The sequence below is a fragment of the Camellia sinensis genome, chromosome 12, assembly GCF_055761805.1.
Source record: "Camellia sinensis isolate YWXY chromosome 12, ASM5576180v1, whole genome shotgun sequence".
In the NCBI taxonomy this organism is placed as follows: Eukaryota; Viridiplantae; Streptophyta; class Magnoliopsida; order Ericales; family Theaceae; genus Camellia; species Camellia sinensis.
The window spans coordinates 158,396,466-158,468,554 of NC_138972.1; positions in this window are offsets into that span (position 1 = coordinate 158,396,466).

Below are 72,089 nucleotides of genomic sequence, written 5' to 3' on the forward strand. Positions count from 1 at the left end.
TTAAGGCCAAAGATTTGGCTTCATGGGTTCCATCTGTCTGCCTACAACCAGGCATCATTGTCATCCTTAACGACAAACTCTTCATCAGCACTTTCCTGGACTAAGTGCTTCAAGTGTGCTAATTCCTCATCAGCCGTCACTTCGGCTGAACCATCAAGTTTTCTCAGTATACTGAGTGGTGCCATTTCTTCAGTATACAATTTGGCCTTTGCAAAATCTGCACAAGCTATGAAAGGTTGAGGATCTGCATTGATCTCCTCTGTCTCTCCACTGCTCAATGCCATCATTATTTTCTGATGTAGAGAGGAAGGCACACACTTGTTGGTGTGAATCCAATCTCTACCAAGTAGAGCATTGTAGTTAGCATTGCTATTGATAACGAAGAATGCAGTCATATAGTCCCTGGTTCCCACACTCAGGTTGATAGGCAAAATGCCTTGAGCCATCTGTTTGTCTCCAGCAAAACCAGCAATGATTGTACTGGTTGGGATTAGCCTGGGGTTTCTCTTTCATAGTTTCTTCAAAGAAGATTTTGGAAGCAGGTTTACTGCTGCCCCATTATCCACCAATACTCAGTTCATCTGTATCCTATCGAAGAAGGCCTTGATATACAAAGGTTTGACATACTGTGTCATGAATGTTGTGGGATACTCAAAAGGGTAAGAGAGGTTTATACTCACCTCTTCCTCACTCTCATCCTCAGTTTCCACTGGTGTGGCCACTTCAGTTTTGTCTTGCACCATACTCACTTGTGAGTCTTCACTGGAAATTGGAATCGGGTTAATCTCCTAAACTTGGTTGTTATCTTCCGCTTGAAACTCCTGTGGTAATATAAGCACCATATTCATTGACACCGGAGGAAACGAGCCAAATTGGACGACTGGTTGTACCTGTTTTTCTTCTAAGCCAACTTGTTCAACTACTTCAGAAGCATCTTTCATGCTACATTCTAGCACTTCAGTAATAGTAGCTTTCTTCGAATAGTCTGTTTCTGCTGGTTTTTCAATCAAAAATCTCTGTTCAACCATGATGGCTTCAAACATCTCTTCTTCAGCCATCTCCTTCATTTGGCCTAAACCGACTTCTTCCTCTTTCTCACTATCATTTTCCATCAAAGCCTTTTCCAATCCTGCCAAACTGGATCTCTCTTTGGCTTTTAGTTCAGAATGAACTTTGGCCAATTGTTCTCTGCTGCAACTCCTTTTGTCTTGAAGAGTCGACTTTGGATTATGATCTAACTTTGAATTTTCTTCTCTTTCTGCCTGGTTCTTTGGCTGGAGCAATGAAGAGCTTTCTCCACTTTCTTTCAGATCCTTCTGGTACTAAGTGTACCTTCGTTGGATCTTCCTCCTTTGGGACCTAGAAATCACTAGGACCATATTTGGTTCCTTTGTTTTTGGATGCTTAAGTAACACCCAATTATTTGGAGCCACCAAAGGAGTTTTAACCATCCTACCTTGGTTTCCAACCACATTTCTTTGGGTAGACATTTCCTTAGGTTTGTTTTGCATGACAAACCAATCTGGAACTCCAGGCACCCATGAACCTACTAGCCCAGTTATTGAACTGTCTCTTTCTCCCTTCGAATCCATCTTTGAAGCTGGCTGTGAAGGCCACTGCTTTGCCTTGACTCCCTGTTTTGGGCCCAATTCAGGCTTTCCAAGAGGGTGACCACTTTCATCCTGCGTAAGGCTAGTCTAGGGGGCCAATCCCTAGCTTTGATCCCATGACTTGAACTCCTTTGAGATCTCCTTTCAAAATGATTGTCCTCCATTCTATAATAGTTAGGTGGTCTGGATTCATGTAGAGGTCTCTTGCCTTTGGAGTGCACTCTAGCGGCTGTTGGCTCAGCCATTAATGGCTGTTGCCTAATACCAGTTGGATATGGCCTTTTTTTATAAGCATTGGTCGGTTTAGGATGCCTCTGCACATCCTTGTAATATTGTTTCCCATTAATCGGAAGCCCTTTCAACCACTTGTAGCTGGGCCTGTATCTAGGACACAATCTTTGCATGACTGCTGCCTCTAAAGAATAATCATCCGGTGTTTTTTCATCAGAGTCTTCCCTCTGGTCTGAGAAACCTTGTCTAATAGCTAGCAAACTTCTGGTGTCTTTCTTGACAGTAGTCTGCCTAGCAATATGCATTTGCACATTGACTTCTTCCAACTTTTTCATGGACAAGTTCTGGAAATTTGGCACAATAATATTGGCTGCCACTTCTCCAATTTCTGGGAATGGATTGGTATCAATCCCCATGGCCTTTTCTGCTTTAGCTGGGAATTTTAGACTCCCCTTTCGAATCTGCTCCTAGATCCTGTCTCGAAAAACAATGCAGTTTTTAGTTGAGTGAGACCAAGAATTATGCCATTTACAATACACTTTTCCCTTAAGTTCCTCTGGAGACAAAATTTTGACTCCTTTTGGTAACTTCAGGAAGTTTGCAGCAAGCAAATGGTCAAAATTGTCATCTGCCTTTGTCAAATTGAAAAAATATTTCCAATGAAGGTCTTTCTTTTGAAACTGCTGGTCTATCATTGTGTCTTTGTGAATTAATGCTTCACAGATCACAGGTTCTTTCCCTATAATTTCTGCTGCATCAATCTCATAGTTAGGATCCCTATAATACGTCTTGTATGGTGCATTACTTCGATCTTGTTCTTCTTCTAGTAATGCTTCATACTTAGACACCTTATAGGTAAGTTCCACTAAGTTTCTAAACTTAGTTGAATAAAACTTATTTCGAAGCCTAAACTCTAGACCATTTTGAGCCAATCTCACAAATTTAGGCTCTGGTAAGATGATCCTACATTTATTTCTTGCTCTTTTAAATCTGGCAATAAACTGAGTAGCCTTCTCATCAGGCTTTTGACTCAATCTTGCCAAATCTGCCATGGAAACCTCAGGGGCTCTGTTTGGAAGAATTGAGCATGAAATGCCTCCATTTGTTGCCAAGTTTGGATAGAGCCAGGTGTAAGGTTAATATACCATACAAAGGCTGCCCCAGTTAGAGAATTTGGGAACAATCTTAACTTCATGTAGTCATTATTGGTAAATTCTCCACACTAAGCAGTGAACCTAGCAATATGGTTAACCGTTGACTGGTTTCTATAGCGACCCCGGTCTTTTCTCTTTAAATTATTGTATCCGGACTTAGGTTCCGTGGATCCTGTCATTACTTATTGGTTGTTGTTGTCCTTTAATCTCTTTGTATTTGAAGTATAGGTTGTGTTGGCCGGGTCTGTTACAGGTTGGTTGATTTTAGATGCCAATAGGTGATGCCCAGATTTTGGCCTTCACGCTCAAGCGGAAGTTTTAACGCTCGAGCGGTCCCTTCGTTGTTGCTTCTCCGCTCGAGCGGGAATTTTGACGCTCGAGCGTGATTTTCCATCTCCCAGTATTTTGCTCTGCAGTTCTTCCGCTCGAGCGGTAGTTTTTACGCTCGAGCGTGATCCCTTATTTTTGCTCCTCCGCTCGAGCGGGGAGTTTGACGCTCGAGCGGGTGCCAGCGCCTGCAAAACTTCTGGAAGGGTGCAATCGACGCTCGAGCGGCTTTCTTCACGCTCGAGCATGATTCTGTGTCTTACGCTCGAGCGGGGCTTTCTACGCTCGAGCGTAGAGTCGATTATATCAGTCCGTGATTTCACTTTTTGGATCACTTTTTGACCTACTTTTCCTTCATAACTTTTTAAAAACCGCCCCTGGAGTGTTTTTATCTCTCTCTCTCCCTCTACACACCTTCTCTCTTTCGATTGATCTACTTAGAGTGAGTTTCTACCTTAGATCCTTTATTAAAAAGTTAGAGTGAGTTGAGGGCTTCGTTTTAATCTCAGAAACTTGGGATTTGGAGGACGTTGGTCTTTGGTCTTCATCTCCATCTTCTCCATACGGGTTATTTTCTTCGAGGTAGGGATTTTCCTACTCCATTTTATATGCTTTGTTCTAAGTTTGGTATTTTGATAGGTTGGGGACACTTTGAAAATTTTGGGAAAAAAACCCTAGTTGAATTGCTAAATTGATTTGAGTAATTAATTTAAGGAAATTGGGGAATTAGATTAAATCCATGAAATTGAGGAATTTATTGATTAAATGGTGTAGTTGGATAATATAAATCACTCGCCTGTTGAATTGTTGGTATATTTATTTTTCGAGTCTAGAAATAACTGTTTTGGGCTATCGGTGGAGGATAGTCGTGCTTGTTGTAGACATTGCATGCGGATTAGGGAAAATTGAAACTAATCAATTTGTTAAGTCATAAATTTAGACTATTGAATTAATACAGAAATTACATGTATTGATTGAGCATTGCATATGCATATTGTTTGGGAGGAGATAGGGTATGTACTCCACAGTTTAGGGGAAGATAGGGGATGGACCTCTAAACCGGATTTTTGTTTGGGAGGAGATAGGGGATGGACTCCATTAGCACCATTTTTATGTGTGCTTATTATATTGAAGTGTTTTTACATGATTATTGATACAGCACTAAAATGTGTATCAAATGGGAAGTATGAAGTGTTTTGATATGAGCATGAGTCTCATTTGTTTTGTTGATATTGGAAGTAATGTGAATATGATATATAATTCACTGTTGTAAGTTTGGCTAGGTTCTGAGCCATGTTGATAATAATGGAAAGTGAAATGTGTCTTAGACATTAGTGTCATGAGACTGTTTAATGATAAAATTGATTATCTTGGTTAACCATCTATTGAATGCTATAGCTTTATTCAATGCTTATATTTGGTTTAGTATTTTTCTATTGGGCTGTGGCTCACCCTTTATGGGAACATCATTTTCAGGTTCAGGTGATAAGCTACCTCCACGGACTTAGCCTGGAAGGATTTGATGTTTGGGATTTTGAAGACTTGTCTTTAGTTATATGTTTTATTTTGTTATTTTTGAGATTTCATGTAAACATTCAAGCCTAGGGCTTAACTTGTAAATGAGTTAGTACTCATCCTTTTTGTGTCCAAGTGTTAGCTTGGAAAGATGTAAGCCCTTAGGGCATTTATTTTGATGTTGCAGGAGGTTACATGTAATGCTTTATTTAGTAATACTCTGATGAATGAATTAATAAATTGTCTTCTTTAAATAATGCATGTCAATGATATATATAATGGGTTAATTTTGAGGGCGTTACAGTTTCCATTCCCATAAAAAAGGGCAAAGTCTTGTATCCTGAAGCCTCTTGGGTATTCATGTACCCTATCTACCCATTCTGGGTATGGTTTCCTGTACACAAGAGTTTGAACCCCCCAAGCCATTGGTCCACACATTTCTCTAACAATATCAGCAATTTGGTCCCTAGGGACCATATTTTGCGCTTGTTGAACCACTACTGGAGGAATAAACACAGGATTTGGTGGACAACCTTGTGTCTGTGGTCTTCTTGGTCCATAGGGTGGTATGTTTGGGACTAGTTGTCCCTGTGGTGCTGGCTGCTGTTGAGGGTATGGGTGACCCCTTTGAGCCTGTCCTGCAAAAGGACCTGCGAAGGGTGTTGGAACAGGTGTTGTGTCTCTTCTAGTTGTGGGAAAACCTTCCAACTCCCGGGTATAAATTTGAACAAAGGATTAGTGAATCCCCTCGTACCAAGTATGGCTTCAAACATGGGATTTGGAAACATCCTTATACCATTATCTTGTGTTGGGCCAGATCCACCAATTTGCATGGCTTCACTGTTAAGTAATGATGCATTTTGATTTGCCATAGGCCTCGAAAGAGGCTCATACCAAGACTAAGGTGGTGGTCTTTCATGGTTTTGGTTACTAGTTTGACCATTAGTATGTCCATTACTCTGCATAGGCTGTTTATCTCTAGCCAATCTTTGCTGAGGGACATTTGAATTTTCCTCTATATGCCTTGCATTAGTTGGTTGATGAGTACTCATTCGATCCAAAAAGGATGTTGCCCATCTTTCCATTGTGTTCATTAACTGCTGTCCCATGGCATCTACTAGGCCTCCCCATGGATTCATTGGCTGAGTGGATGGAACAGTGGATGGTCCAATTCTTTGGCCTCGTCCAATACTTTGTACATGTGGTACTTGTTCCGAAATGCTGGTTTGTTCGACCATAGGTTCTGATAAAACAGGTACTTCCACAGGATGTGTCATTACATTATCCTCTGGATTAGGCATTTCTACCTCTCCTTCAACGCCTTCTTCCAAGCGTTCATTTTCTCCTTGTCTCCTATGTCTAGCCATTTTAATAAGTCTCACTGGGCGTGCCAAAAATATATGTTGGCTTTTTGGCTTTCTAAGGTTATTTTTGTAATTGTGAGTGTGCCAGTAAGGATCAATCAGTCCTTACAGAGTGTTAATTGCCAACCAATTATCAGACGATTGTGTTTTAGTTCTTTCAGCCTCAATGAAGAGGACTTTTCTAGTGGCTTTGTTTAGGAAAATTAAGTAAACAATAATCAAACGAAGAACAATTATATCATTTCATTAAGTAAAATGAAAAACTTACAAAGATCCAAATCAGCCTCGTAGAGGTTTACAGCAACAAACTACTTGAAACTATTCCTATGAACGAAGTGCAGTGCAGGAATTTGAAGTACAGAAATGTAAAGAACAAGAAATGTAAAAACTGGAAAGGAAATAAAGTAGATAAAACTAGTTTTTTGGATCTGAGTCTGGGGGGATTTTCTTGGGCCTTCTCTGCTATTTATACTTTTCAATGACAACCGTCGAACTGCATTTCTAACCGTCGAACCACCCTTCCATGATCACTGATCATGTTGCCTTAAAGTTAGCTCTACTATGTCATATCTGCAGTTAAGTTTCCCTCCTGATTTTGAATTTAAATATGAGTAACCGTTGAAGCCATGTCATCTTGCATCTCTTTACTGATCCAGTGCTATGCAGATCTACAAAAAACCAATACTAACTGCCACGTGTGAGCTTATGATTGAGGACTTGAATTGTTTTCTCGTATTGCCTTCATCCAGCCACGTGTCGAACTGTAATTGGCTTATACAAAATATGTTGCCAACACTCGTCTTTTCTTCTTCTGCTTCTTTTTAACTTATATTTTTAATATAAATATTGATATTTGATTCAGATTTAATCTATTCATGATATTAGCTCATAATCAATGCCATTAATGATCAGATCTCATAAAAATAAAGACTTCTATATTATTTCATTTCCATCTATGACTTCCTTTTTGTTTTAATTTTTCTCTTCTTATGACATTTTTTTTAATAAAAAATACAAAATTTTACACATTACACATTCGATAATAAGTCAAGATAGCTATAGTTAATATATCGGTTGTCACCATAAATAAATAAATAATTATTATCATTATTTATTATTTATAATTGTAGAACACGTAGCATTGTCTTGCTTACTTAGAGGTTATAAGAAGTTATGAAAGGAGTAGAAAAAAGCAGCATTAAACACGCGAAAAACATGATGGAGAATGTGGAGAAAATGGAACATAAATTGGAGGAGTTAGAAGTAGGAGTGATAAACAAACGAAACAGCTTGAGCTTGACTCGTGTTTGGCTTGTTAAAAGTTCGTTTGAACTCAGTTCATTAAATAAATAAGCAAAGTTTGAATATACTTTAGAGCTCTTTAAGGTTTTCAAACCAAGGTTGAACAGTCAATTGCTCATTTGACTCGGTTTAATAAGTCTAAAATTATATAAAATATCAAACTACTTGAGCTCGGCTCGAAAGTTTAACAAACCAAGTTTGAACAAATTTGAAACTTGTTAAAGTTATTAAACCAAACTTTAACAGTTAACTGCTTGGCTTGCTCGGTTTGTTTATCACCCCTAGTTGGAAGGAATGAAGATGAGATAATAAGATAGTTAATAGGTAATTGTTTCTTACACTTTTTCCCCCCTACAAATAACCATTTTTTGTCATTTCTTTTATTAGAAATATAGATAACTCTATTTGGTTTAATTTTAGAATCATGATTTGAGTGCAGATTTGTGTTTTGAAAGACAAGTTTTTGAAATAAGTTTTGAAAAGAGAAAAACTTGTTTGGTTATAAGTTTTGAAAATAGTTTTGAATTTTGAGTTGCATTTTGAAATTATTTTGGATTTATTTTTTTAAATATTTAAAAAAAAATTATTTTATTTTTTTAGGGTAAATATTTTTTATTGTAAACATTTATTTATTTATTTTAATGTGTGTTGTATTTACCACATTTGTGCTCTATATTTTTTAAATATTTTAATTATTTTTTTTAAATATATAATTTTTATTTTTCATATTTTCATGTTTTTTATTTTAAATGTTTTATTTTATTTTTTAATATTTTAAATATATTTTTATTTTTTGAAGTATTTAATTTTTTTAATTTTTAAAAATTTTAAAAAATTTTGGATTGTCCATATATATATATATATATATGTATCTAAATCATAACAAATTATTTGGCCAATACTTCAAAAAATAACAATATTTTTTTCCCAAAAAGACAAAAAAAAAAAATTGAAAAATATAACATTAAAGAACAAAATAAAAAAAATATTTTTTTGATTTTTTTAAAAAGAAAATAGAGTTTTGAAAAAAGTTTAGTTATAAATTTTGAAAAGAGTTTTGAATTGGATTTTTAGTTATGAGTTTTGAAATTTTTTTGATTGGAATCACGATTCTAAAACTTAACCAAACTCTCTAGTTTTATTTTTTGCACTTTTTTTTAAAGCATAGGAGTAAAAGTAAATTAATAATTATTTTGATTGTTCACTCAATCTTCTTCTTTATCTCTTTATCTTCTTCTTTTATTTTTCTTTTCTCTATATTTGGTAATTTTAGAAGTCCTTTTCGTTGAAATAAAAGAATCTTTCACATTTACTTGATAATTTATTTAAATTTACTCTGTTAGGATTTTTCAATCCTTACTAATATGCTTACATTTATAAAATTCCCTTGTAGGAAAAAATAAGCCAAACAATGCCATCATAAGGCACACCAATGAACCATTACAGTGACTACTTTGCAAGATTGATTCGTCTGCATAGCATGCTATAGGATCTCTAGTAGTTTAGCAACTCAGGCATTTTGGATTATGAATTTAAGTAAGGATTTTAAAAAGAAAAAGAAAAAATAGATGAAATATGAATAAAATATACTTATATTTCACCCAGATTTTATCTTTTCCCTTTTCTTTTCTAAATTCTTACCCATATCTATAATAGAAACACAACTTTAAAGTTCATCCATAAATACTTGAAATCTTTAAAGTTCATCCATAGATACTTGAAATCTCTCTTCACCTCCCTGCAAAACAAAATCATATTAAAGTGTCTATTTTTCTATTTTGTTTGGTTTGAGATTTTCAAAAATAAATTTTTGAGTTTTCAATTTGTATTTTTTTAGAGAATGTGATTAAACTTTTAATTTTTTTTTTTTGCTTCTTAAATCTACTTAATATAGATATACTTTGAAAAAACAATATCGGTGAAAAAAATCTTTAAAAAAAATACTATAAATAAATAAATAAATAAAATAGTAAGATCAGTAGTTTTTTTAATTTTATTTTTGCATTTATTGACTTTATTTTTAGAGTTTTCAAAATTTATAAAGTAAAAAAAATAAATAAATATTGATTAAAATATTAAAAGAATTCACATAGACAAATTGAAAACTCAAAATAGTTTTTGAAAATTTCAAACCAAACAATGTTGTTTCTATTTTGCCCCTCAAAAATGCTCACGTGAGGCACTGAATTTTTTTTTGGGTCTCAAAAAGACTAACAACAATTATCAATTGGGCTAAGTTAATAAAAACCAAAAAAATATAAGAAAATTTTAACGGCATTAGATCTGTAAAGATCAAATTGACACAATAGACTACAATGACCACGAGTTTGATTTGGCCAGTGTTCTATCATTTCCATTTAACCATTTTACTCCTATAATTCTCAAGTAGGGATCATTTTTTCAGTTCTCTTTTATATTTTGATATTAATTAATGCATTCTACTCCTGTGATATTTTGCTATGGCAGATTGTAAGAATTGTGATACAATCGCAGAGGTTATGAATGAGTTTAGCTCTATCTCTAGTTTAAAAATTCATTTTCAAAAATCTAAACTCTTTGTGTCTCCTAACATTGAGAGAAGAAGAGCTAAAGATCTGAGTAACCTCTATGGTATCCCTCTTACTTTTGACATAGGGAAATATCTATGGCCTCTCTTATGCACCAGCGAGTGACTAAAAGTCAGTTTAACTACATCCTTGAAAGGATGCAGAACAAGCTGGCTGGGTGGAAAATGAAAGTCTTGAATTTGGCAAGAAGAATGACTCTTATACAATCTATTATCTCAGCTATTTCAGTTTATACCATGCAAACCATGGCTATTCTTAAGAGTGTATGCAATGATATTGATTGTATGAAAAGAAATTTTCTTTGGGTGTCACCCCAGAGAAGAAGAAAATTCATCTTGTAAGTTGGGATGAGGTGTGCAAAAGAAAAAGCACGGTGGGTTGGGACTTAAGAAGGCTAGAATTCAAAACCTAGCATTACTTTCAAAATTGGGTTGGAATCTTATGAATAATGGGACTAGCCTATGGGCTAAGGTCATAAGATCCAAATACCTAAAAAATACTAGTTTTTTTGAGTTGGAAAAAGAGGATGAGGATTTCTTATGTGTAGAGAAGTATGTTAAAAACTAAAGGCATATTGAGGAAAGGGGCTAAGTGGTCCATTGGGGATGGTTCTTGTGTTAATCTTTAGAGTGATTGGTGGTGTGGGGATAGACCTCTCGAAGAGGTTATTGATCCACCCTCCAACTGTAACTCCATAGACACCAAACTGTCTAAGGTCAATACCATCCTCAATGAAGAACGAGATTGGGATGTCAATACTATTAATTTGATGTTTCCTTCTAATGTGGTTGAGTCAATTTTTAAAGAAAAATCTCCTTTATATAATTTAAATCCTAACCAGCCATATTGGAAAGGGAATGAAGAGGGTAATTTTTTAACTCGAGTGCTTATATGTTGGCTATGAAGTATGATCACCAAGATGTGAGCCGACAGTGGCTCTAGAAATTAAAAATTCCCCGGAAGATTAAAGGTTTCCTTTGGGTGTTGCTTCATGGAAAAACCCTCACTAATTGTATGAGATTGAAAAGAGGGCTGACTGATAACCCAACTTAACCACTTTGAAGATTTGAACCATCTGTTTAGAACTTGTTCTAAAGTGGAAAAAGTGTGGATCTCTATTTTTGGTAGAAATTGGTACATAGAAATGCTACCAATGCCTTGGCTAGATTTCATTATTTTTTACTTAAAAAAGAAAAACAAGTTTGGGAGTAACACCCCCTGGTACAATATTTTTGCTACAACTCTTTGGAAAATATGGAAAAATATAAATTATAAAGTTTTTGACAACAAAGAGCCCAACATTTTTGAAAGTGTGAAATTCATTTATGATTTTTCCACTGAGACCTGTCATGCCCCAAATTTTAATTACTCGGAAACATTACCAAAAGCCTTTAATTTAGGTCCATTTTTTTTTAACAAATGTCTATTACCTTTGATTAATAGAAACTTAATAACACATGTCCTCGCTTTTAATGAATGCAACAATTACAAAAATACATGCCAAGCTTCCATTGCGAGGCTACAAATAAATAATTACAACCAACAAGATACATTATTTATCCCTTTCACATCTTCGATAAAATTATACACAAAAAGGTACATAGACTCCATAACTCCTCGACTAATCAATCCGAATCTCTCTTCCTGAAAAAGAATAAAACAACAAGGGGTGAGCACTAATGCCCTGTAGGAATCTCATAGTTCTACAACAATAGCTAACACATAGATAGAGATGATCATGCATGCAATGTGATATCATATAGTTTGGTGACATTTTTAAATTTCCAAAATATTATACATAGAGTACCATTTTCTCAAAATTTATTTGAACGTTTTAAAGAGCCTTTCATCTTTAAAAAAAATTATTCCTCATCATCAGAAAAATCATAATTCCTCCTTTTAAACAAATGTGCCTAAGGAACAACATCATTTTAAATTTATTAACCCAATTTCAAAATATTCTTCATTTCATTTCCTTTTTAATATTCCTATTTTCATTCCCTTCTACAATTCACAATTATTATATCTCCATAACTTCAACCTCAAGTTCAAGTTCCCTTAATACTCAAAAACACCCCTCATACACTCCATTCCCGCTTGTCCATTCATTATTACTATAACTCAGTAACATAAAAGTCCAAATCTCCTTTTTATTCAATAATTATTCTCCTACACTTAACTCCTACTTGTCTAACAACTACATCTCATCCACATTTACATTATTAATTAAAACTCAACATAGCACAAGAATAATAAACCCATTTAATTCAATTTCTCAATTAATTACAAATACAAAACTTTTAATCTCTCCTTATAGGTACAAACAACCCGGTGAGTTCATTATCACCAATCCCTTATCCAATTACCATTTCATTATCCATTCTTTTCAAATAATTACCATATGCATTTCCCCTCTGTACCAAAGTTCACATCAATTTGTAAACTCATAAGTTCATTACAATTCACACATACCATCATTGACTCAACACATTTCTCAACACATTCCACCTTTTGCCAACTTGATACGGCGGGATAGCGGGCACCCAATTCTTAACACCTTCCACCTTTTGCCGGCTATTATACGGCGGGAAGTGAACTCCCAAAAACCATTTTCAACTTTAAAAACTATCCGTTTTTCCACTTTTGCCAGCTATTATACGGCGGGACTGTGTGGACACCCAAAAACATTTTTTCCACATTCATCCAGGAATAAGCCTAGACAGGGCATTTAGGCACCTTTAATTCAAAACTACCCCCACATTTGCTGGCTATTAGATGGCGGGACGTGGGCCCCCAAAAACCTTTTTCAACTCCCCGTGCGGGTACCAACACAACACAACTCAACATAATTTAACACAATTCAACATAGTTCAACACAATTCAATATAATTCAACACGATTCAATTCAACATTATTCAACACAATTCAATTCATCACCACTAAGTGCAATTCAATACCTTAATTTTATGATTCTACTTTCATTTTAGGCAAAACCATTAATAGTCTTCATGTACCAAGCTAGGGTTTTAAGAGAAATTAAAGTTTTTCACCCAAATACTTTTTATTCCAACACTCCTATTAATTATACACCCAATTTCATAAGCCCATAATCATAACCCAAAAATTAAACCCCAACATTTCAAACCCTAAACCCCCAATCTCATAACTCCACATTTCAAACCCTAAACCCCCAATCTCATGATTTATCATAATATGCTCAAAAATATAAATTTTGTATTTATATAAGAAAATACCACAAATCTATCTAAAAATAAGAGTATTGAAGGAGAACTAGAAGCCCCTACCTCAAAGAGCAAGCAAAGAAGCTAGCTTAAGAGCATCCTTTTGAAAATCCAAAATCTAATCGGTTGAAAAGTAAGATCTTCAAGCTTTCTTCACTTTTTGGTAAGAGATCTTGGCCAAAACTTTGGGGAATAGAAGGTATTTGGGTCAAAGATCTAGGGTTTTCGGACCTAGGGTGAGAGGAAGGAAGAAGAAAAAGGAAAGTGCCAAGAATGCTCTAGAAAATCACTTGTTAAGTTACTAAATTCGCGCAGTCCGCTTGAGCGCCGCTTTTCCCGCTCGAGTGTACCTGCTTCCAGCACAGATACTAAAACTTCAAACGGGTATAACTCTTCCATCCGGACTCCATTTTAGGTTGTTCTTGTGTCCAAATCGAAGCCCCAAGAACAAGCTTTCCAATGGGTGAAGGGAATATTATGTTTTAAAATTAGGTCCTCCTAATTCATTAGGGTCACTTAAATACTATAATATTGTTATATATTTTTATACATACTCATGGTTGGATACGTGCGTTGCACGCGGCACATGATTTTTCATCAACTATTAATATTGTAATTATGCGTGTCTCTTAAATTAGTATGTGATATGTATACAAAGTATGGAGACTTGTATGGATCAATTGATTTGTATCCAAAATACAACTAAGTAAAAAAAAAAAATACATACTAGTTAAAGAATTTAAATGACAAATAAGAAATTTTATAAACATAAATATTAATTTATGGCTAGATTGTTGTGATCACAATCTTATCTTAAACAATAAACAATAAGCAGGTCCTTTAAATATATAATATTACACAAATAATTTTCTATCATTTTCCCGAAATCTATACCTGTAATACAATTGAAGGTATGAAATTAATTGCACAAATACACAATTTTGTTTAATAGTTCATCTCATAATACAAATTCATTGAACTCACTATTGCATATTATTTGCATACTGTTGGTGTAAGAATGTAGTAATATCAATATGTAATATATTTTATGCATCAGGAGTTGTTAAGTCTCGTTTTTTGTGCCACGAGTATCTTACATTATGAAAAATATAACATTAGTTATTAATATATTTTCATTTATGTAGAAAATGTGGAATAGTTTTTTTAAGAAAATAGAATGATATTGTAGCTTAATATTTCGATCAATAGAGGAATTTCATAATTATTTTCACGATATTTGTAAATCCATGCTTATAAGTGTTTGCAGAGTCACTTTCATAAAATTGGCAAGTTACATAATTTAGTATGGCACCTGTAAGTAATTAGCATATAACAAAAATTGATCGAAACTTTTTACTTGATGTACTTACTTTCTGTATCATTGAGTTGCTGTGATAATGTTTGGACATCATTTGATTTTTTTCCTTGTAATTTGACTAAAATGTGTGCATGAGGTACATTATTTTTCTTGAACTTCACAACGATAGGACAATTCCTACTTCAGCTCGTCTAACTTTGCTTGGAAAGCATGTTGCAATAGATATTCTGTAATTTTTGTTTCATCATCTTCTTGTTTTTCTTCTTACTTACCATTATAACTCATTGTAATAAAAATATTTTGATGAGTAAGAGTTTGAGACGATATCATATTGTTATGAATTTTTAAATCCATTTTCTCTCAATAATGTGATTTTTTTTGTGAGGGAAAAAAAAACAATACAAAAAATTAAGGTTTTACAGGCCAAAATTTTGGAGCATTATTTTTTAGGGACCAAATATTTTGGTTGCAAAAAATGTCATTATATTTTTAACAACAAAAATTAGAAATTAGTGATGAATTATTATCCTTTTGAGACCAAATTTTTTGTCTAAAAAAATAAACCCTTTTGAGACCAAATTATTTTGGCCATAAAAGTGTATTTATTAGTGACATTTTCAAAATTTTGACGATAAAAGCCTTATTTTTGACTTTTCGGAATGACCTTTTAGTGATTATCCACACGACGATAAAAATTGGTCCCTAAATGTCTTTTGCAACAAAATTTTCACTTTTTTGGTCTCTAAAACTCTTATATGTTGTACTGAAAGTACAATTATTGTCGTGATGGAGGTATTTTGGAAAGTCTTGGTTGGTTATTGAAGTATTTGTTGTGGACATTTGTTTGTATGACATGTATGTATATATGTATTGAACATAAGTTGATAAGAGAATAATACACAGTTTCAGAATTTTTTCCTAAAAAATATAACTATATTACTAAAACGATACATGTTAGAAAATTAAAGTATCCGATTGTAACATAGCATTATAGATTGACAATACATGAATATAGTGACATATATAAATTTATATTTATATATTCATATATGTAGATATTGACACATATAAGATATCACAAAAATAATACCTGAAATCTTTTGTAACACTATAATAGAGGTAACAATGAGAAATTAATTATTTATTATTAAATAGTTGGTCGTAATGTAAATATTTAGTTTTACATTTTTGTATGTATGCACCATTTTTTAACTATATTATTAAATTCCCATAAAAATTGAAAGTAATTTGTGAATAATTTATGTAAAATTAGAGACGAGTGAAGAAAGATTTTTAAAAAGAGAAGTTTATAGTATTTGGTTTGATTTGTTTTTTCAAACTTTTGTTTTGGATTTTTTGTCTTTTTTTTTTCATCAGCAAAAATAAACTTTATCGAATTAAAACCAAGGATAAATCCTTACATCTTACATCAATAAAGATTGAGCATCATAGTGGACCTTACTCATCCCAACTAGGTTGGCACAAGAAAAACCACCCAATCATGTGCTTACCCTTGCTAAAAGCTAGTTGATAAGAACTCAACCAGCAGAAAGAAAAACCAACAAGCAGAGCAAAACAACAGCAGCAGTCACAACTAAACCACTATAACCCAAAACAAATAAATAAACAGCAGTAGCCACAACCCAAAGCCCCCTGATAGGCTTCAAATTATAAAGCACATCATTAACTGAAAAATCCACCCCCTTAATATGGTACTTCACCAAAAAAACAATATGCAACTTAATGGACTCACAAACTTCACACCAGTTAACCACTAATCCAGCAAATTTGATTTCATTCCTAGCCTTCCACACAAACCACATAACCATAGACAACAAGGCATCCCATATACACTTGATCATTTTCTTAAATTTAAAGCCACTCCACCAATCCAGCAGATAATTAATAGTTTCAGGCACAACCCACACCAAACTCCACCACTTTACCAAGTCAGACTAGATACACCAGGAAAAATGACAATGAAGGAGAACATGACTCACATCTTCAGCATAGGAATTACAAGAATAGCACAGAAAGGTTCCACTGGGATCCAGAGCACCAATATTTTGAAGAAACACAAATGTTTTAAGCCTACATCTCCATGCCAATCAACATGTGAATTGCATTTTTGATGGAGAGATACCCTTCCATAGCAAACTAGGCACCACTAGACCTGAACTGTCATTCAAAGAAAGTCACTCATAAGCTGATTTCACTGAATAGACCCCTGAGGCACCAAAAATCCACACCAATTTATCCTCCACACCTGTTCTTGACTCTGGGACAGAATTGAGCAAATGAACAAGAGTAAAGAAATCTTCAAATTCCTAGGAATAGAGGTTTCTTCTAAAATTAAACACCCACCTATTAGATGAAGACCTTCTACTCAAAACATCAAAAACAGAGGCTTCTTTGTCTTGTGAAAATAAAAACAGTCTAGGGAAAGCCAACTTCAAACTACCAGCACCAATCCATGAATCATTCCAGAAAGAGCATCTATTACCATCTTCTAAAACAATACTAACATTGGAGTGCAAGAAATCCAAGAAGAGAGGCCTAGAAATAACTACTGGCAGTAAGTTAGTCCAAACTCTAGGTCCACTAATGTGGGGATCAATTGGAGGCAACCAAGACTTTAGAGCATACTTATATTTACTGCAAATAATGTCATTCCAAAGAGCCTTCTCCACACACCCAAACCTCCACCACCACTTAGCTAGTAAACACAGATTCACAGTGTTTTTTTTTTTTTTAATTTTTTTTAATAACCCTTTTATTGTCTTTTCAGATTCACTTAATTTAATACATTTTTTAATTTTTAATTTTGCTTTTAGATTTCACTTAATCTAAATACACTTAGAAAATGTAGCACCTGTATCCTTCAAAACTTTTGGGACGTGTATTTGAATCCTTTATTTTATTTTGAAAATCTTTGGTGTTGTTGTATCTTAGTTTTGAAGGAGTACAAATCGATTTAAACTTGTTGGGATTGTTCGTTTACGCTTGTTTACGTTGAAAAGTTGTTTGGGAACTTAGAAATCTTGTTCAGGGGTCGACACCAATCTTGGTGGTGTCGACACTTGCCTTTTGTTGTTGGCCTTAAGGGTCGACAACAGTCTGGAAGGGTTGACCCTTGTATGTTACTGAATCTAGAAGTTGTTTGCTAGAATTTGGTGTCAACACTAGTCTGGGAAGGGTCGACACCTTGCTTGTTGCACTCTTTGCTTTTCTGTTTGAAGGGTCGACACCTCTGCTGCAAGTGTTGACCCCTGCGAACTTTTTTTCCAGATTTCAGTCCGGTTTGGGCCCTACTTTTTGGGGATTTTGACTTGATCTCTTGGGTTGATTTTGGGACTTTGACCTAGCACTATAAATAGGTGCCTCACTTAACATTTTCTTTACTTTTTCTTCTCTTCTTCCCTCTCCAAACCGTGAGTCACTCTTTCCCTCTCCAAAATCACTTCTTGCTCAAAGATCTTTAGATCTACTCACTTGGAAGCATCTCCTCACCTTGCTCCTTTGAGATTAAGTGTAGAGCTTGTCAAGGGCTTCATTTTGATCAGGGCAAGTCGTTGTTTCATCGCCATCGACTTTTGGGCTTTTCTCCCTTCTCTCTCTTCTAAGCTTGAGGTAGGGATCTTTTCTACACTTTTATATGATATTCAGCTTAGTTATTTGTATCTTGTGTAGCAATGATGTGATTTGGGAGTGTTTAAGGCAAACTTCGGGTTTGGGCATAACATGGAAAGAAGGGTTTTTGGATGAAGGTGAAATAAATGCTTGAGGGGTTTGAAAATGATGTTGTATTGTGTATGATTTGATGATTTTGGCACTTGACTAATATTTGGGGAAAATGGGGGATTTGCTCTAATTGAATCAAATTATTATTTTGTATAAATAATGGAAATTGACATTGAAAATGTAAAATTGAAAGAGGTATTGATATGAATGGTGGGATTGGTTATGTGTTACTCCATTCTTTGGTAGTTTCGAAAAAACTATCTGTTATGAGATTTTATATCTGTATAGAAATAACTGTATTGGACTATCGGTGGAGGATAGCTATGATTGTTATAGAAATTGCATGCGGATTAGGTGAATTAAAAATTATCACTTGTGCTTGTCATTGAATATGACTATATTTGTATACATTGTATATGTATGGTTATTTGGGAGTGGAAAGAGGATGCACTCCTTTGTTTGAGTTTGTAATTAAATACATTGCATATGTATGAATGGTTGTTTGGGAAAAAAAAGGGAATGGACTCTATTATAATTAAGTTGGCCGGAGTGTCCTGGGTGAAAGTCCCGAAATTATACATGGGTGCCTAGCCCACAGATGAAATATCCGTAAAATGGCAATTGTAGTGCTTGTATAGCCTACGTTTACATGAGTCCCGTTTGACAGCTGCCTGCGGATGAAATATCCGTGAAAGAATACATGGGTCCCATTTGACAGTTGCCCGCTGACGAAATATCCGTAAAAGAAAAGTTTGAAGTGCTTTCATGTTGATAATGTGGTTCTAGAACTAATGAGTTATAATCTCATTTGGGTTGTTAAAAAACGATGAAATTATCTTATGTAATTAAATGAAATGAAGGGAAATGGCTTAATGATTGAGTTTGGTAATTTAAGACTATACAAAATGTGGATGCCTTTATCTTTGACGTTGTATATGTATAGTGTACTTATACATTTGCTAAATTCCATATACTGTGTTAGATGGTTTCTACTAGACTGTGGCTCACCCTACTTGGGAATAACATTTTCAGGTAATGATGACATGCCTCCACCAAGGCAATAGCGTTGGAGAAACTTTTGGAAGCAAGGGCTTCTCATTTTGATGTTAGAAATGGTTGGGGAAATTCTGGGTAAAACCAGAATTTTTTCCTAAGTTTGGTCTATTTTTTTGGTGGGTCCCGTGCGTCGATTTTCGCGGGTCAAAGTGGTAACGCGTTCTATGCCGCGTTATGATTCACGTGGCATATTTGGTTGCTCAAAACCATTATCGAATGAATGGAAAATTGAAGCCAAAGTGTGCTCCATGGAAATGGAGTTTTGGTAGAAATTCCTTAAAGTTTTGTGTAAATGGTTTGTCCTACATTGATTTGGTGGGAAGTTTTGAATGGGTTTATAAGGCATGAGATTGGAACTTGGGGTGTGCCCCAAGGGGTACCCAAGTTTTGTAGAGGGAGAGGTTATGGGCAAAATGGGCTAGACCCATTGGACCTAAAAACAAGGCTGCAGCTAGCGCCGCAGCATCAACTGTCACACCAAAACCCAACCCCAAAGCCACAGGAAAGGAGCCTTTAAGGCAAGGCTGAGTATTCGCACTCGTGCCAGGAGATGTACAGAATACCGAGACAATTATGTCAGGTACACTCTCAATTTGTGCCCAAAATTCTTATATTCTGATTGATTCGGGTTCTACACATTCATTTGTCTCGCATGCTTTTTCACGAAAATTGAATAGACCACTGGAACCTATGAACTATTTGTTAGCTGTATCTTCACCCGCTGGGGGATCCATGACTTGTGCTTATGTGTATCCTGCATGTGAGATTGTTATTGGGGATGTGCATTTATATATTGATTTGCTGCCATTGAATATTGATCACTTTGATGTAATTTTGGGAATGGACTGGTTAACAAAATATCATGCTACCATAGACTGTGTAACGAAACAAGTTGTTTTCCGTCGACCTGGATTGCCTGAATTTGTGTTTAACGGAGTTGGTGTAGTACCTCCCCCATATCTGATTTCATCCATGAAAGCATTCAAACTGATTAAAAAGGGGTGTAAAGGGTATATATTGTATGTTGACTGTACCTACTAATACTAAAGCTAATGTGGACTGTATTCCTATAGTCAGAGAATTCCCAGATGTTTTTCCAGATGACTTGCCAAGGGATTTGATTGATAGGGAGATTGAGTTCACCATTGAAGTATTACCGGGTACGCAACCAGTTTCCAAAGCTCCTTACAGAATGGCACCTACCAAATTGAAAGAATTGAAAATTCAGCTGCAAGAATTGTTAGATAAGAAGTTCATCAGGCCCAGTACTGCACCGTGGGGCGCACCGATTTTGTTTGTGAAAAAGAAAGACGGCTCACTGAGGCTTTGCATTGACTACCGTGAAATGAACAAGGTAACAGTGAAAAACAAATACCCACTGCCTCGTATTGATGATTTATTTGACCAATTACAAGGTGCCCAGGTTTTCTCTAAAATTAACCTTAGATCTGGATACCACCAGCTGAAAGTCAAACCAGAGGACATTGAAAAGACTATCTTCCGAACGAGGTATGGACATTATGAATTTCTTGTTATGCCTTTCGGAGTTACTAATGCGCCTGTTGCATTTATGGACCTTATGAACAGAATTTTTAAACCATTCCTCGACGAATTTGTAGTTGTTTTTATAGATGACATTCTGATTTATTCCAAGAGTGAAGAGGAACATGAACATCATCTGAGAATTGCATTGCAGACCTTAAGAGAACAAAAACTGTATGCGAAACTAACGAAATGTGAATTTTGGCTTGATAATGTTATGTTTTTTAGACATGTGATTAATAAGGATGGCATTTCAGTTGATCCGCAGAAAATTAAAGCAGTAGTGGATTGGCCTAGACCGACTAATGTTACTGAAGTCCGAAGTTTCTTAGGCTTAGCTGGGTACTACAGAAGGTTTGTAAAAGATTTCTCCAAAATTGCCTTACCATTGACCCAGTTGACTCAAAAGGGAATATCATTTGACTGGACCAATCAGAGAGAATCAGCTTTCTAGGAATTGAAAACTCGACTTGTGACTGCACCGATTCTCACCTTACCCTCAAGTACGGATGGATTTACTATTTTTAGTGATGCTTCTTATAAGGGTTTGGGATGTGCACTAATGCAGAATGGTAAAGTTATTGCGTATGCCTCCCGACAACTGAGACTGCACGAAAAGAATTACCTGACTCATGACTTGGAACTTGTTGTAGTAGTGTTTGCATTGAAAATTTGGCGTCACTACCTTTATGGGGCAACATGTGAAGTGTACACAGATCACGAGAGTTTGAAATATTTCTTTATGCAGAAAGAGTTGAACATGAGGCAGCAGAGGTGGTTAGAACTGATAAAAGACTATGATTTGCAAATTTTGTATCATCCGGGGAAAGCTAACACCGTTGCCGATGCACAGAGTCGGAAATCAATTAGGAATTTACCCTGTCTACTCACCAAACAGAAAGAACTATTGTGTGATCTTGACAAATTTGAAGTTAAGATTGTTTTGCGTGAACAATGTGGGACATTGGCTGCCATTTCTGCTTAACCGACACTTATTGAGGAGATTAAAGAGAAACAACATCAAGATGACTTTTTGAAAAAGATCATTGATGAACGGGAATCCAAACCAAGGCCAGACTTTAAATTTGAAAACAGTGTGTTGAAGTTTCAGGGAAGGTTGTGTGTACCAAATGATTCTGAACTAAAAAGGTGAATTTTACAGGAAGGCCACAATTCAAAACTTTCCATCCACCCAGGAAATACAAAAATGTACCAAGACTTGAAACTGAATTTCTGGTGGCCGAGAATGAAGAAAAAGATTGCTGAGTTTGTGTCGAAATGCCTACAATGCTAACAAGTTAAGCTGAACATCAACGACCCGCGGACTTACTTCAGCCTTTACCAATACCGGAGTGGAATTGGGAACATATTACTATGGATTTTATTGTTGGACTGCCTCGCTCCAGTAAAGGTATGGATTCAATCTAGGTTATTGTTGATAGATTGACTAAATCTGCTCACTTCTTACTTGTCAAAACAATCTATAATGAGGACAAATTGGCTACAATTTATATTGATGAGATTGTTAGATTGCATGGAGTGCCTGTGTCCATTGTTTCTGATAAGGACTCGAAGTTCACATCGAGGTTTTGGCAAAGTCTGCAAACTGCATTGGGTACCGAACTGAGACTAAGTAGTGCATATCATCCTCAGACAGATGGCTAGTCAGAAAGAACTATTCAGACTCTGGAAGATTTACTGCGGATGTGTGTTCTTGATTTCCAAGGAAATTGGGAAAGTCATCTACCTTTGGCTGAATTTGCCTATAACAACAGTTTTCACTCGAGCATTGGTATGGCGCCTTTTGAGGCTTTATATGGCAGGAAATGTCGATCTCTTATTTGCTGGACAGAAGTTGGAGATGGGCCTTTGCTTGGGCCCGAGATTGTATAGGAAACCACAGAAAAAGTAAAACTGATTCAACAAAGATTGAAAACTGCACAAAGCCGACAGAAAAGTTATGCAGATGTCCGAAGGTGACGCAGGGAATATGAAGTGGGTGATCATGTTTTTGTTAAAGTGACACCAATGAAGGGTCAGACTCGCTTTGGAGTCAAGGGTAAGCTGGCGCCGAGGTATGTCGGACCGTATGAGATCATTGAAAAGATTAATCCGGTGGCGTATCAAGTAGCGCTTCCTCCTGAAATGGAGCATATGCATAATGTCTTCCGTATTTCAATGTTGAGGGATTATCTTCGGGATCCCTTCCATATTATTGAGCCTAACCGTGTTGTGCTAAGTGATGACTACACTTATGAAGAACGGCCTATTCAGATTGTGAATCGACGAATCATGAAGTTGAGGAATAAAGAAATTCTGTTAGTGAAGGTGGACTGGCAAAACCATGGTGGCATTTATGCCACTTAGGAAAGGGAAGACGATATGATGAAAAGATATCTTGAACTGTTCCCTCTGAATCCAGTGTTCTTCCAGAATGAAGGTAATTCGAGTTTGGAGGACCAAACTCTTTTTAAGGAGAGAAGACTGTGACAACCTTCACCCCTGATTGATGCTAAACTGTGATTGAGCATGATAAGTAACTGATTAGAATGAAATCCGGAATTGATTGTAGGAGTGTATTGTTTTAAATGCATTTCTATCTGTTTGATTTCTGAATGAATCTGTTTGTGTTTTAATTTCGAACTGCGAATTGAAGGTCTTATCAGCGACCGAATCTGAAATTGATTAGTGTTATATGCTAATTAGAATTTATGTGATTTTATGGTAGGTTTAATTAAAATTTGATTTGGAATGGTTAAATTAGCATTGTTAATGTTAAATTAATTGAACCTAGTTATTTACCTTATTGCCATTGAGTGGGCCACCTTAGGGTCATTGTTTGAGGACTTAATTTATACATTTGAGGCATCATTTCTTCACTCATTTTCTGGAGCAAACTGTATGGGAGAGAGAGAGAGTAGGAGAAAAAGGTTGAATTCATCTAGATTGGCTTGAAACTTAGAAGATTTGAAGGTTAATTGCAAAATTGAGCTAGTACACTTGTGATTCAAGGCCTAAGGTAGGAAAATCATCTTCTTAATTGTGTACTTAAGCTATTTCTTACATGGTTCATGGAAATTTGGTGTTTAGAGTCAAGAATCGATTTAAAGAGTTGATTTGAGTAGCTAATTCATGCATGCATGTACATATTCTTGAATTTTGAGGTTGTTCTTCATGAAATCCTCACATGCATGTCCATATTTTAGTTGTAGCCCATGAATTCACCATGATTTTGAGCTGAATCTTGCATTTGGTTATGTTTTAGAGCATTGGAATTCATTAGAACACTTGTATGTAATGTTCTTGCATTGTTCTTCAAGTTTCATTGAAATTGGTGTTCAATTGTCTCACATTTGGGCTTGATTTTACAAAATTGATCTTCAAAATATGTTATATTGTGAGTTTTCAAGTGTTTTCCAGAAAATGGGCCCAAAAGGTTGAGTTTTGAAGTGTTGAATGCTTGGTTTGAGCTTGGGAGGCAAATCTGGAAATTCTGGATTTTGGTTTCCACGCTCAAGCGACCATCTTTTATTCAGAGCTCTGCTCGAGCATAGATTGCAAGCTCTCAGATGTTTGGTGCACGCAAACACACGCTCAAGCGACAAGACCTACACTCGAGCGATGGATGTGTCTCATGCTCGAGCGAGCGTCGAGCGAAGATTTTCAACATCCATCACTTTTTGCATTTTTACAGACCGCTCGAGCGAGGAAGTCTACGTTCGAGCGACCCCTCTGTTTTGGAAACTCGCTCGAGCGTAGAAAGCCACGCTCGAGCGAGACCCTTGTTTTCTGAAAAATTTTGAAAAATGTTTTAAAGTACTTTTTTGCACCCTTATTCCATCCTAGGCATTCATAGGCCATGTTTAAGGCATCTTAATGAGGATAATGTTATAGAACCACACCAAGTATAAATAGGGGCTAAGTTATTAATCCCGAGTGTGTGTTCGTTCGGTAACTGTAGGGTTGGCATATGAGGACGCTCATTAGCTTGTCTATAGCCCAGTGCTCTGTGAGTAACAATGTTGTAAAGATATGTTCAATTATGATTATTTTCTGAACGATCAACTGTACTGCTTACTGAAATGTTGTTGTTTAATGAATGAATGTTTGTCCTATTTGTAAACTGTATTCGTGACATCCTTAGCAACTTACTGTTATTGTACTGTTACTGCTACTATTACAGAAATCTCTGTTGGTTCCCATGTTTGGAACTACTACTATTTACTGTTATGATGGCCATCAACTGACTGTTCGGTCTGTTAAGACCTACCGTACTATTGTGCTATGAGATGTACCACATATGACTACTATGGTTTCTAAGTGACTGATATAACTGTTTAATTACTGAAAGGACATTCATTTTTAACCTCTTTACATAACTGTTATTCACTGGGCTTTGGCTCACTGTTTATATATATATGTAGGTGTCCAGGCACCGGATTGAAGCTAGGAGCGTCAGGCTAAGCTATTGTTTTGTTAAGCCAACCTTTGTGCCTCAATCGAGGTTCCGAGTCTGTCCAAGCTAAGGCTGCTTTTGGGGTGTTTTAGATTCCCCATTTTGTCTCTGTTTTGTAACAAATGTTATGGACCCCTACTGTACAGTTATGGCATAGGGACTGAAGCCCTAACTTGTACGTTATGTATATCTGATATGTAAATGTGTTTGGGTTATGAATGTGACTTGTTCATAAAAGTCTTTTTGCATGCAGATTGTCACAGCTCATTGGACGTCTCTTTTATTTACTGTTTGGCTTTCGCCAGCCCCTTACTCTGTATTACTGTCTTTACCTTTAAGGAGGCCTTTGGTAATCACGGATTACTGGCCGGTTACGATACTAAACCCATAGGGGCGGGTTTGGGTCGTGACAAAAACTACATCCTCAATGGCCATGACAACATGCTGTATAATGTTTACAGCCCTTTGAAGTCAGCAAAAGAATTATGGGATTCTTTGGAGAAGAAATACAAGATAGAGGATGCCGGTACAGAGAAATTTGTTGTCGGTAAATTTCTGGACTTTGTTATGATAGACTCCCAAATGGTAATTTCTCAAGTTCAAAGTTTTTAATTAATTTTACATGATATTCATTCTGAGGGTATGTCTCTGAGCGAGTCTTTCCAAGTCGCTGCTTTAGTGGAAAAGTTACCATTGGCTTGGAAATATTTCAAAAATTATTTAAAACATAAACGCAAAGAGATGACCATGGATGAACTTATTGTAAGACTGAGAATTGAGGAAGATAACCGAAAGGCTGAAAAGAGGAATGGGAAAAATCCCATTGAGTCCAAGGCTAATGTGGTTGAACAAGTTCATAAACCACATATCAAAAAGAGGAAGTTTACTGGAGATGGTCCTAAACAAGGCGATAGCAACAAGAAGTTCAAAGGAAAATGCTATAACTGTGGCAAGACTGGACATCGAGCTTCTGACTGCCACCGCTCTAAGAAGGATCATGGAAGTACAAGCAAGAAAACTACCAATCAGGCCAATGTAACTGAACTAGATTACATTTCTGACGGAATGAATGACATCAACCTCTCTGCTGTGGTGTCTGAGGCTAATTTGGTTGGAAATCCCAAGGAGTGGTGGGTTGACACTGGAGCAACTTGTCACATTTGTGCGGACAAGAAGATGTTCACTACCTACATTGAGGCTGCAAATAGTGAACAACTTTTCATGGGAAATTCTTCTACTTCTATTGTGGCTGAACAAAGGAAAGTGATCTTGAAGATGACATCAGGGAAAGAACTGACCCTTAACAACGTACTGCACGTACCTGACATCCGGAAGAATTTAGTTTCCGGTTCTTTGTTAAGTAAAAATGATTTTAGGCTTGTCTTTGAGTCTGATAAATTTGTATTAACAAAGAGTGGCATGTATGTTGGTAAGGGATACATGAGTGATGGTCTCTTCAAACTAAATGTAATGACAGTTGTACCGAAAGTTGCTATGAATAAGAATAACACATCTTTTGCTTATATTCTTGAGTCGAATTTATGGTATGGTAGATTAGGACATGTGAATTTTGATGCTTTACATAGATTAATTGGTTTAGATTATATACCAAAGTTTGAAATTAATCCTAATCATAAATGTGAAATTTGTGTAGAAACGAAACTAACTAAGGCTCCATTTAAATCAGTTGAAAGGAAAACTGAACCTCTAGAATTAATTCATACAGATGTATGTGATCTTAAATTTGTTCAAACTAGAGGAGGCAAAAAGTATTTCATAACATTTATCGATGATTGCACAAGATATTGTTATGTTTATTTACTTAGAAGTAAAGATGAAGCCTTAGAAATATTTAAACTCTACAAAATAGAAGTTGAAAATCAACTTGGTAAAACCATTAAAATGGTTAGAAGTGATAGGGGTGGTGAATATGATGCACTATTAAATGAATTTTGTGCACAACATGGCATTATTCACCAAACTACAGCACCCTATTCTCCTCAGCAAAATGGAAATGCTGAAAGAAAGAATAGAACCCTAAAAGAAATGATGAATGCCATGTTACTAAGTTCAGGCTTACCACAGAACTTGTGGGGGGAAGCAATATTATCTGCTAATTATGTTCTTAACAGAATACCCCACAAGAAAACCAATAGCACTCCTTATGAATTGTGGAAAGGTCGACCACCTTCCTAAAAATACTTAAAAGTGTGGGGGTGTTTGGCAAAAGTTGAAGTTCCTGTTCCTAAAAAGACTAAGATTGGACCAAAGATAGTAGATTGTGTGTTTATTGGTTGTGCTCAGAATAGTAGTGCATATCGGTTTCTAACTTATTGTAGACACCCCATTTTTGACCGTCCTCAAGACTTGGACGTCATCGTTTGAACACTCGATGATCATCCATGCTCGTGTTCGTTTTGAGTTCCCGGAAGTCTCGGCTGCGCTCCTTGCCTCAAGATCTCTCAACTTGTCTGTTTTGTGCTTGGTTGTAGACCAAGGACTTGTGGTTTTGCTTCTGAGGGAAGAGGGTGGCTTGTTAGCCATCCCTGCAACGCATCGGCCAAGGCCTTGTGCCATCGGCCTTGTTTTCTTGCCATCGGCCATAAATGTTGGCCGATCGGCACTCTTTTTGGTCGATCGGCCATATTTTCTGGCCGAGACCTTTTCATCTGCTTTTTGTAGATATTTTGTGCCAGCTATGACAGCTGGTGAGCACAATTCTCATCCTCCATACACGTGTATGGAGGGATTTGATTCAAGACTCAAGTTTGTTCAACAAGCTTGAGAATTGAAATTCTATAAGAAGGGAGGCCCCTCTCCTTTTCCAGAGGTTCTGAAAATTGGATATAAAAGTTATATATATATCTCTCTCTATATATATTCTTCCTCTCTCTCTTCATTTACCTTTGTTTGTGCTCAAAAGTGTAAAATCTTCATACTATTGCACACAAACACCTACTAGAACACCATCTTTTTGTTGCTGAGGTACTGAGGAGTTGATTTTAGTGTTTTTGGGCTGGTTTGAACTCAGAAAAGTTGCTAGAGTTGTGTTCTTGAAGGTGTTCTTCAAGGGTGAGTCAACTACCTTTTAATCCCTTGTTTTGGCTTAAGCTTTTAGACCTACTTGCATATTATTTTAAGCTTAACTCTAAACTAAAAAAAGTTTTGATTTTTCATGCTTGTGATGTTTGTTTAAGGTCACTTTTGTGTTGGGGGTTGTCTACTCCCTCTTAGGCCTTGTTGGGCCTTGTTTTGTGCCTTCCCTTTTGAGCTTTGGAACCATCTTGTTTTGACCTTCTCACCACTGAAATCCAGAGGATTTTTAGTGGTGGAGAGGTGGTTTTGGAGTCTTGAATAGGAGAGGGACACCCCCCTCTCCTTATGTCTTGTATGCTAGTATAAATGGCTCACAATAGTAGCATGTTTGCTTAGCATGTTTTGGCCCCATTTCAGCAAGTATTTGGTGTTATTTTGCCATGTTATACCTCTGTCTAAGGTTGGTTTAATAGCCTCTTGCATGCACCATGCACTTGTCTTGCAATCCTCTCTATTGCCTTAACATGCATCATGTGTTTGGACCATCATTCTTGCATGTTTTGGCTCAACTCAAATAAGCTTTCCCTTATGTTTTACCATTCTTGAGCTCTAATTTGTGTTGTCTTGGTCATGCATGCATTGTTTTGTATAGCCATGGTTCAATCTAACTTGTTAGCTTTGTGTATCAAGTCCACTAGCATGAATTACTTAGACTATTCTCATGATTTGGCATCATTTGAAATGATATTTCAGTGCATATTTCATGGTCATACACTTGTGCTTGTCACACTTTTAATGCTTAGGTGAGTTGGTGTTTTATGCCTTAGGAGTGGGTCATTGTGCATGCCTCTATGCTTAGGTCTTTAGGATGCTATCTCAGTGGGTTTTTAGGCTTATTTTGACATGCCATAACCCTGATTTTTATTGGTTAAGTCATACCATGTTTGGTTTTAATAGGTATAGTGTAACACCCCTTGTTAGCCTTGCATGCTTTATGCTTTTGGTCTTTTGTTCTAGCTTGTATTGGCTAGGTTCGAGCATGCTTTTGGTCTTGTATTGACCTGCCTTGGGACTGTTTTGGTTGCCCTTGGCCCTTTGGGGCTTGCCTTGCATGGCCATGGTTTAAGTCCCTTTGTTAGTTTCAAACTTTGAGCTTTCTTGCATGCTATCCTTATGTTATGTGAGTGGTTTGGCACTATTCCGTGCATGATTTCAGGGCCTATAGTATTGTCATACATCCATGCTTTTCATTCATTGCTCATGCTTGAGAGTAGTTGTCTTCATACCTTGTTTGCGAACCAAAGTGTGTGCATGTTTGTATGTGCATTTCATGCCATTGTTTCATCATTTTGGCCACTGATTTGGGCATGGCTGAGGTCTGCCCATTTTGGTTTAAGACCATCTTTGCATGTTGTTACATGCTTATCCATCTTTGCATGTTGTTGCATGCTTGTCACGTTGCATGTTATTGCATGCTTGCTAGATTGCATGTTGTTGCATGCTTGTTGTTGGCATTGTTGTTGCATGCTTATTACATTGCATGTTCGCATGTCTAGGTTGCATTGCATTTTGCATGCTTATTACATTGCATTTGGCATGCTTATGTTGCATTGTATAGCATCTCCATGTTGCATGCATTGCATTGTGTTTGGTTTGGGAGCCAAACACGAGGAACGAGGGGCATTTCATACTTGAAGTGATGAAACGTGCCTCAATCCTTGGTCGCTGACACTCTTGATCCAACATGATAGAGTTTAAGGCATTTGTGTGTTTTCGTGCATTTCATTCACATTAAATTGTGCAATTCGATCTCTTTGGCCATCATGCATCGAAATGCATGATTGATGGCTCGAGAGTCAAGCACTACACTCCTTTGAGTTCCAAACATGATAAGGGGTGTAGTTGCACAACATTTTCTTGCAAATGTATTGCCATGCCCTTGTTTGTACTCTGCTGCTGCAAAAGGAGCAGTCTGCAGGAAGAGATGGCCGATCGGCTATCTGGAGTGCCGATCGGCTAACAATGTTTAGCCGATGGACTCAAAAATGGTCGATGACCCTTTTCCCTTGGCCGATGGCCATATCTTTTGGCTGATGGCCTCTCAGCATGTCCATGAGGTGGTTCAGAAGCATCACAGAGATTTGTACAGTTCTCAGAGGTGCAAAACAATGCAAACAGTGGCAACATAAGGCATGGCAACGGATTTCTGAGCGAAGCCGACCGACCATGCATGTCTTCTTCGCCCGCGAGGCCATTTCACTGCTTTTGATTAGTTTGAATGTTTAATTATTTGATTCGTTGTGTAATAATTAAACTAGTTAATTTGATTAATTAGTTAATGTGTTATAATAATTAGCTTAGTGTTAGCTAGTCATTCATTTTGATGATGTAATAATTAGTCTAATTAGATTATTAGATTAGTTAAAATAGCTTAGCGTAGCTAGCTTAGCGTACTCATTCGGACCCTCCGTCGAGAGGGCCAACTTTTGTAATAAGTGTGCGTGAGTGTGTGAATGTCTTCTAATCCTACGTCTTTCTACTTTTTACTTACCTGCTTTCAGTGGTTAGTTTTAGGTAATGTTTCAATTAGCATTTCTATACTCGTCGCATGTTTGCATCCATTCATCTGTATTGCATGCACCGGACTCGGCGTATCATACCAATTGCATTGTATTTCAATTCCGATTTGAATACATGTTATCAAGTTGTATTTCACATGACTTAGAATAGCCGAGCCTATTTCTAGTTGCATCTTTGCATGTGTTGCATTAGCCATCTTAACATAACTAGGATCATGCATTGATTGCTAACTAGTTGTTGTTTTGGCTCGAAGTACACTGTAAGTGTTTGTGCTTTAGCATACTGCATGTGTGTTAATGATTGCCATGTACAACATGCTTACCATGAGGCTAACTGTTTAAATGATATAACTGCCTGAATGCCTGTGGGTGAAGGTTGGATTGCTTGAATTGGAACAATTCATCGAAATGCGAGTTTTAAGCCCACTTGATAGTGGCAAAATCATGATTTCTAAGCCCACTCGAGGGTGGCAAATCCACGTCTTAGCCTACTTGCGAGTAGCACCTTCAAACCATTTTCAAACAAACAAACATGAGATGTTTTGTTCCAACTTAGGTGATCTAGTCTATATTTGTGTGTTGTGCGTATCACATAATAATTCTAGGCTAATAACCGGAATAAGAACACATGTGTTTTTAAAAACAAAATATCATGCTTAGTAAAGGCCGATCCTTTGATCGGGCGAGCGGGGGTGCTCATTGCATGACCTCCCCTTTCATACCCAAGTTCCCGAGCCGAGGCAGCTTTGGTGATGACGGACACGTGGCCTTAGGCACGAGTCAGGGTTTTCTAAATCTCCCAAAACAAAAACATTTTGGTGGCGACTCTGTATCTGGCAAAACAATCCATGTTTGGCACTTCTTTATAAAAATCAGTTTTCCAAAACGATTTGCCGGATTTGGACTCTTTGGTGATTTATCAGTCTTGCATTGCACTTTGCGAGATTAGATTCAGAACCGTGACATTAAGTCCGAACTGTAGTAGCTAATGAACAAAACGGCTTTCGCGCCATTTCGCAGCGCAGGGCCGGGACGTTCGGGCACGTCTACACTTATAAATCAGAAATACCTGATATAAATGTGAACACTATTATAGAGTCAAGGAATGCTGTGTTTTTTGAACATGTCTTTCCTTATAAGAAAGGACAGGAATTAAGTTCACAAAAAAAGAACTTATGATTGTACACAAAGTTAAGAGGCTAATGACAATCAAACACAAGAGACTAGTAAAGGTCTCGACCAACAGGATTTAACTGATAATGAACCAAGACGAAGTAAGAGAGCGAGAACATCAAAATCCTTTGGTCTAGATTTTCTGACATACCTGTTAGAAAATGAACCTTAAAGCTTTAAGGTAGCAATGACAGGTCCTGAAGCACCTTTGTGGAAAGAGGCTGTTAATAATGAAATTGAATCCATTATGCAAAATCATACTTGGGAATTGGTGGATCTTCCACCAGGTTCTACACCTCTTGGATATAAATGGATATTCAAGAGAAAAATGAAAGCAGATGGTTAAATTGACAAATACAAAGCAAGACTTGTAGTTAAAGGTTACAGACAAAAGGAAGGTCTGGACTATTTTGACACATATTTCCGTGTGACAAGAATAACATCCATTCGCATGCTTATTACTATAGTAGCGTTGTTTAATTTAGAAAAACATCAAATGGATGTTAAAACAACTTTCTTAAACGGTGATCTAAATGAAGAGATCTATATGGAGCAACCCGAAGGGTTTGTAATGCCAAGGCAAGAAAAGAAAGTTTGTTGGCTTGTAAAATCTTTTTATAGATTAAAACAAGCACCTAAGCAATGGCATGAAAAATTCGATCATGCAATGCTTACTAATAGGTTTAAGATAAACAAATGTGACAAATGCGTCTATGTTAAAAACACTGACTAAGGATATGTCATTGTTTGTCTTTATGTGGATGACATTCTTATCATTGGAAGCAGCATAACATGATCAAATCAACTAAGCAAATGCTTAACAAAAAAAATTTGGCATGAAAGATATGGGGGTCGCAGATGTTGTATTAGGAATGAAAATTACTCAAACATCTGACGGATATGCGTTATCTCAATCTCATTATATTGAGAAAATTCTTGATAAATTTATCAAGGATGATTTGAATGTAACTAGAACACCTGTAGACATCAGTCTTTATTTATCGAAAAATAAAGGTGATGCAGTGTCTCAGTTAAAATACTCCCAAATCATTGGAAGCCTAATGTACCTAATGAATTGTTCTCGTCCTGATATAGCTTATGCTATCAGTAAATTGAGTAGGTACACTAGTAATCCCGGAGAAAACCATTGGAAAGCGATCATTCGGGTTCTTAGATATCTAAGGTTTACCCGTGATCATGGTTTGAACTTTACTCGATGTCTAACAGTACTCGAAGGTTATTGTGATGCCAATTGGATATCAGATACTAAAGATTCAAAATCCACTAGTAGATATGTCTTTACTCTGGAAGGCGCTGCTGTTTCTTGGAAGTCCACAAAACAAACATGCATCTCATGATCCACAATGGAATCTGAGTTCATTGCTTTAGATAAAGCAGGAGAAGAAGCAGAATGGCTTCGTCACTTCTTAGAAGACATTCCAATGTGGCCAAAACCTATGCCAGCTATTTGCATTCATTGTGATAGTCAATCTGCAATAGGCAGGGCACAAAATCACATGTATAATGGTAAGTCACGACATATTCATCGTCGACATAATACCGTAAGGCAATTGTTGTCAAATGGAATAATCTCAATAAATTATATAAAATCTAAAGAGAATATTGTGGATCCGTTAACAAAAGGTTTGACAAAAGAGCAAGTGTATAGTTCATCAAAGGGGATGGTATTAAAGCCTATTACATAAGAGTCATCATAATGGTAACCCTACTTATATGACTGGAGATCCCAAGAACTAAGTTCAAAGGGACAACTAAGTTTCTGTGTGGCTCGCCAGAAATCACCAAGGGATTAAAATTTCCTACGCATTCCTATGGTGAGAGTGATATCTGCAACATGTGTTGTCTGCAGGGGTATAAGGATAAGCTTTGCTTTTAATGATTACTTATATCTTGATTTAGGTATAAAAATCAAGACAAGTATAAAGAGATACTTACAATAAGAATCACATATATGAGTGTCGAACTGGGGCCGGTTCTATGAGAATGAATAGGCTAAATTCTCTAGAAACACTCACGAAAACTAGGAACGTTCAAGGCCAAAATGAACACAACAGTGAGAACCACGATATGTTAGAAGATATTTTGTGTGAAATCTATTGTCTTGGCTTACACAAACGGCTAAACAATTCAAGGCATTGCGTCCATTGGTTAGCTAGTAAGGCCGATAGGTTATCACTAAGGAAGGTTCAAGGCCGAAAGCTACCTATCCTGATGCAAGATATTTTCGACTTATACTCTTTCGATAAAGTCTGCATATTGTTGTATTTCCATTGTCATCAAATTCCATTCATGTGGGGGATTGTTAGAAATGGTTGAGAAAATTCTGGGTAAAACCGAAATTTTTTCCTAAGTTTGGTCTATTTTTTAGGTGGGCCTTGTGCGTCGATTTTCGCAGGTCAAAGTGGTAACGTGTTTTATGCCGCGTTGTGATTCACGTGGTATATTTGGTTGCTCAAAACCATTATCGAGTGAATGGGAAATTGAAGCCAAAGTGTGCTCTATGGAAATGGAGTTTTGGTGGAAATTTCTTAAAGTTTTGTGTAAATGGCTTGTCCCACATTGATTTGGTGGAAAGTTTTGAATGGGTTTATAAGGCATGAGATTGGAACTTGGGGTGTGCCCCAAGGGGTACTCAAGTTTTGTAGAGGGAGATGTTATGGGCAAAATGGGCTAGACCCATTAGACCCAAAAATCACCACACATGCGCGCGCCCGCCGCCACCGCCGTCGATCCGATCGGGCGGGCTGGGCTTCGGTGCGTGGTTTGAGGTTGGGTTGGGCTTGTCCGGCCCAATACTAATCTTTTTGGGCCAAAAATATTTGAATTCAATTTATTTTTTTTAGAATAAATTCTGTCCAATTTAAATTTCAATTTTTAAATTCAAAATTTTATTTGCACCTCTTCATAAATTCTTTACAGATTCGAACCGTAGCTGTTCTACACGAACAAAATTCTAATCTGTTTAACTTTCAAATGGTTATCTGTCCAATTCAAACCCAACAGGTATGCTACCTGTTCAATTCAAAATGAAAGGATGCCATTACTTCTATATATAGACCAGCCCTCATTTGATCAGATACACTAATTTTCGTCCATAAAATTCTGCATTCATACTCTTCATTTTGCTGCATTATTTTCTTGAGAGAGAGAGTATAAAACACTTAGTGTGTTCATTGTACAAATATATTGTAGTGCTGCATATATTTGTTGTTGATCATTTCATCCTGGGAGATAGACGTCCATATTCTGAATACACCGTGGAGAGGACGAATCTGTCTTAAGGACACAGTGTCGAACACTGGACTTGATCAGATTATTATTCGCACAATTAATCAAGTAAGTTGTTTAATTTATTTTCTATTTTATTTGTTTATTTAAATCAGATTTTAATTTTGTTTTTGTAACAAAATAAAATATGTTTTTATTTATTTATTTATTTATTTATTTCTAGTTTGATTTTTGTAATCAAACAAATTCTCTTATTTTCTTTATTTCTTTATATTCTTGTTGTTGTTTAGTACACAACAGAATTAATTAATTTAAATACAGTGAAGATTGTCCAACATATTTTTGTGAAGCCAAGGGCTTAAGATGTAATGAGTGAAACTCACTTTTGATTGTAACCAAGATATGTCTTGGAAAGATGTAAGCCTGCAGGGCATTTAATCTATTTTTATTAATTTGCATTACATTCCGTAGATTCAGAATGAACGTTTATGAATGTCTAATGCATGTAATCTCATTTGTAATACGAATTTTGTTATGTGAAAGCATACCAATTATGTTATATTCATTTCTCTTATGAGTTGGGTTATTTGTATTATTTTGAGGGCATTACAAAAAATAATTTGTTTTGTATTCTTTTTGGAAAAATATATATAATAATAAAAAATAGTACATGTTTGAATTTATAAATATTTTTACCAATATTTTACTTTTTAATTCTATTTAGATTATTAGATATTAGATTTTTATGTAAAAATATAATTTAAATATAAAATATGAAGAAATTCCAGTATGTGTAATCACCAAAGCTGAGAAAATATAAAAAAATTAAAAATTAAAAAAACAGTTTAAAAAAATAAATCAACGAAAGTGGTTCTTATTTAGAATTTTGATATCATACCTTAGTTATTAAATTATCATATAAAATATTACAGTTCATAAAATATAATCTAAACAAAAAGAAAGTGTATAAAAATAACTTGTGAAATTTGAGATGCATCACAAATTTCTGTTTTAAAAACGTATGTGCTTTCCTCTGTCTAGATTCAAACGAATGCATACAGCTTTAAGATCAATCAAAATTATTCACAGTGATTTGATCCATGATGGACAATTGTAGTATAGAAGCAGACTCTAGAAATAAGAAAGATTAATTATTTTTTATTTTTCAATCATCATCAATGTAAAAAATAGGGAGATGAGCAAACTTTTGTTTATATTTATATAAGACTCTTAGAAGCAGATATATCATTTTTGAGTGTTCAACTCCAAAAATAAAGAGATAGTTGGTTTATATAGGACTCTTCATGACTTTTAGAAAATATAATAGATTTGAGAAGGTAAAATTGGTATTTTTAAAAAAAAAAAGAAAACATGGCAGACTCTTCAAACTTTTATAATAATAGTAGATTTTATATATATATATATATATATATATTTAAATGAATATCAATATTTACTATCGCCTATTGAACGATGCTTAATAAATCCTTTTAAAATTATTAAGTTCTGCACTTGATTCAGCGGATGAGATCTATTTTTACGCAACTCGACAAATCCAAACCAAATACTCAATTGAGACCAATTGAAATATTGAATAAGCTTTCAAGCTTAGTAAAATCTTATACTTCGACTACTAAGTCTAGGCATTAAGCTGGTTAATTTTTTTTATATTATCTTTTCATTTTATAATTCACGTCTGTTTTAATAGTTTGCAATTTTTGTGTGCATGGATTATGAATGTTTCTTTTTAGAGATAAGCCATGTGTTTATTTTTTTAACATAAAAAAAAACGTTTCGTGTGAATATCATAGCATTTGTGAGTCCTGACTCCAAAATAATCAGTTACCAGCCAGATTTAATCCAACCCAAAGAAAGGGACTCACCACCGGAGCAAGGAAGGAATGCACCCTCAGTATAGGAGGTAGAGTCACGAGCGGAGTATAACACAATCAGCTTCAACCGTTTGAAAAAATTGGCCGCTAATCACGCTCCCAAGAATCGAGCATTGCTCACCTGTGTGGAAGGAAGACACCTTTCCACTCCAGCACCACCCTCGGTGGTTCGTAAGCCATGTGATAGTGAGTGTAGACACCCCATTTTTGACAACCCTTCAGACATGGACGCCACCGATTGATCACTCGATGATGAAAGGTATGCTGTGCAAATGTTCAATTTCTTCAGTAAGAAGAGCTCTAAATCCCAACCTTACACCCCATTTTGGACCAAAACAATTTTAGACCTTAAAACCTTCTTTTTCAAAATATTTTTTCCAAAAGTTTCTACAATGTTCCGAGACTCGCATTTCGTTAAAAATTACACTTTTCGGTAAACCAAGCAAGGACAAAGTGGAAATAAATGGAAGGGATGTGAACTCTTTGAAAAATATTTTTAAACCTCTTATTTATAGGTTTGGAGTTGAAGAAAATTGGAGGAGAGGGTAGAAAGCTAGTTGGGGAAGAAGTTGGACATGAAACCGTTAAGAGAGAATTGAGCAGCCTTCACTAAATCGGGCCTATCCTTTTGTACACTTAGAATTTAGTTGTGAGGTTATCACCATTGGAAAGTGGACTTTTAGGGCTTCATTTTAGACTCAAGAATCTCCTAAAGCCGAGTCCGGATGAGGAGATATGGCTATTTGAAGTTAGGCATCATTTCGATTAAGACCAAAACTGAGCAACCTTCACTAAAATAGGCATATCTCCTTGTAAACTTAGAATGTATATGTGAGGCTTCCATCATTGGAAAGTAGACTTCCGCGGCTTCAATTTAGACTCAAGAATGAACTAAACCTAAGTCCGGATGAAAGAAATATGCCCATTTGAAATCAGGCTTGGAAGCAGATTTTTGGTGGTTGGCATGTGGCCGGCAAGTAGCCAGCAGATGGCCAACCGGACACCATTGATGGCTGGCAATGCACACTTCTGGCCGGCCGGCCGGCCACCTACCGGCCACTAGTGTAAAACCCAGATATTTTCTCTAGCTGTTTCCACAAAGTTCCAACTGTCCCTTTTTAGATATTTTCGACCTAGGGCTTATGTTTTCTACATATATAGGACCTCTCTTCTCTCTTTGAAGGTTAGAAACATTTAGGAGTGAGAAAATAATTTCAAAAAATATTCTCTCTCTCTATAATTCTCTCTCTCTCTTGCAACTTGCATAGCCTTTGCATAAACACTCTAAACCAAACCAAGAGAGCTTTTTGCTGAGATTATTTGAGCTTGAATTTGAGCTCTTGAAGCACTTGAGAGTGTGAAATTGGTGGTTTATGACTTAAGGGTTCATTCCTTTACAAGAGGTATGCTTTCTCTTGCTTTTGTATCATCTTTACACCACTTGTTTTCTATCTTTTCTTGCTGTTTTTAAGCTCTTTAAAACTTGTTTTTATGGGCTGAAGCTTATGGTTTAAGGCTATTAAAAGTAGAGGGGTTAACCACCGTTCTTTGAACCTTGTTCTCTAAGCTTTTACACTTGTGTTTTCCATCTCTTCCTCAACTTTTTTCCAACTTTTTAACATTGAATTTTAGAGTTTTTCAGAGGCTAAAAATAATGTTTTGAGGTCCCAAAAATGGAGGGGTTAGCCACCCCTCCTTTGGCTTGTTTACTAGCTTAAATTGCTCCATGTTTTAGCTCATTATTTTAGCTACTTTTGTCTTCATTCCAGCACTTTTTTGTACTGTTTTTGGGATGTATAAACTCTATATTTTTGGGCTGAAACTTGTGGCTTAAGGCCAATAAGGGTTGAGGAGTGGTTCACCTTTCTTCACACCTTGCTTTGAAGGCCTTTGCCCTTGTGTTTCCCACCCTTTTACTATCTTTTTCAGAGCTTTTAAACACTGATTTTTAGTACTTTTTCAATGGTCAAAATCATGTTTTGAAGTCCAAATTTTGTGGGGTTAGCCTCCCCTCCTTATGTCTTGCTTACTAGCCTAGTTAGTGTCATGTTTTATCATATTAATCTAGCTTGTTTTAGCTCAATTCCAGCATGTTTTGGAACATAATTTAGACTGTTTTAGCACTGTTTTGGGTTGTTAGTTGCATTTGAGCTTTGTTTTGTATGCTTATAGTGTAATAGTCCTCATAAGTTTGGTGTTCTAGGCCTTAGACACCTTCTTGTTTGAGTTGATAGCATTTATTTATGTTTTTATCACTCATTTTCAGCACCTAATCATCTCTGCAGCCTCCCTCCTTTCTTGGCCTTTTATTTTTCTTTGAAAATGGTTTCAAGTCACTTGTTTTCCCAAGTATGGAACTGAGATTTCATACTTAATGGTTCAATCCCTTTGGGGTTCATTACCAACGGTATGATACTTTTTTCATGCCTGAAGCAACTTGTGCTTTAAGTCGTCTTTCCTTTAGAGGACCTAAACTCACATATTGAACTTAATTAATTAAGGAATTACAAGGCAATTAAAATTGAGTAGCTAAAACTTGGAGCTAAAATGAAGCAAGATAATCAGTTGGTTGTGTTCAATCGGACGTTAATTGAACACATGGAAGCTTGAACCATTTCATACTCCTTAGTGATGAAATTATTCAAGGTTCCAAGGTCATCACTTCCCTTGATCTTTCATGATAGGGAGGTGGCATTGAGAGTCTCATTTTGTTGTGTTTATTGAACTTGCACAGTTCGTTTCAAAAGCCATCATGCAATGAAATTGCATCTATTGATGGTTTGTGAACCAAACTTGCTACTCCTTTGATTTGTTCATGAAAAGGAAGGGTGAGTGGTGCAAACAAGCTCTTGAAATACCATGTATATGGTCTGTTTGTCCTCTGTTGTAGCAAGGAGAACTGGGCAGCAGTGGCCGGCGACACTCATCACTGGCCGGCCGGCCACTGATGCAAAATTTGATAGTGTGTTCTTCAAATAGAGCAGAGTTATTCTAGAAGTGGGCAGCAGTGTATGTGTTCTATTGTGCAACAAAGGCTCTCTAGAAAGCAAAACAGTGGCTTTTCGAATGGAAACTGAGCACACGAATGATCATTCCTTGCATTTCGAGCTTGTTTAAAGTTTAAATATTTAGATTAAATATTTTTTGTAATTAATTAGTTGTAGCTAATTAATTTTGTAAAGTGTTGTATTTAATTAGTTAGTTCAACTAGTTATTCAATTTCATTTTGTAATTAGTTAGTTAACTAATTAGTTAGTTAATTTATTTGTTGTAATAATTAGTTAAGTAGCTTAACTAGTTTATTCATTTCAGTTTGTAGTAGTTAGCTTAATTAGCCTTAGCTTTAATTAGTTAGTTAATTAGCTAGTTTATTCATTCGGACTCTCCTTCGTGAGAGTGAAATGTTGTAATATTGTGTATGTCATCCCATCCCATGTCTTTCTCTCTTTTATTTAATTGCTTATGATGGTTAGATTAGAGACATCATGTTTTGATTAGCATTCTTCATGTTTGCATCCATTTATATTGCATGCACCGGGGCTCGGTTCCTCATTCTAACTGCATTGCTAATTTAAACACTTATTTGAATGCATGCTTAGACCGCATGCTATTTAATTGCTTAATATGCCATCTTAGTAGCCGAGCCTATTTAGATTGCATATCGCATGTGTTGCATTAGTCGTAGTGCATAGTTAAGAATCATGCATTTTTTCCAACTCTTTTTTTTATTTTGGCTTGGAGTACTAAGTGAGCCTTTACTCGCTTTAGCATATTGCATGAGTGTGAGTGTTGTCACATCAAAGTATGTTTGCCATGAAGTTAATTGCTTAAGTGTTATAATTGCTTGAATGCCTGTGGATGAAGGCTACTTGCTTGGATTGGAATAATTTGAGAAATGTTTATATGCGATCACTTTTTCAAGTGGTACATATTTTGAAACAATTTTCAAAACAAACATGACTCGAAATGTTCCAATTCTTGCAAAAGTTAGTCTATACTTGTGTATGTGCGCATCACTTAGTAATGCTAGCCTAATAAACCGGAACAAGAGCATATAATGTTGATAAAAATTATAACATGATTAGTAGATGCCGATCTTTGATCGGCCGAGCGGAGGTATTCAATTCATGACCTTCCCCTCTCATACCTAAGTCCCCGAGCCGAGACAATCTTGGTGATGACGGACATGTGGCCTTTGGAACGAGTCATTGGTTTCCTAAATTTTTCAAAAATAAAATATTTAGGTGGCGACTCTGTATTTGGAAAAGCAGTCCAATTTTGAAATTTTTGATTAAAAATCAATTTTTCAAAAGATTTGTCGGATTTAGACGTTTTGGTGTTTATCAATTTCACATTGCACTTATGAGATTAGATTCAGAACCGCGAGAGTCCAAACTGTAGGGCTTGTTTCGAACTTCCGAAAGGGGTGCAAAAAGGTCAAGCTACAGTGATTCGACCCATTAATATAGTGTTTGTTTGCAACCAGTTTCAACGAATTACTAGTCCAATCGCAACAAACAGTTGATCTATTTGGTGTAGTTTATTGTAAGTTAAAAATTGATAATTTTTGGTGGAGTTTGCTGTGGAAGTGTATCTCTCCACCAAAAATGAAGTTCACATGTTGGTTGGCATGAAGAGGTAGGCTTAAAACATCTGTGTTCCTTCAAAATATTGGTGCTCTAGATCCCAGTGGAACCTTTCTATGTTGTTTTCGTAATTCATGTTCTGAAGATGTGAGTTATGTTCTCTTTCATTGTCATTTTGCCCGGAGTATCCAGTTCGATTTGGTAAAGTGATGGAGTTTGGTGTGGGTTGTGCTTGAAACTATTAATCACCTGTTGGATTTGTGGAGTGGCTTTAAATTTAAAAAAATGCTCAAGTGCATGTGAAATGCCTTGCCATCTGTGGTTATGTGGTTTGTGTGGAAGGATAGGAATGAAATCAAATTTGTTGGATCAGTGGCTAATTGGTGTGAAGTTTGTGAGTCCATTAAGTTGCACATTGCTTTTTTGGTGAAGTACCATACTAAGGGGGTGGATTTTTCAGTTAATGATTTGCTTTATAATTTGAAGTCTATCAGGGGGCTTTGAGTTGTGGTTGCTGCTGTTTATTTCTTTGCTTTGGGTTATAGTGGTATAGTTATGGTTGTTACTGCTGTTTTGCTTTGCTACTTGGTTTTTCTTTCTACTAATTGAGCTTTCATCAACTAGCTTTTGGTAATTATAAGCACGTGATTGGGTGGTTTTTCTTGTGCCAACCTAGTTGAGATGAGTAAGGTCCACTATGATGCTATTAGCACTGCTTTTGTCAATCTTTATTGATGTAAGATGTATGGATTTATCCTTGATTCTAATTCAATAAAGTTTATTTTTGCTGATAAAAAAAAGTTAAAAATTGATAATTAGAAAGTAGAAATAAAAAACATTCCTCTCCTAGGTTCTATATAATTAAATTTTTTCAATTTATTTAACTTATTTCTGCCTAAAAAGTTATAAGCAAAAACAACACCAAATAATTTGGTACAAATTTTTAAATTAAAATACGTTATAATCAACTCCTATAAATTGTGGACAAACAAGGGGGATTTGGTGATAGCCCCCTCACTATCTAATTTGTCTTTCAAAAGGACAAGAATTATATAAGTACTTTCAAAACCCCCTAATATTTTAAAACTTGTTTCTTTTACTGTATTACCCTCATATCTATCAGCTCTCCTATTAAGCCATCTTCACTGTGTATTTCAGAGTAAAATTTTACAGAATTATTTAGATCTTCTTTCTGGTTGCTAACCATTATTCCTTATTTCACAGATGTCTCGCCCAAGGCCTCCTTCTAAGGCTTTGGTCCCTTCTTCCAGTAAACCTAATCAACTTCTTGTTCCACCTCCATTAGAGTCAACCTCCCAATCACACTCTCTTGATGTAACTAACCGTTACCAAGCCCTTGGTAACATTCATTGCCCTGATTACTCTTCTGCATTGGCTTCTGATCCCTTTGCTCCTAATCAATCAGTTTCTGTTACCCCATTCCCAGTTAATCCAATCCGGTCATCCAAAACTGAATACACCAAATCACATATTACTAATTTGTTCTACAAAGAACCCAGTCACCCAAAAAGCCAGATTCTTAATGACATTGCTAAATCATATTTTGGTCCTGGATGCCATTTCACTCTTTCACATCCAGAGAAAACACTCTCCTATTACAAAGATATCTTACTTCATCACCAATCCATCCTGATTAAGCCAATCCAAGACCGCACCTATGCTTACAAAATTTTGTACCATTCCATTTACATTCACAACATTGTTTCCTTAGCTGAATGGGGTCCTCCTTATCAGCTTCGAGATTTACCTGGCTATTCCATTCAGTATAATTACCATGATTACATTGATGCCTGGTTCAAGATTTTCTTGTACCATAATGAAACATTTAGTCACTCTTGGTTCATTTCATTTGATCAAAAATTCAAGTCTGAATTACTTTCCTGGTTTCTGAGATGGTGGACTCACTATGGTGCCATTTCAGAAATCCTACTTGATAATCTGCTTGAATTAATCAACTATTTTGCTAATGTTTACCCATTCACTACTCGTCAAAAATCATTCCCATTATTGTTAATTTTCATAGCCAAATATAAAATCCCTTGGATATTCAAATGGCATTATGGGATTGATGGTGACATAATCATCCGACATCACTCAGTCAAATGGTGGGCTAAATTCAATGTGCCCCACATATTTGAAATTGTTTATGAAGAATTCCCACCTAATCAATGTGCTCCAACTCCTGCTATTGCTAAAGTCCAGCAGAACCCAACTGCTGCAATTCCCAAAGGAAGTCAGTCCAGTCTTCCTCCAGTCAACCTTGGAAGCCCCTCATCCAGTGGTTCCAATCCCAAATCATCCAAATCCAAGTCCAAAGCTGTTGCTGCTCAACCAGCCCAATCAAAGCCCAAATCAAAATCCAAAGTCCAGGCAAAGCCCATTCCACCTCCGGCTCAGTCCAAGGACAAGTCTAAGAGTAAATCCAAGTCAGCTAAAACAGATATGATCCAATTGGCCCAGTGACTTTTGGCCCAAGCCAAAACCCAATCCACCAGTTCAGAAGAAGATTCAGACGGTTCAGATGATTCAGACACTGTTCACTCATCTGAAGAATCAACTAATCAGTATTTGGGTCCAGAATTCCAAGATGCTCAAGACCCTTTTGCTTAGGATTCCATATACAATACAAATTAGCTTCAATCAATACTCTTTTGAGAAAAGCTGCTAATTTGTATTTATATTGATTCCTTTGTTCACATGTTCCACCGAAAGTGATGAATAGTAAAAGTTACTGTTCACTTTTACTGTTCATCATCACTATTCACCCAATCAACTTTTGTTTAAAGCTGCTCACTGTTCAATCAATCAACCGAAAGCAACCGACAGCATCTACTTTGTAACATGTCCTGCCAGCTGCTTTCATCAATCACATGTTTACTGTTTTACTTTTATTTCTTTAAATTGTAATCAATTGTAAGCTCTCAGGCAGTCTTCAATCTTCTTCTCCATACTTGTTGTAAGAAAGACCAGAGTGTGCTGAGAGCCCTTTAGGTGTTTTGTTTCCCCTAATCAAGATCCTTGCAGTTGCTACAATTGTAATTGTAAGTTATTTTCTGTATTTTAATTACAATGTATTTTAATTCCAATTTAATGTGAATTATTCCTGTTTAATAATCCTTTTGATTTCATAATCCATCTCCTTCATTCTGTATATGCTGCTTCCGGCCTTTTTGGTATCAGAGCCAAGTTATGTTGTATTCTGATTCTAACTGTTTAGCTTCTTCTAATTAATCCATTCTGTTGTTTATTTGATTAATCACGTTTTCAGTTCATCTTAATCACCCGAAAGATCGGTCTGTGGTTATCCACCTGGTTTCAGTCACCCACTTTCGTTCCCTGTCCAGAGTAAGTCCTTAGAGTTAGACAGTGTCGGACTTAGGGGTCTCCCGAATAGGGTCTGTACTAAAACCAATTGGTATGTGGTAACATGACAAGAATAGGGTATGTATTAAGATATCTGTAAAACTGATTAATTAAACAGAACAATGAATCGATTATTTAGAAGTAACTCATCAGTCAGTTCTAGGTCAACAACTTTGCCCTCAATACCTAATCAAGGATTAGTAATTAATGAAGAAGATGTTGAAATACAAAATGATAAATTTGATTCTGGATGGAATATTCCCAAATTATCAATTTCCGAAATTTATAAAACTACATTTTTACAAAGTGTTTTTAAAGTCTCCCTTCATGTTAAAACTATTGAACAAGTTTATGTTTTAGAAAAACCCAGGGAAACTTGCCAATTATTTGATAAAAAATTAATCAAGCGGCATTTGGATAATGGTTATAATTTTATGCATATCGGTTTAATCCAAGTTGGTGTCAATCCATTAACTCTTGTTGGAAAAAATACTTCTGTCTTATTATGTTTAAGAGATGCTCGTTTTCTTAATTACAATGATAGTTTAATGGGTATGATGGAAACTGGTCTTCATAAAGGACCAGTACATTTCAATTGTTTTCCTGATTTCACACTTAGTTTACGAGATCCACATATTCTTAAAGCTTTAACATTAAACATTCAATGCCATGGTTCATATACTGAAATGCTTGAAAAAGTCCATAATATTGCTTTAATTTATCGTGTTCATTATAAATGTATGTAAACTAATTTAAATGTTCATGCTTTACGCAAAAATCCTAAAGATAAAACCTTACTAATCCAAAGTAGTAGTAGTGGTGAATCCAATATTAATATTCCCCAAATGATTGAATGGAAAAATGTTGATTTACCTGACCAATGGGTTACTGTGAATGAAAATTACAAACATAAAGATCAACAATCTTCAATTCAAGATATTCAAGATATTCAACAATACAATGATGGTTCTGTTAGAATTAAATTCAACCGAAGCCAATCCTCTCGACATAGTACATCTAGTATCCCTACTGAAATTACAACTGAAGATGAAATATTTAATACTCCTTTATTTCGAAAAAATAGCCAAATACATCTCGGCCAACCTTCCCAAAATAAATTAAAAGGAATTGATAATTCTACTACTTCCCAAATTAGTAAACCTGTTTATACTACTCCCACACATTTACCAGAAGAAGATATAGCTTCAAATACTTCTCCAACTCAAACTGACTTCGAAGAATTTATACCTCCAGTAAATCCTCAACTAATGACAATCAAAAAAGATTTTACTCCTGACTTAGATAAATTACTTATTGATTTTAGATCCACAGAAAATAGAGCTAAAAGACATGCTTATCGTGCTAAATATGATTCTACTCAACAATCCAGAATAACTAGACAATGGTATGATTTTATGGTTCAATATGGTTTTGAATTATCTTTCTTTAAATATATGGAACAATATTATAAAGAGATCAACACAATTACAAAACATAAATGGAAAACTTCTCCTAATACTTCTATTAGCTCTAATCATCCTCCATTAGAAAATATAATTATTGATCACCAAGGTTCTGAAGTTCCAGCCTCTCCTTTCAAATTACCTGGTACTGATTCTGAAATTAAAAAAGTTATTGAGCAAAATAATTATACTAATCAGTGTCTAAAAACTATTGGCAAACAGTTAGATAAAATCGAAACTAATTTAGATGAACAATCTACCAAATCTACTAAACCTTTAGATCAACCTTTACTTAATCTTCCTAGTCATCGTTCTAAACGAACTAGCTTAGTTACTAATGATCAATCTACTGTCAAAGCCATTGAACACTTATTTACTAAACTGACTCCCAATGATACTTCTACATCTAAAGATAAAGGTATTACTGTTTTAAATCAACAACCTATTCCCAACACTGTTTCTGATCAATCTGAAACCGACACTACTGACAATGAAATAAAGAAATTAGCTGAACAATTTCAATCTTCTAATCTTAATAAAATCCACTATCCCAAAGTTAATCCACACACTACCAAAAACTGGTATACTCGACCTACTCCACCTGACCTCCAATTTGAAGAAACTAATTTCAATAATCAATTTTCTGTTTCTGCTAAAAAATTATATGAGTGGAATATTGATGGTCTCAGTGAAGATCAAATCCTTCAAAAATTAAATCATTTATCTATGGTCGCGAATAGTTATCTCAGTAATTATTCCCAATATTCTCAACCTGAAATTGTTTCTTTACTTACCTCTGGTTTTACTGGTATGCTCAAATCTTGGTGGGAAAAATACCTCACTGAAGAACAACATGATCAAATCATTTATGCTAATCAAACTGATGAAAATGGTCTACCTATTTTTGATGAATCTATAGGATGTTGTCACCCTGATGGAATTAATCAATTAATTTATACCATAGTCCGACATTTTATTGGTACACCCACGAATATATATTCTCGAATCCATGATCAACTTAGTAATCTTACCTGTCCAACCTTAAGTGATTTTAGATGGTATAAAGATGTATTCACCTCTCGAGTTATGCTAAGAGACGACTGTACTAAATCATTTTGGAAAGAAAAATTTATTAATGGATTACCTAGCTTATTTGCCCACAAAATTAGAGATGTTCTTAGTAAACCTACTGGTGTTATAGAATATGATAATTTAACATATGGTGATAGAATTAGCACTATTCAAAAAGAAGGTTTAAAAATGTGTATTGATCTTAAACTTGCTCAAAAAGCTAATAAAGATAAACATAAAGCCAAATATGAATTAGGCAATTTCTGTGAACAATATGGTTTACCTCCTGTTGCACCCTCTCGTAAGAAATCACATAAATACTCCAAACACAAACATAAATCATCATATAAATATTCTAATAAATATAAAAAGAATTATTCACCTTCCAAATCCAATGATAAATTTTATACTAAACCTAAAAAGAAATATTATAAATCTAAATCACATCCAAAATCTAAATCAACCAAAGATATTACTTGTTACAACTGTTGACAAAAAGGTCATTACTCAAATAAATGTAAAGAAAAACAAAAATTAAAAGATAGAGTTAATCAACTTCAAATTGATGAAAACTCCAAAACTCAATTATATGAAATTTTTCAATTAAATCATTCTAATAGCAGTTCCTCTTCCTCTGATCATCCTGATACTTCATCGGATTACCAATCACCTAGTGAGGATTCTGACAACAATATTAATATAGGATGTAATGATGTTTGTTGTAAACCCGTTAAACAAATTACTGTTCTTTCTAAAACTACTCAAGAAGAATCTGCTCTTATTGACTTAATTAGTAAATTAGATGATCCTAAATTAAAACAAAAATATACTGATAAATTAAAATCCTTATTAATTCATTCAGATTCCAAACCAAAGTTTGATAAACCAATAATCAGTCTAACCAAAACTTTAGAAAGATTTAAAAATAAACACAAAGAAGTTACCTTACAAGATTTACAACAAGAAATCAATCAGATTAAACAAACAATCAAAGAGTTACAACAAAAAGATCAAAAATTGGAAGACGAAATTATTACTTTAAAACTTGATAAAAGTCTCGATAATTTCCAACCTAATGATCAAGAATCTCCACATGACTCTGATCATGATCCAACCAATCCAGATCATTTGTTATTTGACAATCAAACTCATGATCTTGAAGACAAACGATTAAGTTTAATCAATAAACTTTATATTCAAAAATGGTATTCTAAAATTAAGATAATTGTTAACAATTTTGAATTAGAATTAATTGCTTTAATTGATACTGGTGCTGATTTAAATTGTATTCAAGAAGGCTTACTTCCTACCAAATATTATGAAAAATGCCAAGAGAAATTAACTTCTGCTAATGGAACTAAAATGCATATCAAATATAAATTACCTAAAGTTCATGTTTGTCAAGATAATGTATGTTTTAAAACCTCTTTTGTTTTAGTCACAAATATGGCTGATAAAATTATTTTGGGTTCCCCATTTATATATTTACTGTATCCGTTTACTACCTCTAGTACAGGAATAACTACTCATGTTTTAGGACAACCTGTCACCTTTAAATTTATATCTCCTCCTGAAATGTTAGCATTAAATCAATTAAAAGATTGTTCTATTTCTCATACGATTAGTCGATTAACTAGACATATTAATTTTCTTAAAAAAGAAATTAATTATAAACGCATTGACCAACAACTAACTAATCCCGTTCTTATTTCTCAAATTAATGATTTCAAATTAAAACTTGAATCAACTGTTTGTTCTACTTTACCTACTGCATTTTGGCATAGGAAAAAACATGTAGTCACTTTACCTTATATTAAGAATTTTGATGAACGACATATTCCTACTAAATCTCGACCAATTCAAATGAATCATGCATTACTTGAAATGTGTAAAAAAGAAATTAATGAATTACTAAGAAACCGAATCATTAGTCCCAGTAAATCACCATGGTCTTGCCCTGCTTTTTATGTTAATAAAAATGCTGAATTAGAACGAGGTGTCCCTCGATTAGTTATCAATTACAAACCTTTAAATGCTGTCTTAGAATGGATTAGATATCCTATTCCTAATAAAAAAAGATTTAATTAAACGACTTAGTCAAGCTGTTATTTTCAGTAAATTTGATTTGAAAAGTGGTTTTTGGCAAATCCAAATTCATCCTCGAGATAGATATAAAACTGCATTTAATACACCCTTTGGTCAATATGAATGGAATGTCATGCCATTTGGTTTAAAAAATGCTCCTAGTGAATTTCAAAATATCATGAATGACATATTCAATCCATTTAGTCATTTTTCAATTATTTATATAGATGACATATTAATTTTTTCAAAATCAATTAGTGAACATTGGAAACATTTAACTGCATTCTTTTATACAATTATGTAACGCCCTCAAAATAACAACATTAAACTCATCAGATAAGACATGCATTTACATATAAACTAACCACATTCTTTTATTCATTAGAGTTCCATTACATAAGTATTACATGTTAACATCAAAACAAAATGCCCTACGGGCTTACAGCTTTCCAAGTTAACACTTGGTTACAACAAAAGAGTACTAACTCGTTTACACATTAAGCCCTTGGCTTGAAGTTACATGCAATACATCAAAAGTTAAGCGACAAAAGTATGTTCGCCTCTAGCCTCCCAGCTATGTCCTTGGAGGTGGCATGCTTCCTGCACCTGAAAATGATATTCCCATATAGGGTGAGCCACAGCCCAGTAGAAATACACTAAACCAACCATGAACAATGACTAAAAGATTAGCAATTGATAGATGGCTAACACAGATACAATCACATAAATCACATATTTATGTCATACGACTTATGAGTCCAAGTTTCCTTTCATTTTCCCTTTTTCAACGGATAGGCATATAAGCACTAACCACATTCTCAACAGATATGTATAACAACAATATCCACATTCTCAGATTAGCAAATAAGCTATATCCACATTCTACAACAGATATGTATAACCACAATATCCACAGATAAGCATATGAGCTATATCCACACATCACAAAGATAAGGATATAAGCTCTATCTTCACTTCTTTAGACAAGCATATGAGCTGTATCGATGGAGTTCATCCCCTATCTTCTCCCAACACTATCCGGTTTAGAGGTACATCCCCTATCTTCCCCTAAACCGCGGAGTACATCCCCCATCTCCTCCTCTACACATAACGTATATAAACACATTGGTTCTATATACAATCACCCAATACATACAGTTAATGTATTCTATCAACCGTCAAGTTCCATGACACATTTCGTTGATTAGTTTCAGTTTGCCTAATCATCATGCATTGTCTACAACAATCACGACTATCCTTCACTGATAGCCCAAGCAGTTATTTCTAAACAGAAAATAAATGCACAAATGGATATTCAATCAACATTTCATTTCCTCATTTCTCACCATTAATTATCCCAATTAATCAAACAATGTAATTAGGTTGTTATCCATAATTACCATTTCAACCCTTAGGTTCCATTTTCATCAATGATTCAACATTTATTCCATTTCTCTACTCCAATCATGCATCTAGGTTTATTATGAATAAAACCCCAACTTTTGTAAAATTGCACAAAAGCCCCAAACTTTTACCAAATTACCAAACCAACCCCAACATCTCAAAATACTAAAATTTAAAGACAAAATCCATAGAGAGGAGTAGGATATCCCTACCTCGAAGTTTGAGCCAAAAAGGAGATGAAGACTCGAAGATCAACTTGCTCCAAATCCAAACTTTTTCAGATTAAGTCGAAGCTCTCAACGCCCTCTATCTTTTTAACAAAGGCCCTAGGCTAGAATCACACTCTAGAGAGATCAATTCTTAGAGAGAATATAAGTGTAGAGAGAGAGGGTCTCGGATCTAGGGTTTAAAAGAAAAAGGAGGTGAAAAAGTGATGTTTAAAATCGCTACTGTCCGCTGATATAAAACACGCTCGCTCGAGCGAAGCCTTTGTCGCTCGAGCGACCAGACACAGAAACTCTCGCTCGAGCCAAGAAACTCTTGCTCGAGCCAAAAACTCAAAAGTGCGCTCGAGCGAAGGAATGCTCGCTCGAGCCAACAACTCGAACCCTCAGGTCTACAACCACAAGCACGCTCGAGCGACAGACCTCTCGCTCGAGCGAAGAACAAACCAGCCGCTCGAGCCAAGAAAAGCTCGCTCGAGCCAAGAAACGCAACTCTCAGGTCCAGAACTAGACACCATCGCTCGCTCGAGCGAAGCCACTCTGGCTCGACCCACCAGACACAACTCAACTCTCGCTCGAGCGACAAACTCCTCGCTCGAGCGAAGGTCCAAAAATCTGGGCAGCAACACTAGGCTCCCAAACACAACCAACCTGTAACAAATCTGCCCAACACATCCTATAACTCAAATACGAAGAAAAATGATGCAAACAAGATAATAAACAACTACCAACATCCACGGACGCATGTCCGGATCACTGTACAACAAGGGTAAACCCGGGATCGCTATAATTAAAAGTCATGGTCTTGTCATTTCAGCTCCTAAAATTAAATTGTTTCAAACTAAAGTTCGATTCTTAGGATATGATATTCATCACAATACTATTTTACCCATTAGTCGATCCATTGAATTTGCGTCCAAATTCCCTGATGAAATTTTGGATAAAGCCCAATTACAAAGGTTTTTAGGATCCCTCAACTACATTGCTGAATTTTATAAAGACCTTCGGAAAACTTGTCAACCTCTATTTGATAGGTTAAAGGATAATCCTCCTCCTTGGTCTTCTGTTCATACTTCTGTTGTTCAACAAATCAAAAAATATGTCAAGTCTCTTCCTTGTCTTGGTATTCCTACTGAGAATTCATTCAAAATTATTCAAACTGATGCCTCCGACATTGGTTACGGTGGCATTCTACTTCAGCAACTTACTCCTCAATCATCTGAACAAATTGTTCGCTATCATTCTGGTGTTTGGAATAAAGCACAATTAAATTATAGTACTATTAAAAAAGAGATTTTAGCTATTGTTTTATGTATTCAAAAATTTCAAGATGATATTTTAAATCAAAAGTTCTTACTTCGTGTTGATTGCAAATCTGCTAAATTTATTTTAGAAAAAGATGTTCAAAATCTTGCTAGCAAACAAATTTTTGCTCGCTGGCAAGCTATTTTAAGTATTTTTGATTTTGATATTACTTATATCCCTGGTTGTCAAAATTCCCTACCTGATTTTCTTACCCGGGAATTTTTACAGGGGGGTAAGGGATGAGTGCTACTCCACAAATAGCCTATATTAAAACCCAAATTACCCATTACCAAACCCTGATACACCACGTTACTTTTCGCATCCGATGCCTCCAATTAGCCAGAAAAACTACTAAAAGAGCCCAATATATCAATTACCACCAAATTCAAGCTCGTCGCACTTTACTTGCTGATTACCTGAATCATTTGCATTATTACCAGAATTATTTAGATCTTCTTTTTGGTTGCTAACCATTATTCCTTATTTCACAGATGTCTCGCCCAAGGCCTCCTTCTAAGGCTTTGGTCCCTTCTTCCAGTAAACCTAATCAACTTCTTGTTCCACCTCCATTAGAGTCAACCTCCCAATCACACTCTCTTGATGTAACTAACCGTTACCAAGCCCTTGGTAACATTCATTGCCCTGATTACTCTTCTGCATTGGCTTCTGATCCCTTTGCTCCTAATCAATCAGTTTCTGTTACCCCATTCCCAGTTAATCCAATCCGGTCATCCAAAACTGAATACACCAAATCACATATTACTAATTTGTTCTACAAAGAACCCAGTCACCCCAAAAGCCAGATTCTTAATGACATTGCTAAATCATATTTTGGTCCTGGATGCCATTTCACCCTTTCACATCCAGAGAAAACACTCTCCTATTACAAAGATATCTTACTTCATCACCAATCCATCCTGATTAAGCCAATCCAAGACCGCACCTATGCTTACAAAATTTTGTACCATTCCATTTACATTCACAACATTGTTTCCTTAGCTGAATGGGGTCCTCCTTATCAGCTTCGAGATTTACCTGGCTATTCCATTCAGTATAATTACCATGATTACATTGATGCCTGGTTCAAGATTTTCTTGTACCAGAATGAAACATTTAGTCACTCTTGGTTCATTTCATTTGATCAAAAATTCAAGTCTGAATTACCTTCCTGGTTTCTGAGATGGTGGACTCACTATGGTGCCATTTCAGAAATCCTACCTGATAATCTGCTTGAATTAATCAACTATTTTGCTAAAATTTTACTCTGAAAAACTAGTAAAATGTTAAACTCTACACAAAAGTAAAATTTTACTCTGTATAAAAGTAAAATTTTACTCTGAAAAACGAGTAAACTGTGAGACTCTGAAGCTAAAAGTAAAATGTTATTCCACACAAAAGTAAAAAAGCGAAGGCAGTGTTTGTGGCGGCTGAAGTGTTTGGTAATGACCACCTCTTGACAGTAAAATTTTATTGTCATTCTAACACTAGAATAAAATTTTACTCTAATTCTCTCAAACAAAAAAACAGAGCAATAGAACAAGAGTAAAATTTTACTCTCATTATCTGAAACAAAAAACAAAGCAATAGAACCAGAGTACATGTGTTCAACAATACTCAAAAATTTTACTCTGGTTCTGTCAAATGAATTAAGATAAAAAACAACAAAAACAAATCAAAAAAACAAACAAAAACAAAACAAATTAATCAACAAATCAACATATCTAATTGAGAAGAAAAACTTCTAAAACTCGATCAACAATCACAAATCTCAATGAAAAGAATACAAGTGTTCAACAATACTCATACACACAAATATATATATACATATATTCAAAACTCAAATAACATCGCCGGAGAAGAATCTGGAAGTTTCCGACGGTAATCTAATCATGTCACGGCCATCGACGGCGATCGAGGCAATGAGAAGGAGGAGGAGCACGTCGGCAGAAAACAAAGTCAGAAGGGAAAGAGGGAGGAGAGAGACAGAGAAGGTGGGGAGAGAGTGGGTGGAAAAGGTGGGAAAATTTAGTTGAGGGTATAATAGTCTAATAAAATATTTAAATAATAAATTTTGTCCTTTATGCAAGACTTTATAATTATGAGGGGGTTTAGAAAGTATAATTTTTTTCTTAGTCCTTTTAACAATGAAAAGAAGGTAAAGGGGGTTTATAGCCAAATTTTCGGACAGAGAAACCCTGTGAATCACATGGATGGAAGACTTTGGTATTGAGATTATCTTGGAAAAAAAAAACTATTTTGCCCTCCTATTGCCCTACCTAATTTAGTGCAATACTTTAAATAGTATGATATTTCCTTCACCATTAATTTTTTTTATTCTTCACCATTCGTTTTCACCCACAATTCTTTTATATAAAAATAATTTAATATTAAAATATTATAGTATAATAATATATTTATACAAAAAATACACATATCTTATAAGGTTAGCAGTTAGTTGGTGGCCAAAGGACCACACTAGCTGGAAACCCTCAAGGCCTACCCAATACTTGTAGAAAATACTACATATAAATAGATTTTTTAATATTATTTTCTTATTATTAGACACAATGAGTCTCATATTTATTATGTGAGTTTCATTAACTGTGTTTAGAAATTAAAAAAATAAGAAATTTATTTGTATATAACAATATTTTTTTGATTAGTAAATCCAATTATCCATCTTGCTCATCCATAGGAAATTATATATATACTCTATGAAGCAGAAAACCAAAAGACATTATAATCACACATCTGTAAATAATTTTTTCTAAAAACTACATAATGGTAATTGCCCCAAAAGATAAATGGAATAAAAAAGATAAGAAATGTTCACAACCCCAGAAAAATACAAAATATTTCACCATTCAATTAATTGTTGTCCCCATCATAGTTCTAAATATCGGCCGATACGCTACGTATCGGCCGATACGCATCGGAAAAATGAGGTACCGCGACGGATACAGACCGATATACCACTGAGATTGAAAATCGCAGAAGTATCGGCCGAGTCCCGGTACGTATCGGCCTGTAAGCGTTACACAAGCCGTTATACAACCTGCGACGGGCCGATACTTACCGGTTTGGACCGGTACGAGAAAGAAAAAGTTGAAAAACCTTTGAAATGATTTTTAAAATTTCACCACCGCGACACCCGATTCCCTATACATACCGATCGATACTACCGATACCGATATTCCGCGATCGATACCATTATGTTACCTGATACCGCGATTTAGAACCTTGGTCCCCATAACTTCAACCAAAAAAGAGCTTATTTTTCATCCCAAACACTTCATAAACATGTTTATTCAATAACTCTACAGATTGTTGCATTGGCGCATAATAGAGCGAATTCAAGATTGGCCACTTTGCTGGTATGTGCACCATCAAAGAAGAGATATTCTGTCACGCCCCCAAACCGCCCCTAGTAGTTTGGTGCCGTGATGGCCAGTAACCCGAGGTTACCGAAGGCCGACTTACAAAATCACACACAATCAGAGTATAAAATATGGGGCTTACAAGTGCGGAAGCGATATATATACATATACAAAATCTAAATAGTCCGTAAGAGCCGTGCATAAGTCCAATGGAATGTCATACATCAAACATCTTTACAAGTCTTACAATTTAGATACAACAAGAATGAGATACCAAACACATCCTGACCAAAAGGCTTCTCAAGCCGACATATGCCAAAACAAACAAAAGAAGACATAAGCCGAGAAGCATAATCTTCAAGATGGTGCAAAAATGCTAATCCAAAACATGTCGGCAAAGCACCCAAAACACATCGGCAATCACGTCTAGGCCTCAATGCCTTCTTGTTCATCACCTACATATATATATAGAGAGGGTGAGCTTGGATACTCAGTGAATGATATTAGAAATAAAGGTTTTGCATGATTGATATCCAAGATTTCTTTCAAAACAATACATAGCATACTTTACAATCAAGAGGGAAATCAAGTTCATTGCCGGCCTTTCAAGTTCTTTGGATGTTATTACATCTACTTAATACAAGAGGGTGATGACAATTCCAAGACAAGAGTGCAGTTGCATTATAGTCCCCTGCAACTAAGGACTTTCAAGACAAGAGTGCTGCGAAAGTTTAGAGTCCTCTAGCACTAAGGACTGTCAAGACAAGCTGTGCTGCGAAAGTTTAGAGTCCTCTAGCACTAAGGACTGTCAAGACAAGCTGTGCTGCGAAAGTTTAGAGTCCTCTAGCACTAAGGACTGTCAAGACAAGAGTGCAGTCGCATTATAGTCCCCTGCAGCTAAGGACTTTCAAGAAATGTCATCAAAACAAGATAGTGTTTAATATACAAGTAGGGATAGTCATTCATGCTAAATCAAATACTTTTCAAGACAAGGCAAAACAAGATTTATCAAAACAAGTGTAACATAGCTTTATTAGAAATACCACTCACATCGTTTCTTCACACGTCGGGGTCGAGACAAGCCCAAGTCCTACAACACATGGCAAAGCCTATTGAATGCGCTTTCAAACAAGTCTCTCATGTACACAAATGTTTTCGGAAAACATGCTGGCACCAACCAGGTCTAGGCCGAGGTTCCACACCTCTTCGCCGAGGTGTGTCCCCGAGGGCCACATGCAAGGAAAAGAGGTCGGGAAACTCTGGGTTTCCCTCTGTTGATGAACATGAAGAACATGAGTGTGAAAACATGAAAAATACGAATGTTTGATCGTACCCTGCCATCACAAATCTGAGGTTTTCGTGCTATGAGTTTGAAAACATGGACCTGGGTACCCATACTTGGAAATCATGCAAGAACAAACACAAAACGTGAATCTAGGCATAAAGCTTTCGGATCAAAACAAGACTTTCTTGAAGAACACATGAATGTCATTTTCTCTTTCTAAAATCGAGCTTCAAAACGATACATGGCTTACAAATCATTTTCAATCATGCAATGCAATAACATAAACATAAAGAACATCACGAGTAGATCAAGAATCTAACCTTAGAACGCGGATCTAACGGTTGGATCTCTAGAAATCAAGCTTGAAGATCTACTTCTCTCTCAAGAACTCTTCTCCCTCTTCTAGAGCTTCTCTCTCTCAACAAGGCAAGTTTATGACACCAAATGATAGTTTTCTATACCCGGTTCTGGGGTTAACCCTCTGCTGAGACACGTGGCGGCGATTGGTTGGGTTCATCCTGAAAAGGTGGCTGACAGGCCAGACAAAGCATGGTGGAAGGGTGTTCAACAAGCAAAGCGGTATGGGCTCTCTGACAGGCTATGACATCGGCAAACAACAAGGCATACTTAACAAGCTACACGGAGTGGCACTCCGGCAAGGAGTGACATCGGCTAACAAAAGACTTCGGCAACTAAGATGACAATGACCTCGGCTAGGAGGGACAACACTTGACTAAGCTGTGCCACATCTTGGCCTAGATGCGCCACACCTCGGCCTAGGTCGTACCACTCCAAGACGATATTACTTGGGTGCAAGGTAACATCTCGGCTAATGTGGTCAAGGCAAGGACGGAGGTCAACAAGGGGTTTCAAGATGCTACTACGAGACTAAGGATGACCTCGTCTTGGAATAACGTCGGCTGGTATAACTCAGGCAAGGCGTGACCTAAGTTTCACATTAAGGAAGGAACAAGACAAGCATACTACACTTAGACAAATCACAAGGCTTCAAATCAAGACATGGATCGCATTAGCTCAAGCGAAACAAATCACAACATACACATGCAAGCTAAACAAGTCATAACCATACCGATGCTCATGAACATGATGAGGACATAATGTGCGGGTTCCTACATATTCATCTCTGTTGCTACACGGAGCAACGTTGGGGGGCACTCTAATTCCCCATTTACATCCTATCCACAACATGGGTGTTTTACATCTTTAAACCCTACAACAACAACAACAGAAGAAAAAGATAAAGAAACTGTGCTCATTTTTCTGACTCCAAATCCGTAACAAATTAAATATATAAATAAATTATATTACCAAAATCTTGAGGGTAGTAGACCATATGATTAAGAAGACCATAGCAATCTGCCAAGACAAAGGTAATACCACTGTAATCATAATGAGTCCAAGTTTTAAGCCACTTAGAAAGACGACAGCTATATGGCAAGATAAGATTGTTCATGTCTTCACTGCACTGCCCAGAAATAGTCTTGTATCTAAGAGATGGCAAACACCCAAGAGGACCTATGTTGTTCACGATGAATTGTCTGGCTCCGATCTCATATAATATCTGCCAAAAAAAAATTGAAAAAAAGGATTTAATTTGTTTGGGAACAAATAAATAAAAAGGTGACATCTTTTTTCGAGTATTTTATTTTTAGTGACTTTTTTTATTTTTTTATGTAAATTATGTCAATGTAGACGAATTTAAAAAGTAACATTTTTGAAAAATTCCAAAAAAAGATTAAAATGCCAAGATAAGCTTAAAAACTCGCTTTTAACTTTTATGTATTGCTTTCAATTTTTTTTCTTTTTAATTTTTGGATTCGCCTCATTTGAGTAGAATTAGAAGCCTAAATATTTTTGAAAAATTTTAAAACAAGTTCACACGAATTAACGAAAAATATTTCACAAAAATAAAATAAAATAATTCCAAACACCTTACACACATTGTAAACAGTTGTCTTAGATAGATGGATCGCTCTAATAGAAGATTACTTACGTCTAAGTAGATCTTCAACTCAGAGATGAGAGAGATTGCAAACTCATTAAGGTTCTACAAATAAATGAAATTCTAGTCGTTAAGCACACCATCAAGAGTTGGTGAGTGATTGGTTACTCACCAACTCTTGATGGTGTACTAGCATATGATTGGGCGGTCTTATTGGTGTCAACCTAGTTGGGATCGATTTGGCTCGCTATAATGCTTTTTGCACTCATCCTCTTTTTTCGTTTTTGGTGTATTAGTTTTTTTCCTCTTCATCAATAAAGTTTATTTTTCTTTGCTGATCAAAAAAAAAAAAAAGAAAAAGACTCCTTACAGTAATAGTATAGAAGAAGAAAAAAAAGCAAAGAAAAATAAGAAGAAAGGAGGAAAGATTGAGGACCTTTGTGTTTGATGTACGATAAGTGAAGAAGTAGTCATTAGCTCCCATGGAAATGAAAAAGATAGATTTGGCAAGATGTTGTTTGCGAGCATCAGGGTCTGGAATCAAATATGGCAAGTCTTCTTGTACAGTCTCCTTCAAGAAGTTGATCTGTTGTTCTAAATTGAAGCATTCACTCTTAGAAAAGAAAAGAAAATGAACCAAAATAGGTCACGGATTAAAAAGGAGTGGAAACACTACAAGAATTTACACATTTGCCGACCACTTTTGCCGACCAAAAAAATTTTGGTCGCAAAAAAATGACATTTGGTGACCAAATATTAATTACTCGCGAATGATCATTATATTTGGCGACCAAATATTATTGGTTGCCGAAGGTTACATTTTGGCGACCAAAAAATGAGTTGGTCGCAGAAAGTGGTATGCTTTTGCCGACCAACTACAAATTTAGTCGCGGAAGGTCACATTTTTTTGGCGACCAAAAATTTGGTCTCCAAAAACTTATTTTCAGCAACCAAAAAAAACTAGTCGCCAAATTAGTACTTTTAGCGACTAATATTTTAGTCACTGTTGATTGAGATTTGGCAACTAAAAAAATTTGTCGGCGAAGGTACCTTTTCTGCAACTAATATGATCTTTTGGTCGCCAAAAATTTGGGAGGGAAATTTGAAACGTGGAAGACATAATAAAAAAATTCGCTTGCTCTCCCTCTCCCTCTCTCTTACCGTTGCCCACAATGTATTCTCTGTTTCTCTCTTTGATCTCTGTCTATTTCTCTCTCTTTTTGACATTCACATAAACACAAACCCTAGGCCACCATTCAAAATCACTACCACCAAAAATGTCTCACACCATGGTCGTGTCGCTCTATTTCCCCACTGTGAGGTCGGCGGCGAACTGGCCAAAGCAGAGAGCAAACACAAAGAAGGCGCTAACACGAAACGAAACAGGAGTAGCGGCGGAGTAGCAATGGGTTGGCGGAGAGAGGAAGGATGTTTGGTGGTAGTGTGTCAAGCCGCCTACACTCTACCATTGCTAATCCTCTCAATCTCAGACCTCTTGCATCAGATAAACACGCTCTCTCTCTCTCTCTCTCTCTCTCTCTCTCTCTTGTTTCCCCAATTTCAAACCCTAACTATAATTTTCAACTTCTCAGATCTTTGCCCCTTCATTGTCCAACCTCACCATCTCGTTTTTCAAAAAACATTTCAATTTCGTTATTGGTATTGGTGGCATGGTGTTCTTATTCTCTCTCTCTCTCTATATATATATATATATAGTGTATGTGTGTGTGCTTGTGTGTTTGGTCTATCCTTACCAGGTACATATATAGTGTGTGCTTGTGTGTTTGGCCTCTCCTTACCAGGTATTGATGAACTCTACATCTATATATATATACACACACGCAATAGAGTGTTTGTATGTATCAATGATAGTAGTCATATGGTCTGTCCTTAGTGTTTGGCCTGCCTATAAGGTGTTTGTTTTTTGGTCTATGTTAAAATGTTTGGAGGAAAGAAATAAAGAAAACCGCATTGAATATCTAATTTACGATCTCTGTCTCTTTTGGGTAGGGAAAGGGAAAAGGAAGTCATGGAATTTGATCTTGTCGGCGTTGATGTGGTTAGTTTAGGGTGAAAGGAACCAACCAAAAAAATTTTCTTGGTAAAGAAGAATAAATTTTGAGTATTTAGGAAAAATTGCGTTCTTTTTTATATAGTTGGTTCTCAGGGTTGGCTAACCCGCCCTTGAACTAATTTTTGGATTTTGCAGGGACTTTCAAGTACATTTTGAGGTATAGTGGGTAGAGCTCATGTTTTTTTTATTTGGTATATGGGTTGCACCCCCCTTGGTGCCTCATCTTTGTTGAGATCATACTTCTAAAAAGAAAGAAAGAAAGAAAGAAAGATCTATCTTTCTTAATACATTCATAAACTGTTTTTTACTTCATGCCATCGTAGTTTCTTGATAACTAAAATTTATTTAAGCTACTTTTGAGATTCATTACGTTGGCATTTTGATTCCACCACAAGAGCAGCATGAGCGTTGTGAGGTTTTGGCAGGTAGTGCAGAACCAATATTTTAGACCTAGTTTCACTTCATATATTGGAGATTATTGCATTGAAGAAGAAAAGGCCGGGCAAATTTGTAATCTATTCATCAAAAAGGGATCCAGTCCTTACAGTTTAACCTTTTTTGGTCCATTATTAACAAATAAATAGACGAAGTATTGCATTTTGGAATGAATTATGGTGCCGGACACTACAATCTTCCCAAAATCTACACCTTGGCACACAACGTTTCGTTTCTGTATTTGTAGGTTTGCTTTCTTAAATGCTATGTTAAATAGAATTATATGTTTGCTTTCTCAATAAGCTTCAATCCCAACATACTATTGTGGGTATATGGATCAGGTTTTTGTAATCTGTAGTACGTAAAGCCACCTCAGTCAAATTCAAGACAATCAAGACCTCTCACACAATTGTAGATTAACTCTTGGTAGAATTTTTTGGAAAACGTGGTGGCCAATAAATCACTTATGAATTTTTAAGTTAAAATCTCTTATAAACATGAAAAGCAACAACATTAAGGAAATAAACTCATAATAAGACCAGAAACCAAGCTATATTTATTCACAAATCATCTTCATGTGAGTCCTATTAATCAACTTTCTGCTAAGAAGAGAAGGCCAAACTATGAATTTCATATAGAGCTCATGGACCTTGTCTAATAAATTTGAAACTTGTTGAAGTCGAGCATTTTGATAACTCTTGGATTTGCTGTGCATGTGCTGTAGAAGTGGTTCATAGAATTCAATGTAGGTAAAGTTAGGTTGTTGAGTCATTAGATTTTTTCATATTAGTGTAGAGAGATTTCCAATAGTCATTCAGCTTCCCATTATTAGTATTAATCGTATTAATGATTGGAAAACTCCAGCAGCCCATTATTATGTATTTTTGCTTGTAATATTGATGAAAAGGGTACAAACATTTAGGGTTTGAGTTTAAGTCATTTGTGATGTAGCCTAACGTCAAGGGTCTGATTCCTAAAATATTATGGTCAAGATTCCTAGATTCTTGCCATCCTTTTTTTTTTCCTTCCTTTTTCTCTCTTACCAGAAAAATAGCAAACTTACTATTGCCAGTTATAGCTTACATGCAAGAATAGCCCTCAATATTTTCACCAAAACCCTGTTCTATAACCAGAAAAATAAAATAGTTCCAAATATCTATATTTCTCATAGAAGCAATGCCTTTTTTCATGTCTAGTGATTTTTTTTCAGTGTTGATTGCATGTGGACCTAATCATTATTATGCCTTTTTTATTATGCCTTTTTTCATGTCTAGTGATTTTTCAAGAATAGCCCATTATTATGCCTTTTTTCATGTAGTGATTTTTTTTTCATGTCTAGTTCGAAACCCTGTTTTATTTTCACCAAAACTCTAGTGATTTTTTTTCATGTCTATATTTCTCCTGCAGTGTCCAAGTCTGGAATAGTGGAAAGTCTCTTGTCATGGGCAAATTCTAGAATAGTGGTATGTCTTTAATCTTTTATTGCATTTTTATGCATTAATAAGAAGTTGAAAGTAGCACTTAATGATTTTTTGTGCATTTTGACTCTAGACCTTGGGTATTTCAATTCCAGAATTTCTATACATAAATATATATAAATTTTCTGAAACTAAGGTGACACATGTGTGGGTATGTGTGCATCCATCTATTCATTCCTGCAGTAATCTTTCCTATTCATTTTTTGATATGTACAGGTGAAGCATAGTAGAACATCATCCCCATCTTCTTATGAGAAGGATTTTTGTGAATTGGTAGATATATATACCAGAAAGAAAAGGCCTGATAGAAAGAAGCATAATGTGATGTTTATATACATGTTTATATGCATGTGTGCATCCATCTATACATGTTTCTTCTAGTGACTCTAGTCACTTCATTTATCTTATTACTCTTCTAATTGTCCAATCCATGGTAAAGTGGGGATCTTTGAAAAATTATTCTCGTCTCTTCCCCGGACTGAAGAATGTGTTCCTATAATTCTTTCTCTTACATGAGCATTCACTTAGAATCTATTCATTGCAGTTTCCTGTGGTGAATTCTTTGGTCAATCGCCTGATAAGGACTCGGATATTTGTGGGTTACGTGAGATAAATGATCTGCCTAACAAACGGGAAGAAGGATTAAAACTTCAGCAAGGTCATTTAGAAGGATCAACAATTATATATGTACCTACCAGAAAAGAAACATTAAGCATATCAAAGTTTCTTTGCAAGTGTGGTGTGAAGGCTGTTGCTTATAATGCCAAGGTAACTATTTTTGTACATCTGTTTAATTTGGATTACCTATCATTCATTGGTTTTTTTCATTTTGGTAATGGTTTTGTAACTCTCTTCCAGGTAAATCAACCCTTATGCCTTACTAGACTTCTGTCACTCCTAGTTTTCAAAATTTGTGAAGTCTTACGTCTCATGAACGATGAAAGTGGAAGCTAAAAGTTTTATTCAATAAGTGATTATTAACTTTATAAAATTGATGCATTCTCCTTGGGGCAACAGAAACACCATTATTAACTTTCATGTTTTCAACCTCTGTGCTAATTTTTTTTTGTGACTGGTAATGTTGTCACAAAAGGGTAGTGATGAGGTTGCAAACATTCTTATACTGCCAGCTTTCTTCTAGTATTTGAGGTCCTTTTTCCTGTTTGGTATGCAAGTGATTTATGCTTTTTATTTTCCCCAGTTGCCAAGATCACATCTGAGGCAGGTGCACAATGAATTTCATGAAAATGCCTTGCAGGTATGGACTATGAAACTTTTGTAAATTGTCTTGTTTTTCTTTTGACATATGCTTTATCAAATGTTCTCTTGAAAAAGTGTGTACATGTTAATGAGGGTAGAGTCCAATTATAAATTAATTCTAGTTTAGATATTTCTGCAGTGTCAAGAATATACCTTTGTAAATTCACAAAGGATTATTGGCTGAGACCTGAGAGATTATTAAGAATAAAACTCTATGTCAACTTCCTCTCCTATCTCTTCTATGTTTTTGACAGCCTATAATTGTCTCACTTGGGCATTTTTTTTTTTTTTTTGATCGGCAAAAAGAAGACTTTATTGATGAATTATATGAAGAAATACATCAATAAAGAGGAGCTTGGAGCTAAGTCAAGCTCCAACCTCCTAGTTGGTGAGAAACCAACGAGCAAAACAAACAGAGCAAAAAAACCCAGAAAAGCAGAAAAAAAGGGCAAAAAACAGCAGGCAAAACAGCACTCCTATAGGCACCAAACAGAACAGGCAGATCAGATTTTCCTTGAGCTACATTGCCCTGAATTACAACAGCCCAACAGTCAGACGAAACACAATGCCTTGACCTGTAGCAGCCCTTCATCCAAACCAATCCCCAAGATTGTTAAAACCAACACAGCAGCATAACAGATCAAAACAGATCAGATATCAAAGCATCCCTTCAAGCACCAAAACAGAATAGGCAAGTCAGGTTTGCCTTGAGCTACAAAACCCTGAAATACCACAGCCCAACAGTCATACTAGTGTCATGTTTTGGGCCTATAATCTATTACCAGTTACTTGGAGAAGGTGAGCCACCAGATTAGGTGTAAGATGTTATTAAGATGTTATCATTACGCATTTAATTCAATTAGGCACCAACCATAATTGTGACAACTGATTGGAAGAGAATAGCTCTAAATTGAGCCTGGAGCAACTATAGCATGCATGGAGGGTTGTTAGAGGAAATAAATTCCCACATGAACTACCTGGATAAGTTGCATTGACAAGAGAGGGAGAGAGAGAGACATGATATTATCATAACAACTAAAAGAAATAACTCCATCACTAAGTACCAAAAGTTTTATCAATTTGGAGCCACATCGTCATGTAACCTGCATGCTGCTCTAGCTTTGTCTGCATCAATCCCTAAGGGTAGGCCAATGTAATTTACATATATGTATATATATATTTGGTTTAATAACAAAGAGAAAATAAGGGAAGAAGTCAGAGAATGGTTTTTGGTTCTCTAAGTTTGTTGTTTTGGGAAGAAAGTGTACCGTGTCTCTAAATAAAATGTCTAAATGCATATTGGCAGGTATTCACTTTTTCGCTAACTTCAACTTGTCATAAATAAATAAAAAGTAACCAGAATGCAAGACCAAAACTCATCAAGCACTTGATGTCATTAGTTTTAACTGCGACTATTTCTCTTTCTCTTTCTCTTTGAAAAAAATTTTTGGTGCCTCCTTTGGTTTTTGTCAAAATCTAGCAGAACTCCTGAGTTTATTGTCTTGTTACATGACTAGGTGACCAAGAATTTGAAAGATATTCAAGGACTTGCCTTAGCTATTGTTCTTGAATGACTGAAGCACTCTGGGGCTTTTCAAGGTATGTTGTAGTGAAGTTTGTTGAGGTTTTATTATCTTTGTTCGGTAGTGCTGTTTCATAATGACATAATTTTTCTTTGTTCCCAGAAACATTTGAAGTGGCTAAAACAATATCGATGGGGCCATCATTGAAAAGTGGATCAAAAGTTGGGAAATCTAGCTCTAATGGTCATGGTGACCGACGGGCTGGAAATAGGGTTGTTTCTTCGGTATGTTCTTACCCTGTTTAAGTTATTTTCTTTTTGAACAATAATAAAGATACTGATTTTTTTCATGGTTTGGGTAGAGAGTAACTTCAACAAAGGGTTTAAGGCCAGAATCAATCATGACTGTTCACGAACCAGACGAGCACCCTCCCCAACATATTTCTTAACAAGTTCACGAAGCTAAATTGTACAAGACTACTTGGCAGTATAAGCATTTTTTGGAGGATTAAATGTTCTTGGATGGATGTGTATGGATAACAAATATTAGTAGTTTTATTTGTTGATAGCTGAGTATGGATAACAAATAGTTATGTTTCAAATTTTTATGCTAGATGGATGTCACTTGTGAATGAAAACTTAGAATAGTTGTATTGTGTCGAATGTTAATGAATTATGTATTGTGTCGAATGTTAATGATTCAGTTAATTTGAATGATGCTTTAAAATTATAGGTTTATTATGGATTGAATGAATTATTAGGAATTACAGGTTTATTGTTTTCCTACTTTGGCGACCAATTTATTAGTCGTGACAAATAAATAATTTTTTTCGCAAAAAATAACAATTGACGACCAAGAGTTTTGATCACAAAAAATACATCTATTGCCGACCAAAACAACTCTTGGTCGTGGAAACTCACTGTCACGCCCCACTTTTTATTACACGGAGTCATTACCAAATTCTTTAACTTAATTCAATTTCAGAGATAACATGCGGAAATAAACTCATACATTCAATCCGTAGAAGTGATTAACAATACTCTCATTTGTATGCAAAGTAAATATTACATGAACTAACTTAATAAATTGCCCTTGGGCTTACATCATTAAAAGTACAAGAAGAAGGGTGTAACCCTTTACAACAATGGCATTCCGCCAACATAACCGAGACCCCGTGGCCAACAAATAAGATGATCCAAATCTTGTAGCACACCCTGCTAAACACCTGAAAAAGATTCAACAACGTGGGATGAACATATAGTCCAGTAGGGAACTCAACATGCTCCTTAACAATAACAACATTACAGATAGCTATGATCATGAACACCCACTCTCATACTAGAATAATAATGTGACAGTTTATACAAAATATATATAAATATATATATATGAACTTTTCTTGAAAACAATCATTTAATTCACCGCTATAAGCGATTTATCCTCATTTTTTCCTTTCATTAACCCCCGTTCCCAATCTTTTATAACATTAACAACTACTTAGAAACATAGATTCACTAAGCCCATTACTCTTCCATTTGCCACACATACAACAAATGTGCCATTTCAAAACATATTTGCCATTTCAATGCAATTCCAATTATATCATAATTATCCATGCACACCTCTATAAAAAAGATAACAACTCAACTACATACATAAAATCAATCAATGAGTCAACTCGTCCCTCCAACACTGTAACAAATACAATCCACAATGTTTCCAGATACACTGAAACAATAACAAAACAACACTGCACTACTAACTATATGCGTAGGAAGCCAAAGATACACTTCTCACCACAATCTACCAGTTTACCAGGCGCTAGCTGGAAGGGTATGGTACCTTAGATTATCAGCGCGTCAGTTCTCCAGGCGCTAGCTGGAAGGGTATGATACCTTTGATTATAAGCGCTGAACACATAAGTGTGTGGAGTCCATCCCCTATCTTCTCACACACACTGGAGTACAACCCCTCTCTTCTCCCAAACCAGTATACAAACATAATGTAATTCAGCATTTCATTACATACGATGTTCAATCAACAATGGTGTATTACATATACGGCAATTCAACACAAACACGTCATCCTCCACCGATGACCAAGGACAAAACCTCTAGATGCATGTATATTGTACATCAATTAACAAACTCAATTATTATGAGACCACAAACCTGACAACAATATTAACATGATAGTTCAAGATACAATTCCACACGTGTGTGTTCGACACTCATGAAACAACAAACCAATTTTCATACGTATTTCCAAAATACTTTTCCCATTTTACAAAACAAGTTCCATTCCCCTTTTTGTTTTCACAAAATCAACTCCATCACTTTTGTTGTTACAAGACCAAATACATTCCGTTTATTTACAAAACCAATTCTATTGATAATAAAACCATAACTCACATTAGTCCACCACATTCATTTCAAACCATTCCAAAGCCAAAGTTAACCCCTTAGGCATTAACACCTTCACCCAACTCACATCAACAATAGAGATTTACAATATAGATTCACTATTCTCCATTTTAATTTATCAATCATAATATGATTTAGGCCTTTTTCCTTTATCAACTACAACATGCTAATTTACACTCCAATTAGCCCAAAACAACCATTAATGACAACATAACCATTTTTCAACACCCAACCCTAGGTTCCTTCTCATGATTTCAAACAAATCCAACATGGATATGATTTTTTTTATGCAATACAAAACTACCACATGTCTATCTATAGATGAAGTATTGAAAAAGAACAAGGAGAATCCCTACCTCAAACGTAGAACTCAAGGAGAAGATGAGCAAAACTCAGAAGTGCTCCAAATCCCAAAATTCTTGGATCACAACGAAGCCCTCGACGATCAACACACTTCTTACAAAGGCCCAAGGTGAGGAAACCACTCTAGCTAGATCAATCCTAAGAGAGAAGTTAGGTTTTAGAGTGAGGTGCTCTCCAATGGAGGTTTTCAAAAAGTAAGAGAGAGAAAGGAAATCAAAAAGTGACCAAAAAGGTGATTTCACGGACTGATATAAAGACAGGTCCGCTCGAGCGTACAAAACCCCGCTCGAGCGTCAGACACAGGTTCACGCTCAAGCGTCCAAAGATCCGCTCGAGCGCCGGATGCACTCTCCCAGAATTTTCTGCAGATGTCCAAAATGCTGAGGGAAGGAAATTCACGCTCGAGCGTCCAAACTGCCGCTCGAGCGGAGAGGCAACAACACAAGCCCTCTCGAGCGTCAAATAGCCGCTCGAGCGGAAAGACCAAAACCTGGGCAAAAATTCAAAGCTTAAAAACACAGCCAACTTATTCCTAACTTGCCCAACACAACCCAAAACTCTAACACAAAGAGTAAGGGATAGAAATGAGGATAAGACCACAACGAATCTACGGAACCGAGTCCGAATTACAGTTAAACAACAACAGGGAAATACCGGGATCGCTATACTCACTTTTGCCAACCAAAAGTTTTGGTCGCGAAAAGTAACAAATGGCGACCAAATTTTGTGGTCGTGGAATGTCACAATTGGCGACCAAACTTTTTGGTCGTTGAATGTGATAATTGGCGACCAAACTTTTTGGTCGCGAAATGTGTCAATTGGCGACTAAGATATTTGGTAGGGAAAATATCACTTTTCACGACCAAAGTGTTTTAGTGACAAAATGAATTAGTCGCGGTAATTAAATATTTAGCGACCAAAAATTTAGTCGGCAAATCCAACTTTTGCCGACCAACCAAAATTTTGGTCGCGAATTACTTTTGCCGACCCTCAATTGGCGACCAAAGTAGCGACCAAAAAAATTGGTTGTGGATAACTTTTGCCGACCAAAAATGGGCTTTTAGCGACCAATTTTTTGGTTGGCAAAAGTGTTAATTATTGTAGTGAAAGAAGGAAAAAAAAAAAAATTCATTCACCTCAAGGGATCTGGTGGTGGTAAAGATACCACATCCAAAAGACCTATAATTGATCCCAGCCATAGTGATGGTAGTTCTTTTTCTGTCACTCTCTGTCAAGTTGTGGTAAGACGCGGTGGCACATCTACAAGAGAGAAAGCTGCAAAGAATCCATAATAATAAGATCAACAAATGTATGAGGGAGAATCAAGAAAAAACTATAATCAGAGAATATAGTACTAGTACTAATAATAAGTTACCTTTTTTTTTTTTTGGTTTGGCAAAAGGAAATTTTATTTACTTGAAATGTAAAAATATAGCCAGATAATGAAGAGGGAGCGAAAGAACCACCAAAAAAAAAAAACCTCAACAGAAAGACACCAATATTTGGCAAGGTTCCAACAGAAACAAACACTTACGAAAAATCACACCTAAAACACCAATACACAATAACCTTCACAGCAAAAACAAAACTCAAGGAAACTTGAAAATAATGTTAGGTAAGTAAGTAAGGTACCAATGAAATCAGCGGCAGTTAATCCAATTGTAGAGCGGCCGATGGATTGATTGTTGTAGTAGTAAGTAAGGTACCCATGAAATCCGCGGCAGTTAATCCATTTGTAAAGCAACCGATGGATTGATTGTTGTAGTCGACACCATAAGGATAAAAGTCTGCCGTTTTTATGTTGATTTTAACCCTGTATATTTCATTTACAACTATTGACATATTCCAACAGATTTTACAACCGATTGGGTAATCTTTTTATTTTTTTTTATAGAAAAAATGAAATTATTATTCGTAAAACAAAAAGTGAATATCTATACTATATATTAACCAAGAGTGATTATTTGGGAACTCCAATATTTTTAACTAAAATATCTAAATTTTTGAATTAAAAATTAATTTTTTTAAAAAGCTACTGACTAACCCATTAAACCAATAATTATAAAAAAAATATTAATTATCTCATCAGTTTTGATTTTTAAAATAAAAAATAAAAAATTCCTTTCTTGATTTTCCTAAATCTATTCTCTCTAAAAAATTTAAAAGGAAAATTTGTGGTATCTCCAAAATATTAATTTAAAACTTTTAATTTTATGATTTTGGAAAATTGAGAAATATACATATAACAAAACATTACAACTTTAGATAATGGTTTCCATATATTCTTACAGATTTTACAATTGATTTGGTCAACGTAATCTTCTTCTTTTTTCAATTTTTTTTTTTTTTTTGTATGGAAAATGAAATCTTTACTAGCTTTAGGTCCAATTTAAAAAGAGTAGAGCCAGATAATGAAGAGGGAGAGAAAGAACCACCCACAAAAAAAAAAAAAAAAAACAAACAAACAAACAAACAAACAAACAAACCTCAACAGAAAGACACCAATATTTGGCAAGGTTGCAACAGAAACATACACTTACGAAAAATCACACCTAAAACACCAATACACAATAACCTTCACAGCAAAAACAAAACTCAAGGAAACTTGAAAATAATGTTAGATAAGTGAGTAAGGTACCCATGAAATCGGCAATTAATCCATTTGTAAAGCGGCCGGTGTATTGATTGTTGTAGTTGACACCATAAGGTAAAAGTTTTCCGTGATGCCACTTTCAATCTTGTTGTTTCCTGTGTCAACAGTTGAATCTCCGAACATAAACAACGCGGATGCTTGAGTCATGAACGGAAGAGAATGAGAAGAAGAAGAAAGCAAAAGTAAAAAAAGAATTAGTGATACCCATAATGAATACGGGTGGTTGTTTGTCAGAAGAGATGGTCTGTATGTATGTAGGTATTTATAGATAAATTCTAACATTCTATACCAGCTCGATGACGGGCTGTTAAAAGAGATTTTAAAAGAAAAAAAAATTAATGAGATGACATACAAGAGCAGAGCTGATAGAAGAAGTCCT